The sequence below is a fragment of the Dipteris shenzhenensis genome, chromosome 24 (assembly GCF_047967505.1).
Source record: "Dipteris shenzhenensis isolate YYH24624 ecotype China chromosome 24, Dip_SZ_1.0, whole genome shotgun sequence".
Classification (NCBI taxonomy): Eukaryota; Viridiplantae; Streptophyta; class Polypodiopsida; order Gleicheniales; family Dipteridaceae; genus Dipteris; species Dipteris shenzhenensis.
The window spans coordinates 13,386,356-13,458,444 of record NC_141619.1 but is presented as its reverse complement, the minus strand read 5'-3'; the positions used below and the strand labels follow the sequence as shown (position 1 = coordinate 13,458,444).

The following is a 72,089-nucleotide window of genomic DNA, read 5'->3' as shown; positions in this document are numbered from 1 at the left end:
GTTTTATAGGGTTTACTTGCTTCTTTTGCACTAGAACATTGTAGATTTGCTCCTTCCAATAGAAGTTTGTGCCTTCCAACTTCTCAATGTTAAACAATGCATTCTCTGATGGTGAAGACATCACAATGGATGACAGAACAACCAAGATACACTGCACCAATGTACCAAACTCAAGCCCAAAAAATATCAGCTACAATGACAACAGCCACAGTCAGTCACAAATACATGTTCTGCTGTAAGTGACCTCATGGCATCCCAAAACTAGCCAATAGCTTTTGCACGGTAGCTCCGATGAAAAAGGTGTAAGCAGAAGAAATGTAGCTTGTATGAAACTCTACAACTTCTCAATTTACAGCAAGTCTAAAATTCTTAAAGATTTCCTTATATCTGCTGTTGGAAACCACCACTTGGAAACTTTTACTACTGTATTAACAGTCTACAATAGTTTTGGCATGTTTTGAACTATCAATATCTTCCTAACCATAACTCGGTTTCCTTTGTTGTAAACACCAAAGTTGTAGACAACAAATAGATCTACAAACTTTTAGTTTATTATAGGTCTAAATTCATTATGGATTTTTTTATATTTACTGCTAAAAGCATGCCCCCTGGTCACTTTTTCTAGCTGCTGTCATAAACTGTCAAAACTATAAATCATGGCCATACCGGGCATCATAACTTTTTCTTTTGTAGATTGTCCAGAAAACTAAAACTTCTTAGTTCAACTCAGAAGACAATTCCTCATGGATTCTCTGATATTCACTTTTGAAGACAGCCACCTGCTCACTTTTTATTGTAGCAGCTGTCACAAGACTGCAAACTGCCAATCACCAACTTTTCCTGAAGCATTTGAGGCATAAACTCCAATGAAATAGCCCAACAATTCTGAAAATTTGTTATCCAAAAAATTTCCTTAGTGGGAAGAGTATTGCACTCACAAAAATAATCCCTTCCTGAATACAAGACAGCTTCAGAAAAGCATTGCTCACTTATGCTCACTTTCTCAGTTAAACAAAGGCTCAAAATGCATCAATTCTAAGCAATCACTTTCAGCCAACCTTTGGCTTGATATGCATCAACTTGAAGGCATAAACCCAACTGAAATCTGAATGTACCAACTGCCTTTGATCCCACCATAAGCAAAAGACGTTTTTGCTTTCAGGCCCCAAAAAAGCAACTTCCAGTGGCTGGAATTGCAGAGCAGCAAGTCGTTTTTTACCGTAGATGGATAATATTCCTTCTCCCTTGCTCAAACAAGGCAATAGATTGCTGGAAAAGTCGAGGCAACCTAATATATAAGGCTGAAATAGTAAAAACGAGCTAGTATATGTCAAAATACAGCTCCCAAGGCAGCCCACGGATAGTAGGAGACTCCACGCAACAAGTTCGGGCTCTGGGCACATCAATACTGCAATGCTATAGTCTCCTTGTTGGCTTCGCTCAACCAAGCTCTAATACCAGTTGATGGAGAGGAGGTCTTATTGGAGAGCAACAAAGAAAGGGAGAACATCGAAATTGTGGGTGCTAACTCACCCAGATCAAGGTAAGCTCTTATTATGTATGTATGGTACAAAGGGGTATATCCTAGGCCATTGGCCTTTACCCCAACAGTACTAAGAATCATAGTAAGGAGAGGTGACAAGGATGGCAAGTATTGGCCATCAAAATCCCATTGGGGGGAGGGAAAGCCCTTTTCACCTTTCAAAAGTCAAGCATAGCTCTGAAACATTTGTCTCCATAGCCTCCAAGCCTCTCAATCCAATCCCCACCTCCAACCACCATGATTGCTAGCCAGTTCACCAAAGAGGAAGAACCCGAAGGATGGGGAGGCTAGCATGGATTGAAGACAAAGCCAAAGAAGCAGAAAGGTAGACCAAGGAAGAGGTCAAGAGATGAGCCAAGCAGGACACGAGAAATTGAAGAGGTTCAATATGTGGATTGGTGCAAACAAGACAAAGACATCTACGAGACCAAATAGAAACAAGTATCCAATCTAAGGAAGCAAGAAAGAGCAAGGTCACTCTTGAAGGAGAAAGCAAGGGCAATCTTGAAGGATGATCTAATCGACTTAGAGGTTGAGGATCAACCAATTCTAGCTAGCATCCCTACCAAGACCTGCCAACAAAAGCATAGCACAAAGAAAGGCAAGGAGGAAGGGGCAAAGTCCAATGACTCATCATCTCCCCTACCTCACTATCGATTCTACTTAGCATTAGAGAAGGAATGGAAACGGACCTTGATCGAGAAAAATAGATCCAGAAAGTGGGAGCAAACCATTGAATGTCTTTACTTGACTCGTTATACACACTCATCATATAAGATAATTCAAGAAAAAGACAATTCCCAGAATGGCAGTTTTGGAAGAAATTGTAGCTCCCCTCAATGAAAAAACTGGAGAAATATGTGAAAATAGACTAGATAGCCATTCATGAAGTATGAAATATCAACTACATTCTCAAATAATAAATAGAATATCAGTGTCTAAACTACATTATCATCAACAAAACATCACCAACAATATGCACCATATCCTTCATAGGTACAATAGGGTCCTCTTGGATAGAGTACTTCTTTAGCCTTGGATGAACTCTACATAATTCCTTCTAGTCTGTGTAGGAGTACTTGTCACCTCCATAATGGAGAATAGTAGTCCCTCTCTTGATGGAGTCATGCACAAACAAGCCCAAGCCAACACCTGTAATGGTTGACTCATGCACTCGAAAGCCACATTTTTTATCTAGAACACTTCGTTGATAGGGATAGGTAACTTTGGTGGTCCAAATGGATCTCGTTCTGGTATGTACCTACTCAAGCTTGATTTGAACATATATCTATCTACATCACAAAAGACAAATTCAATTAGCTGCAACAACAGTTATATAGACTTGAAATAAAATCAAAAAACACTTTGACATATGTACCTTCATGGAAAATACGCATTCTGTAGTCAGTTTATGTAGCCCTTAGCAATGTATTTCTTAATATAGCGACCTTTGTACCCTAGGTCTATAGCCAATTGAGAAACTTGCATAGCATTCATGCTAGAGAGTTGCGGAGCATTCCTTAAAAGTCTTATTTGGGATGCATTGAGTCTAGGCACTTGGCCATCACCACCATGGGTTGCCCTAGGGTGTACACCCTTTGGTTCTGTATTACCACCTATAGCCCTCTCTCTTAGTTGATGTGCAAGAGGAAGATTTCTTGTTTTATATTCCATTCTTGACCATGCATGATTTTCCTCCCTCCATTCATCAATTACTTTCTGGACAAGGTTGAAATCCTTTTGCCCCTCCATCACAGGTAATTGTCCATACCGATTTGTCTCAATCATGCTGCGCACATCTTTAGTTTCATCGAGTTGTAGTAAGTACGGCATCAACTCTTCCAGTAGAATATTATCATCATTGTCTTCTACATCAAATGTTGAAGGAAATATGCAATGTGATGGAGGGCTAATGCAAGCCTTGTATGGGGAGTCATCAACAAGGATTGTCCTTCTAGCATCACATCCAAATGCCTTTGAGATTTTTGCTAAGGGTTTGAACATTGCCTCAACACCAACCTTGTCAGGCCTATTTATCCTCATCATACTGTAAGTGTAGCATCCTTGATGAGACCATATAACAAAGAAAGGGAGGCTCTCATTTGCATAAATTTGTAGCTTTCCTACCATATCAAGTATGTTATACTCTATCACAATAGACCAGATACCTACATTAAATCTTTGTAGCAAGATTTTAAGGAATTCTATGCACCCAGGGTGAACAACCATATAACTATTTTTGCCATGCATAATAGATAAATGTATTGGAGACTTGAATAGGCAGCAACTCAATAACAAGCCATTCAAGTCTAATATGATTGTTATTCGCGGCATATCCAAAGAAATTGTACGTGGATATAGATCCAAATTCTCCTTGAAGTAGCTAGCTTCTGACTCATCTAAATTGTCAGGTGCTATGTTTTCATACATGTTTGCAACAACAATAAGATTATCTAGTCTTGTCCTCAATGTTGAGACAGTACATTCATCCATGTTCTCTTCTAAAAGTATAGGATTCATGATATTCCTTGCAATTTTCTCCATTTTTGGGGTTATGTTTTCTTCTATACCTCCTATATCCATCGCGTAATTGATAGTCCCCATTTTGGGTGGTATGTTGTCCTCTACATTTGATGTCTCCATATCCTTCCATGCATCATTGGTCCCTGTGGAAGTTGAGGAATATAGAAATATTTTGATTCTTTAGAGTGTATTCAACAATGTCGAAGCACAAAAGCATATGAAACTAATAAAGAACTATAAAGTACAACCATTATCCATCGCCGTTCACTGATTCCATTGTCTTTTTGGGAATGGCACTGGTGCCAATCTCTCTAAAGGTCAATTGAGAATGCAAATAGTGCAACCTTTCTCTTTAAACTCATAGAGAGAATGGCACTAGTGCCATTCTTCTCTTGGGGTGGTGCTAGTGCCATTTTACATATAAGGTTATGGAGAATGCCACTAGTGTCTTTCTCTATATCCTCATTGGGAGGAGAGAATACTATTAGTGCCTCCCCCCATGTCCCAAAAGAAATATACAATGCATGATCTGAAAGCATAGATATTGTATTACTTTGGTTCAATAGATTTGTAGAAAGCACCCAAATCCAAACTTTGGTAGCATAGTTAATACTATACAATTTTTAATCTCTGTAATGCTTTCAACTAACATAGATTCAAGAAAGGAACATAACAGTATTACCATTTCTACATAACCACAAAGAGAGAATGGCACTAGTGCCATTCTGAGGTCACATAAAATGTTAATAGTACCTCTTCGTATAACCTGACATAGGGAGAATGACACTAGTACCATTCCCCATGTCATTATGTCACACAATTTTATCATACCTAATGTTTAATCTCTTTAATATAATGAGAGTATGTGCAATCGAGAAAATCCATAAAAGTCATATTATTTCGAAACTGAATACACAAGGCATAAATGAGTAGCTAAAGACCTTGCTCCAAATCTTCCAATGTAATCTTTGGGATAGCTTCAAGTTATGCTTCAGTTAAAGGTTGCAAGTCTTCAATGTGATGCTCACCCTCTTTAATTCCTTCATCGATAGGTGAATCAGCTCTATGTGTCTCAAGAGGCCTCTCAATGCTAGACCAAATCTTAATATGGGGATTATTTAATGCATGTGCCACACACATAGCCTCGACCTTTGTCGCCTGTTGGGATGTCTTCACCAGTGAGATCACTTTTCTTTTGCTTGAAAATGCTTGTAATGCCACACATCCATTAGTAAAGATGTCAATAACAACTTCATGTCCCCTGCTACATTAGCACCTGATGCACTCCTTGATGATGCCATGCTTCACAACCGCCTCTTTTTCATACTCATCGTCCTCATCAGAATAAAGAATATTGTCCTCAATTATTATGTATGGCCTTGTGTTTTCTAACAGGTGCTCAAATCCATCAAACCCATCATGTGAGCTTACAAATTACAAAAAAAAAAAGGTCTCAGACAAACACTTTTGTGCACTCTCTGATTCATGGATAACACCCACAAACCTTCTATGCCAAAATCGAGCCTCTATCATTGCTTCCTTGAGATTTACCATCTCTGTCATTGTCATAAATGATAGCAATACATACTGTGACGGAGTGGCAACGGTCTCCATCAAGCCACAGAGCAACTTCTTGAAGGCATCCTTATCCCGACACATGCCTTTGGCAGATCCCTCTGAGGTGTCAAGCACACACAAGATAATTGGAAGTCATCCCTTGGAGTGACATGTTAGAAAGCTCTCCCCCTCCATCTCCATGTTCACTTGAATAATTTTCCAAGGAAAACAAGACTGCGATGTAGACTTATTACCCTCTATTGAACTAATCACCTAATCAACATAGATTGGCGCGGCTTCTGGGAAATCATGTGTGGACTTGCCAACTTGCAGCTTCTCTTTGACCCATGACTCACATGAACCCTTGAAGCTCTGATAAACAATTGAACCAATTTTGAAGTAAGTTGCAAGGGCATCCCATGTTTGATGTTGGGGTGAAGGGTGATGTGAGTTGAACTCCTTGATGAGCGCTTCTTTTAGGGCTCTATCATGCTTAATCTCCATTGCCCATTGAGAGATTTCAATGGAGTCCTTGTCTTTGCTTGACTTGACCAAGATTATTTCTTTAGACTCAATCTCTGCTTGAAGTGCACGTACATCTTCGTCTTCCAATCCTAGCAGACACCTCATATATGTTATTGTGGGATTTCAACCCTCAAGATCACCCTGCTTCACCGATGTCAAAATCCTAATCCATTGTTTGTAGATGTCATCATCATATGTGACCATGTGTGTGTCCTTGGTAGCAAAGTTCATGCCCATCAATACGCTTGCAACTCCTACAAAATTCTATTAAAAAAAACCAAAATCATCTTAGACATTCTTCTAATCCAAATCATGTAATAGAGATAATAATGACACTAGTGCGATTCTCCCATTACCATGTCAAAAGCATGACTTGGTAACTAGAAGAATGGCACTAGTGCCATTCTCACATCAGGGAATTGACACTACTATCATTTCTTTTACAAAGCCATAAACATATAAAAAATGCATACAAAACAAAGTTTATTACTCACATCCCAACTTTGTCGATCTTTATGCCCTTTGACAAGGCCTTGCGCTGGTTTCTTTGGTCGTTCGAATGCATCCCATTGCGTCTTTAGGTGTTGTAAGACATCGATATATGGCTGATTTTTCAAAATGGTCTGTGCCTCCATGTTGGCCATTGATGATATCTTACAACTTGCTTCAACTGGTGCATTGACAACAATTCTCGCCTTCCTCCGTGTATAGAAACCTTTTCATTGATTGAAGGCTTCTCCACGCGCTTTAGTTATAAACATCCTTGTAGCATAAATCGAATGTTGCCCTGTGAGAATCCAATAATTATACTCCTTTAACTTTTCCACCTTTATCTCTTCCTTGCACATAGGAGTATTTGTGCCTGTGTGGTAAGGCATAAGATATGCACATGTTGTAGGAGGTCGTGCATTCATTGCAAAACTCTTGACCAAGTCACTGACATAGCTGAGGGTCAATGTCCTATACACATATTGGCTTGGTGCTCTAAAGCAATTCATCACTGGGATCAACACCTCAAGCTCCAAACCAAATGGGAAGTACTCTACGTACTCCATCAAGCCTGTCATACTTGTGTCCTTCCTTTCTAATTTCTTTTGTAGTGCCTTAAAGTCAACATATGGCTGGATTTTCTTATATAGGATGATAGTTGCTTCAGATGACTTCTCACCATGTCCTATTATATGTGTCTCACCACTCCCCGTTGCATCACCTCCACTTCCAGTTCCATCAGTGACTATTCCTGTACCTCCCTGTTTTCCTCCTAAAGTTGTCTCTTTATCTTTAGCTTCTTCATCCAGTTTATCCCCAATATTTGTTTTTCCATCTGACCTTATTTCCTTCTCACCTATTGTTTCCTCCTCACCGGTCTCTCTAGCCTTCTCTTTCAATGTATTCTGAGACACTTGAGAGCTTGATCCCTCAACATCGCTTTTCTTAGTTCTTTTCGAAGCTTTTCTACTCTTTTTCTTATCTTGCTTTATCCCTTTTGTTACCAAATCAAAGCCTTCTAATATCTGTTGGTTGGTATAATTTTTTGGCTCATTATTCCAACCCCTAGATATCATCGTGTCCTCCCCAGTAGCATTCATCCTCGCATGATCAAAACAAGCAGGATCCAATTGATACACATTGCCACCCAATGTATGAATTTTGAGACAAGGAATGTTGTCTTTCTCGGTATCCTCCATCTCTTTAACTTGTCCAACATCTTCAAAAGTTGTTCCTTGGATGTTCACAAAACAACGCACTTTATGGAGTTTTTGGAGTTCGTTATTGTATATATCCAAATACCATCCTCTTCTAGAACTAACTCCATCATAAACTGACACCTCTTGAACCGTTTTCTTTCCCTTGCTAGCCATTCTTGCAATGTTCTGTTAAGAAAAGAACCAAGGACACAATGAAATGTATAATAGAAAATCATAAGTGTAGTAGGAAATATTACAACCACAATGCAACTTCTATTAACAAAATAACCAAGGCGAAGAAACTTATATATGCATTATGAAAAACTACACCCACACAATAAGCAAATCTACACATTATCAAAGTTAAGATGGTTATAATAAAGAATGGTATTCGTGCCATTCTCCAACATAATATGATGTTATGAAGAGTGTCACAAATGCCATTGAACACATGGATTGTGAGTTTGTTCAGAATGGCACAAGTGCCATCCTCTGTGAGAGTTTGAGGATAATGCCACTGGTGCCATCCTCCATGATGTTGAGGAGAATGGCAGAAGTTTGATTCATCACATGGATTACAAAGAATCAGAGAATGGCACCAGTGCCATTCTCCTTATGGGAAGGTTATCACATGAAAGTTGGGATACCATCTATCAATGAAACACATCCAAACTCTTGGGATTGAGAGTTTTTTTATCAATCAGGAATGCCAACCCTTGGGATATATATTTTCCTGATACTTTCGAGCTCCCACCACTATAGGGGTCATTGTTCTATGCAATGCCATTGTGGTTTCATTTTTTAGACAAGTACAATATATTCATTCTTTCCTTGCTGATGGACACCATCCATCAACTAAACGCATCCCAACTCCATCCTAACTTGGACTATGGATTGGACATTCTTCATGAAACCCATATGAAATTGCTACATGTGACAATGCCCGCAAACTCACATGGGCAAATCTACTCAACCCCCTCTGAGGCATGGCACTGATTCCTATGTTAGTGGATCAATATAGTCATATGGTGTTGTGAACAATGGCACCGGTTCCATTCTCCAACCATCATCTGTGACATCATTGACATATAGGAATAATTTGAATTGTATATGAGTTGAAGTTTGAAGAATGGCACTGGTGCCATTCTCCACAACATCATATGAATATTTTAGGAATATCATCGATCCCATTCATGCATGGAGAAATGGAGAGTGGCACTGGTGCCATTCTCCTCAATCCATGTGCTTGATGCCATAGGTGCTAGTCTCAATATAATCATATGTTGTTGAGAACAATGGCACCAGTGCCATTCTCTAACCAACATCTGTGACAACATTGACATACATGAATAATTCTTATTCTGTATGAGTTGAAGTTTGGAGAATGGGACTGGTACCATTCTCCACAACATCATAAGAACATTTCAAGAATAGCACCAATGCCATTCATACAAGGATTGCCATCTCCTCAATTAATGGCACACATGCCAGTCTCAATGTATACATATGGTGTTGTGGACAATGGCACCACTGCCACTCTCTAACCATCATCTGTGACAACATTGAAATCTAGAATATGACTACATGAAAATTGTCATGAGGGTGTCTTCTTTCCCTAATCATGAGGGCGTTCTCAAATTTTGGGTTGAATTATTCTTCTAACAACATTATATGAATATTTGGAGAATGGCACCAATGCCATTCATTACCTAGAGAATGGAGAATGGCACTGGTGCCATTCTCCTCAATCCATGTGATTAATTGCACTTGTGTTCAAGAAAATGGCACTAGCTCAATCCATTCTCAGTATAATCATACGGTGTTCAAGACAATGGTACTAGTGCCAATCTCTAATCATGACCCGTGACAACCTTGACATCTGGAGAATGATACCAGTGCTATATTGTGCAAACCATGTGATATATGGCACTAATGCAATTCTACACATATTCACATAGAGATAAGCATTAGTGCCCTTCTGTTTGACATAGTGGAACCACCATGGGCATTGCCTAGTGTAATGACCCCTACCCCATGGTGGTGGGAACTCGAAAGTACTGGGAAAGTCTTTATCCCAAGGGTTGGGATTCCTTGTCGATAGAATAGCATCAACAAGGCACTCTCAATCCCAAGAGTTGGGATGAGTTTCATTAATAGATGCTTCCCATCAACAAGGCAATATAGATTTGATTGTAGCTGCTTGACATAGTGGAACCACCACAGGCATCGCCTAGTGCAATAACCCCTACCCCATGGTGGTGGGAACCCGGAAGTATCGGGAAAGTCTTTATCCCAAGGGTTGGGATTTCTTGTTGATAGAATATCATCAACAAGGCACTCTCAATCCCAATATTTGGGATGAGTTTCATTGATAGATGGTGTCCCTCAACAAGGCAAGAGAGATTAGATTGTAGTTGCCAAACATAGTGGAACCACCATGGGGATTGCCTAGTGCAATGACCCCTACCCCGTTGGGATTCCTTGTTGATAGAATAGCATCAACAAGGCGCTCTCAATCCCAAGTGTTGGGATGAGTCTCATTGGTAGATGGTGCCTATCAGCAGTAAACAAGAATAATTAGATTGCATTGGAGACCTAGTATTTTCACTTGAGGAATGGCACTAGTGCCATTCTCCATGTGAGTGTGTGTTGAATAGTACCATCTCAATGTGATTTTATGTTGAATGGTACCATCTCAAATTTACTAAAGTCTCACATATGCAAATGTCTCTTATGTAGAGACTATGATCACTAAATATGAGGAAAGTTGAATCTCTATAATCTACCCTACACATTTCAAAGATGAATTTACTCTATACTTGGAGATTGACATCTAAAAGAAAATCCCATGGTGAAAATAAGTTTAGGATTCAGAGTGCTACTTTCTAGGTTCCATGAGATTGGCACTACTGCCATTCTCCACTCGTGGCAATCTCCACAAACTCACATGTAGATTGGAACTTGTGCCATATGATCAATACATAGAAGAGTCTTATAAGAAATCCAAGGCCACAACCTCCATAAATTCACATGGACATTGAAATAATGTTGGAGAATGGCATAGTCAAAGTTGATGTTCACTTGATCTACCCTATAAATTGATTAGATGGGATATAAGAATGGTGTTTTAGAGTATGGCACCAACGCCATTCTCCACTAGTGGAACATAGAAGAATGCACATGTGAGTTTAGGCTTCTCAGTTCCATTTTCTAAGGCCGAATAAGAGATTGGCACCACTGCCATTCTCCACTGGTGGCATTCTCCACAAAGATTGACACAAATCCACATGATCTCTACACGGGGGAGACAGTGATCACTATATAGAAGAATGCACATGTGAGTCTAGGCTTATCAATGCCATTTTCTAGGGCCTAATAAAAGATTGGCACCACTGCCATTCTCCACTTGTACAAATGTTTACCCTACTAGTCTAGGAGGGCTATTCCAGATTATCATAGGAGAATGGTGTCCGATTCCAATCCACCTGTGAGTTTGATGATCTTAGTGTCATTATGTAGGTGCCTGCATGAGATTGGCATCACTGCCATTCTCCGCTAGTGGTAATCTAGACAAACTAAACCTATAGATTGACATTCCACTAATTTTATTGGCTACAGTAGGATAATGGCAAAAGTGCCAATGCACATGTGAGTTTAGGATTCCTTGTGCATGTTTTCAGGTCATGGTATGCGATTGGCACCACTACCATTCTCCACTGGTGGCATTCTCCACAAAGATTGACACAATTCCATATGATCTCTACCCAACAGAGACTGTGATCACTAGATAAGAGGAAAGTTGAATTTCCCTAATCTACTCTATACATTTCAAAGATGAAGTTACTCTATAATTGGAGACTAGCATCTAAAAGAAGAGTATCTTGCCATAATCTACCCTATACATTTTGGGCCACTGTAGCAGTGGGAGAATGGCATTTAAAAGATGAATTTCACATTTTTTGCTATATTTTGCCATATGTATTTTTCAAGATATCACTGAGAGAATGAAATTGCAAAGATGAATTTCACACTTCTTGCAAGTCCAGCAATGTGCAGTGATCACATGACAATATGGTATTCCAGTGATCATATTGGCACTAGGAGAATGGCACAGGTTCCAATCTACATGTAGGTTTAGGGTACATAGTGCTACTTTCCAGGTTCTAGCTTGAGATTGGCACCACTACCACTCTCCACTGGTGGCAATCTCCACAAACTCACATGTAGATTGGCACTTGTGCCATATGATCACTAAATAGGAGAGTCTTATAAGAAATCCCAGGCCATAATCTCCATAAGCTCACACGGACATTGACACAATGTTGGAGAACCGCATACTCAAAGTTGCACTTCTTTCACATGATCCACCCTATACATTGATCAGATTGGACTAGAAGAATGCTGTTTTAGAAAATGACGCCACTGCCATTCTCCACCGGTGGAACATAGAAGAATGCACATGTGAGTTTAGGCTTCTCAGTGCCATTTTCTAGGGCCTAGTAAGAGATTGGCACCATTGCCATTCTCCACTTGTACAAATGTTTACCCTAATATTCTAGGAGGGGTATTCCAGTGATCATAGGAGAATGGTGCCCGATTCCAATCCACATGTGAGTTTGAGGATCTCAGTGTCATTATGTAGTTGCCTGCATGAGATTGGCATCACTTCCATTCTCCACTGGTGGCAGTCTAGAAAAACTAAACCTGTAGATTGACATTCCACTAATTTTATTTAGTTGCAGTAGGATAATGGAAAAAGTGCCAATGCACATGTGAGTATAGGATTGTGCCATTTTTTAGGTCTTGGTATGAGATTGGCACCACTACCATTCTCCATTGGTGGCATTCTCCACAAAGATTGACACAATTCCATATGATCTCTACACAATGGAGACAATGATCACTATATAGGAGAATGCACATGTGAGTTTAGGCTTCTCAATTCCATTTTCTAGGGTGTAATAAGAGATTGGCACCACTGCCATTCTCCACTTGTACAAATGTTTACCCTACTATTCTAGGAGGGGTATTCCAGTGATCATAGGAGAATGGTGTCCGATTCCACTCCACATGTGAGTTTGATGATCTCAGTGTCATTATGTAGGTGCTTGCATGAGATTGGCATCACTGCCATTCTCCACTAGTGGTAATCTAGACAAACTAAACCTATAGATTGACATTCCACTAATTTTATTGGCTGCTGGTGGGACATTCCACTAATTTTATTGGCTTCTGGTGGCATTCTCCACAAAGATTGACACAAATCCATATGATCTCTACACGGCGGAGACAGTGATCACTATATAGAAGAATGCACATGTGAGTTTAGGCTTTTCAATGCCATTTTCTAGGGCCTAATAAGAAATTGGCACCATTGCCATTCTCCACTTGTACAAATGTTTACCCCACTATTCTAGGAGTGGTATTCTAGTGATCATAGGAGAATGGTGTCCGATTCCAATCCACAGGTCAATTTGATGATCTCAGTGTCATTATGTAGGTGCCTGCATGAGATTGGCATCACTGCCATTCTCCACTAGTGGTAATCTAGACAAACTAAACCTATAGATTGGCTTTCCACTAATTTTATCGGCTCCAATAGGATAATGGCAAAAGTGCCAATGTACATGTGAGTTTAGGATTCCTTGTGCATGTTTTCAGGTCATGGTATGAGATTGGCACCACTGCCATTCTCCACAAAAATTGACACAAATCCATATGATCTCTACACAGCGGAGAGTGTGATCACTAAATAGAAGAATGCACATGTGAGTTTGGGCTTCTCAATGCCATTTTCTAGGGCCTAATAAGAGATTGGCACCACTGCCATTCTCCACTTGCACAAATGTTTACCCTACTATTCTAGGAGGGGTATTCTAGTGATCATAGGAGAATGGTGTCTGATTCCAATCCACATGTGAGTTTGATGATCTCAATGTCATTATGTAGGTGCTTGCATGAGATTGGCATCACTGCCATTCTCCACTAGTGGTAATCTAGACAAACTAAACCTATAGATTGACATTCCACTAATTTTATTGGCTGCAGTAGGATAATGGCAAAAGTGCCAATGCACATGTTAGTTTAGGATTCCTTGTGCATGTTTTCAGGTCATGGTATGAGATTGGCACCACTGCCATTCTCCACTAGTGGCATTCTCCACAAAGACTGACACAATTCCATATGATCTCTACACAACGGAGACTGTGATCACTAGATAGGAGGAAAGTTCAATTTCCCTAATCTACTCTATACATTTCAAAGATGAAGTTACTCTATGATTGGAGACTAGCATCTAAAAGAAGAGTATCTTGCCATAATCTACCCTATACATTTTGGGCCACTATAGCAATGGGAGAATGGCATTTAGAAGATGAATTTCACATTTTTGGCTATATTCTGCCATATATATATTGTTCAAGATATCACTAAGAGAATGAAATTTCAAAGATGAATTTCACACTTCTTGCAAGTCTAGCAATGTGCAATGATCACATGACAATATGGTATTCCAATCATCATATTGGCACTAGGAGAATGGCACAGGTTCCAATCTACATGTAATTTTAGGGTTCATAGTGCTACTTTCTATGTTCTAGCTTGAGATTGGCACCACTACCATTCTCGACTGGTGGCAATCTCCACAAACTCACATGTAGATTGGCACTTGTGCCATATGATCACTAAATAGGAGAGTCTTATAAGAAATCCCAGGCCACAATCTCCATAAGCTCACATGGACATTGACACAATGTTGGAGAATGGCATACTCAAAGTTGCACTTCTTCACATGATCCACCCTATACATTGATCAGATGGGACTAGAAGAATGGTGTTTTAGAAAATGGCACCACTGCCATTCTCCACCATTCTTAGTGCCATTTTCTAAGGCCTAGTAAGAGATTGGCACCATTGCCATTCTCCACTTGCACAAATGTTTACCCTAATATTCTAGGAGGGGTATTCCAATGATCATAGGAGAATGGTGCTCGATTCCAATCCACATGTGAGTTTGAGGATCTCAGTGTCATTATGTAGTTGCCTGCATGAGATTGGCATCATTACCATTCTCCACTGGTGGCAGTCTAGACAAACTAAACCTGTAGATTGACATTCCACTAATTTTATTGGCTGCGGTAGGATAATGCAAAAGTGCCAATGCACATGTGAGTTTACGATTCCTTGTGCCATTTTTTAGGTCTCGGTATGAGATTGGCACCAGTGCCATTCTCCACTGGTGGCACTCTCCACAAAGATTGACACAAATCCATATGATCTCTACACAAATGAGACTGTGATCACTACACAGTCTCATTTCCCTAATCTACCCTATACATTTCAAAGATGAATTTACTCTCTATAATTGGACACTGAATTCTAAAAGAAGAGGAAAGTTAAATTTCTCTAATCTACCCTATACATTTCAAAGATGAATTTACTCTATAATTGGACACTGGCATCTAAAAGAAGAGTATCTTGTGATTATCTACCCTATACATTTTGGGCCACTATAGTAGTGGGAGAATGGCATTTAAAATCTCAATTTCACATTTTTGGCTATATTCTACCCTATGTATTTATCAAGATATCACTGAGAGAATGGAATTTTAAAGATGAATTTCAAGATATCACTGAGATAGTCTTATTAGAAATCCAAGGCCACAACCTACATAAGCTTATATGGACATTGACACAATGTTGGAGAATGGCATACTCAAAGTTGCACTTCTTCACATGATCTATCCTATAAATTGATCAGATGGGACTAGAAGAATGATGTTTTAGAGAATGGCGCCACTGCCATTCTTGACCAGTGCAACATAGAAGAATGCACATGTGAGTTTAGGCTTCTTAGTGCCATTTTCTAGGGCCCAATAAGAGATTGACACCACTACCATTCTCCACTAGTAAAAATGTTTTCCCTAATATTCTAGGAGGGGTATTCAAGTCATCATAGGAGAATGGTGCCCAGTCCCAATCCACATGTGAGTTTGAGGATATCAACGCCATTATGTAGGTCCTTGCATGACATTAGCATCACTGCCATTCTCGACTGGTGGAAATCTACCAAAACTAAACATGTGGATTGACATTCCACTCATTTTATTGGTAGTAGGATAATGGCAAAAGTGCCAATGCACATGTGAGTTTAGGATTCCTTGTGCTATTTTTGAGGTCTTGGTATGAGATTGGCATCATTGCCACCCCCCACTGGTGGCATTCTTCACAAAGATTAACACAAATCCATATGATCTCTACACAGTAGAGACTGTGATCACTACATAGGAGGAAAGTTGAATTTCCCTCATCTACCCTATACATTTCAAAGATGAAGTTACTCTACAATAGAATACTGGCATCTAAAAGAAGAATATCTTGCCATAATTTACCCTATACATTTTGGGCCACTATAGCAGTGGGAGAATGGCATTTAAAAACTGAATTTCACATTTTTTGCTATATTATGCCATATGTATTGATAAAGATATCATCGAGAGAATGGAATTTCAAAGATGAATTTCAAGATATCATTGATAGAGTCTTATAAGGAATCCAAGGCCACAACCTACATAAGCTCACATGGACACTGACACAATGTTGGAGAATGGCATACTGAAAGTTTCACTTCTTCACATGCTCTATCCTATAAACTGATTAGATGGGACTAGAAGAATGATGTTTTAGAGAATGGCACCAGTGCCATTCTCCATTGGTGGAAAAAAGAAGAATGCACATTGTGAGTTTAGGCTTCTTAGTGCCATTTCCTAGGGCCCAATAGGAGATTGGCACCACTGCCATTCGCGACTGGTAGAAATGTTTTCCCTAATATTCTAGGAGGGGTATTCCAATCATCATATGAGAATGGTGCCCGGTCCCAATCCACATGTGAGTTTGAGGATATTAGTGCCATTATGTAGGTCCTCACATGACATTAGCATCACTGCCATTCTCCACTAGTGGCAATCTACCAAAACTAAACATGTGGATTGACATTCCACTCATTTTATTGGTAGTAGGATAATGGCAAAAGTTCCAATGCACATGCGAGTTTAGGATTCCTTGTGCTATTTTTGAGGTCTTGGTATGAGAATGGAAGCACTGCCATTCTCCCACTAGTGGCATTCTCCACAAAGATTGACAGAAATCCATATGATCTCTACACAAATGAGACTATAATCACTACATAGGAGGAAAGTTGAATTTCCCTCATCTACCCTATACATTTCAAAGATGAAGTTACTCTACAATTGGAGACTAGCATCTAAAAGAAGAATATCTTGCCATAATCTACCCTATACATTTTGGGCCACTATGGCAGTGGGAGAATGGCATTTAAAAGTCGAATTTCACATTTTTGGCTATATTCTGCTATATTCACATGTGATTTTGGGGATCTAAGTTCCATTATGTAGATCCGTGCATGATATTGGCATCACTGTCATTCTCCACTAGTGGAAATCTGCACAAAATCAACATGTAGATTGGCATTCCATTGAATTTATTAGTAGTAGTATAATGGCATAAGTGCCAATGCACATGTGAGTTTAGGATTCTGAGTGTCATCGTCTAGGTCCCTGCATGAGATTGGCATATTCTGCCCTATGTATTGATGAAGATGTCACTAAGAGAATGGAATTTCAAAGATGAGTTTCACATTTCTTGCAAGTCCACAAATGTGCAGTGATCACATGACAATAGGGTAGTGGCATTCCAATGATCATATTGGCACTAGGAGAATGGCATAGGTGCCAATCTACATGTAAGTTTAGGGTTCACAGTGCTACTTTCCAGGTTCTAGCCTGAGATTGGCACCACTTCCATTCTACACTGGTGTTTTAGAGGATGGAACCACTGCTATTCTCCACCAATGGAACATAGAAGAATGCACGTGTGAGTTTAGGCTTAACAGTGTCATTTTCTAGGGCCCATTAAGAGATTGGCACCACTGCCATTCTCCACTGGTAGAAATGTTTACCCTAATATTCTAGGAGGGGTATTTTAATGATCATAGGAGAGTGGCACCAGGTTCCAATCCACATGTGAGTTTGGGGTTCTTAGTGCCATTTTTTGGGTCCCTATATGAGATTGGCATCACTGGAATGGTGTTTTAGAGGATTGCACCATTGCCATTCTCCACTAATGGTATTTCCATTCTCTAGGTTCTAGCATGAGATTGGCACCATTGCCATTCTCCACTAATGGTATTCTTTGCATGTCTCGTATTTGCAGTTATCATATTGAGTTGAATTTTCCCTAATCTACTGTAAAATTTCAAAGTTAAATTTACCCTTTTAGTGTAGCATGGCACTGGTGCCAAAGTACCTTTGATTGACGTAAATCTTTTACTTAAAGCCTTCACATTTTGCCAATCTTTAGAATTTTTTGATATTTTTTTATTTTAGAATGATACTGGTACCAAATCTTACACATAAATCTTGATCAGTGTTCCAAGTCTTTCACTTTATAACTAGAATTTTTTAATTTTCAAATTTTATTTATCTCAAGGGATATTGGCACTAGTGCCACTCTCAAGGACTTCTTATGAGGTCTTGGAGAATGGCACTGGTGCCATTCTCCATTTAAAATTTGAATTTCAATCTCTAAATTTGCCATTCAATCATGAAAATCAAAATTGAGATTGAAGTTTAACTTGAAATCAAAATTTGAAAACTAGAATTTAGGTTTTGAAATACAAATTGAAATTAAAAATATCGATATGAATTTGAATTTAAATTTAATATTGGAGAGAATGGCACAAGTGCCACTCTATATATCCAAAATTCAAAAGGGAACAATGGTGGGAAAAGCTATATTTCAAAATTTGAATTATTTAATAGTTTCAAACTATCACTTTTAACTTTCAAAATCTACATTTTAGCCAAATCAAGACCTTTCCTCTCATTTCAATTGATGCCTTTCCCTCATTCACTTTCTATTCATTTCAATCAAATCAAGCCTTTAAATTCGAATGTTGTAGGCCTAACCTTTCTAGCCTGCAGGGTTCCGCGCTCTTCCCTCTGCATCCACAAACTTCGACTTGGCACTCTCACCGATGGACTATATGGCAGAGAATTTGACTGGTTACTCATCATGTCTACGATTTTGAGGCACCTGCACACTGCAAGATTGAAGGTTCATGCACCCTTGCTAGCCACAATCCCAAGATGCGGGAAGGTTTAAGGCAAAAATGTAGAATTGAGGAGATAGACGATGGACTGTCATGGACAGATTGAGAGGAGTCTCAGAGTCGAGAGAGTTTTACTCACTACAAAATTCAGGGGCTCGAGATGGTCACAGTGTCACATGGAGAGTCTTAAGGGCAGGGGCAAAATTGAGGAGGTCGCACGGAGAGTCTTGATGGTGGGCACACCGCTTACAGTGCTGAGGGCTCAGATGGAGACAGGTCTAGAGTCCAGAAGGTTCGATGGATTCTGCTGAGTGGCTCAGACAGAACTTGCTGAATACTGTGTGATGGACTCAGACAGAGAGTGGGTTGGAACTTGGACTCCATTGGAGAGGAAATGTTGGAGAACGTCTTTTCTACAAAATCCCTCTCGAGAACATCTTTTCCTTCAAAGATGGGCAGCTACGAATGACCTTCCATTGGGGTTTGTACTCAGGAGTCAGTGGCACCACAATGAGTGCCAACAGCCAGTGAATGTTGCTGAGGGGAAGGCTGGCCGCTGAGGGCTCCGACGTCAACCAATGACGAGCCCACTCTCTGAGACTCTGAGGACTCAGTGAGAGCCTTGAGGAGTATCTATGTACGAGGAGATCGACAGCACGGCGTACAAGGAGATCAACATAGGGCAACGAGAGAGATGAAGGAGAAGGTAGGTGGGTACTAGGGTTCTTTAATTTTTTACCCTTCATTAGTTTAACCTTTTGCATTTCTTTAAAAAACAAATTTAACAAGTTTAATATATTTGACCTATCCTACCTATGCACTTTTTTTTAATGTAACCTATTTAATCTATGAAGCTCCTTTTCTTCCCTTCATCCACTCCATTTCTATACATTATCTATTGCAAAGTTAGGGATGTTAAAAAGTTTTCAAATATTGTAAAAATGAGGATAAAGAACTAGCCAACTATAATAGTATTGGGAAATGTAGAGTACTTTAATGAAAATTATAACTATACTCATAGAGAGCTATAGTTTTCAAAGCAACTTGGGATTGTGACTAGATATATAAATACACCCATTCATTTGGATGATCCTTGGTAGCTCAACCAATGAAACAATCTTTGTATGTATTTCAAAAGTCTAAATGTTTTAGTTTCTAAGAGAATTCCAATTCTTCCTAAGAGGGATTCCAAATCTTCCATAAAGTTTTTGTAAGAAAACAATACAATGTATAGATGCTCAACAAATAGCAGGATCTCGTACACAAGAGAGAAAAGCAGATAGTATGGAGAATCAAAAATTTGATTACTGTAAAACTGATACAATAGATGGCGCTGCCTCCCAACCGTGCGCTCCTATGAAAGAAGCTTCGATGGCGAGCTGGAAACAGTAGAGGACGGAGGCTGGATGCTAAGGAATCAGGGTTGCTGTAGCCAATGATGAAATGGGCTTCACGGGCTTGCTCTTATATAGCCACCAGTCATAGTTGGTTAGACCCAATTGGGTGACTGACCCAGTCCACCCAAAATGGCCGATTGGGGGTCGAAATAGACCACCGACCACACAATAGAACCGATGCACAAAATAGAGCAGCTGACTTACGGTCACCATTCGGCCCAGAGCCATTCGAGATCATCTGAGGCTCCAAATGGGCCCTGCAACCCAAGAGTGGTGGGCTGCCCCAAGAAATACTCTATCTACCCTCAGTGCGGTCAGTCATGGGATGCCTTCCCACACTTGCATGTAGCCTAGTTGGTGGTGTGCCAACTCTATCTGAAGCCGTCCATGCATCAAGCCACACATGGCCCCCATCTGGTGTCCAAACCAGGACCTACCGGATAACCATGCTACTCAAATGCCTTCTCCTCATATGGGGGGCTTACAAGTAGAGTTAGTTGGTTCCTGCATAGTTACACGAGAGTGGAGCATTGATATCTAACACCCCCCCTCAATGTCCACCCGCAAGTGAACTCACTTTTTTGGCCCAATGCCAAGTCGATGAAGATGCCTCTCCAGCAAGTCTCTTCCAAGAGCCTTCGTGAAGATGTTTGTAGCATTCTCTATAGTCTGACAGTACACCAAGTTGACCCCTCCATCCATGATGAGCTCACGTACAAAGTGATATTGAATCTCAATGTGTTTTGTGCGAGTGTGGAACACAGGGTTTTTTGCAATCACAATGCAACTTTGATTATCACATGATAACTACGTAGGCTTGCTCTGCACTGCACCCATGTCCCCTAAAATCCTCCTCAACCACACTGCCTCACAAGAAGTAAAGCATGCTGATTTGTACTTAGCCTTGGTAGAAGAAAGAGCAACTGTGGGTTGCTTCTTGCTGACCCAGCTCCAGATCCATGTGAGAAACAGTAACCTATCACTGATCTCCTAATGTCCACGTCTCCTGCCCAATCTGAGTCATAGAATCCAGTCAAGATGTTGCCCTTGGTATAGGTGATGCCATAATCAAGTGTGCCTTTGATGTATTTCAGCACCCGCATCCCTGCCCTCCAATGGTTCTCCCGGGGCTTATTGGAAAACCTGCTTAGGACACTAGTCGCAAAGCTGATGTCCGACTGCGTGTTGCACAAGTAAATCAAACTGCCCACAAGCCTTCTGTACTTTGCTTCGTCCACTAGTGGTGATGAATCCTCATTTGAGAGCTTTATGTCAACCTCCATGGGGGTGTCAACTGTCTTGCACTCAGCCATGCCAAATGCCTTCAATATCTCCCCAACATACTTCAGCTGTGAGATGAAGATCTATTTTGGCTCTTGCCAAACTTCAATCTTCAAACAGAAATGCATCAGTCCGAGGTCTGTCATTTCAATCTCTCTTCCTAGCAAATGCTTTGTTTGCGAGATCTTCTTTTCATGGTTCCCTGTTATGACAAGGTCGTCCACATAAAGGACCACGATCATACTCTTGCCTCCTTCTCTGAAGATATACAAATTTGCATCAAATGGGCTCCTCCTGAACCCATTTTGCAGAAAGTAGGCATCAATTCGTTGGTACCACATCATGGGGATTTTTTCAGCCCATAAAGTGCCTTCTTTAGTTTACAAACGTTACCTTTTGAACCGAGGATCACAAAACCTGGTGGTTGTTCCATATATACCTCCTCCTTGAGATCTCCATTCAGAAAGGCGGATTTTACATCCATCTGAAACACGGGCCAACTTGCATGGGTTGTTGAAGCCAAAACATTACGAATTGTGGTTAGTTGAGTTGGGGGAGCAAAAGTATCTTGATAATCAAAACCATGTACCTGTGCGAATCCTTTTGCCATGAGCCGAGCCTTGTACTAATCCAACGTGCGTCGGACTTGTACTTGGTCTTGTACACCCACTTGGTTTTGATGACCTTGCATTTTGGTGGTCGATCCACAAGGTCCCAAGTGTTGTTCTTCATTATGGAGCCATATTCTGACTGCATAGCCTCCATCCACCTATCATCACAATGTGCCTCTTCAAGACACTTGGGTTCATTAACATGGATCACCTCTGTCATCGAAGCATAGTTGACCAAGTGTTCCTGCGCTCTTCTTTACTCCTCTAATATCTTGGACTGGCAGTGTTTGGATGGTTCCTCAATATGGCTGGAGGTTCTCTACCATCCAAAAGCTGCTTTACCCACTTTGGGAATGGCCATTGCCATTGTGGTTCTGCAGGCTCTTCTTGCTCTTCTTTATCTTGAATCCTCCCGAGCACCGTTGGGGGAGTTCGGTCTGTTGTTGGTGGTTGTACTGGATGGATATCCTGGTCCTGGTTGTCTGGGAAGGAAGCATCCTCCTCCAATTGATGCAACTATTCTGAGAAGACCACATCGCAACTGACTATTACCTTCTTGGTAACAGGGTTATAGAGATGGTAACCCTTTACCTCTTCACTATAGCCCAAGAAAATACACTTCCAGCTCTTCGGTTCCCATTTGGTCCTGTTAGCATCAGGGACATGCACAAAACAGTCACATCCAAAAACTCTAAAATGTGCAGCTGAAGGTTTCTTACAAGAAAAGGCCTGTAGTGGAGTCATCCTATTCACAGCCTTCGTGTAGCTACGATTCAGAATGTAAACTACCGTGTTACATGCTTCAGCCCAGAAAGTCTTTGGCAAATCTTTCCCTTTCATCATACTCCTGCCCATTTTGCAGATGATGTGCATCTTGCATTCTGCTACTCCATTTTGCTGTGATGTATGTGGTGACAAAACATGCGTGCCTCAGGATCTATGAAGCGCTCTAAGGTGGATGAAACGTATGTGGAAACATGATGAAGAGAGTGCTCGTGACATGTACCTCAAGTCAATTAGGTTCCAAGATAGATTAGCTTGGACTGATAAAGAGAATCTTGAGATAGTGCAAAGTGCTTGATTGATATTACTTCAAATGAACCTACCTTTTATAGGTGAGGGTACTTACATCCATTTGCTTGCTCACATGTGGGATATGTCCTCCATGCCATGTGGCAGCTTTCCCTTTGCTCATACCTTTGCTCTATAAGTGCTCATGGCACCACAATTCTCAACACCTCCCCTTGGTGCCATAATCCTTTGGCTACTGCAAGGTGGTCAGATGTGAGTTACAAGATCAAATCCTCCCCTGGGTGCCTACATGGCTACTCTCAGGTGGTCAGGCTTGATTTACAAGATATAGGCAAGGTTGGCAAGGTATTTGCTTCTCAATACATTCCATTTATGTCACCTTTTGGCTCATGGCTTGATGATGACTCCACGTAGTTGACTTGTTGATTCTTCAATCTGCAATCTTCTTCTTTGTGTCCCAGCTTCTTGCAATGGTGACACTTTGGTTTGTTCTTCAATCTGCAGTCACTTTGATAGTGACCCTTCCTTCCACAATGGTAGCATTTCACTGATGTTTTACTGAATAGTGCTTGTTCTTCATTATAGTTATTGAGTGTTGATGTCGATGTCGATGTCGATGCCTTCAACTCTCTTTCTTTTTCGAGAAGAGAGGATACACATTCTTCAAACTTTGGATCTGGCAAATTCTTCAAAGTGGTTGTCAATGCACTATACTCTGTAGGCATGCTTTTAAGGAGAATTGCAAGTGCATCTTTCTCTCCTACTTTTGCATTTATGCCCTCTAGTTGAGTCATAATGCTTTTGATTTTGTTGACAAATTGTGCCATGGATTCATTGAAGCCCATGTGCATACCATAAAATTCAATCTTAAGATGGATTTCTTGGTTTTTGGCTTTTGCACCAAACACTGTGTTCAACTCATCCCATACATCCTTGGCATGATCCTTAGAGTCTATATGATGAATTATGTTAGGACCCAAGTGCAATCCAATGAGTGATAGTGCTGCTTCATCTTTTTCCTTCCAAGCATCATTTTGTGTAGTGGGTATGTCTTCTTTTACAGTCTTCCAAAGCTTTTAGTGCATCAGGAGATATCTCATTTGTGTAGACCATGTGTGAAATCCATCCCCGGTGAACTTCTCAACAGTTGGGGTGCGGATTGCCATTGCAAAAGTCTTACCAATTTGATGATACTTTCAAATCTAGTAGTGTCTAATTGCATACAGAAAATTCGAGTTGACAGGTGTGTAGAGCTCAAAAAGATGATCACTTTTCCTTTTTGGAGCGTGTGCAAATTCTTCCTGGATTGCAAGTTATGGCTTGTTGAATCTTTTGTGAAGAAGAGGGGCCCTTGATGATGTGGCACAGGGATTCACATGCTGAATTTCATACTGTGCTTAACAAGAGGCTGTGTGCTTAGAAGGCACTGTGTTGACTAAACCATTGACTTAACCCAGCTTGAAAAACTTGATCTGGTGAGTTAACATAACCAGATGGACTCAACCAAGGTTATAGACACTCAACCATGGTTAGTTTCTATCTTGCCACGTGTCAGATTCAAAACTAGACTTAGACAAGGTAACCTAACTACCACTTAGAGTCAGATCTACAGCGATGGCGATGGCAGCATTCCACTGTATTCCAGAGCAGACAGAGGAATTCTCTCGATCCGTGCAATGGCGAGGTCTTCTAGAAGATGCAGAGCTTTTGGGGCTTGCGTGGCTATTGGTTGCTGAGTGCGTAGACAATCAACTGACGCACTGAGTGGGCTTAGTCGATCAACGATGTCAACCGATGGAGGCGATGCAGATGATGATCTCCATAGCTGCAGGGTCACGTGCGAGTCAGGCGAGCTTGCAGAGAAGAGGCTAGGTGATCTGAAGCAAAAGATGGTCGAAGGAACTTGGCGCTATGTGCATGACAGGCGGACGATGTTCTATCTTCTCCGATTTGCAGCCCGTGTGGTCATTGCTGGTTGGCGTCTAGAGCAAAGGCATCATTGTGCCTGAAGTCCTACTAGCGCTGCTACTGGCTAAGTCGCGCAGAGTTTGGCTATCATCCTGTGGAGATCCAACTTGAAGGTTGGAGGTGCGCTGAGGTTTGTTGCAAGCTGATGCTAGATGACTTTAGCCGTAAGAGCTTGTAGGAGATAGCGGCTATTTTGGAGCCAGTGCTGGCTTTAGATCCGAGCTGGGGTTGCACTAGCTTCATTGATGGTGATGCTCGTTGATGCTTGCATGCTGTAGCTACATTGGAGCAAAAGCTTGTGTTTGTAGATGGAGCCGTGGAGACCTTGCATTGAGATGGTCGAGAGCTTGTTGCTTCTAGGATAGGATAGACTTGTCTCTCTTTCTCTCTCCCCTTAAGGATAAAATGGACTCTAACATCTCTTTCTCACAAGAACGGAATGATGAGAACTCTCATGGATTGGATGGACAGAAAATTTCACAAGAAGAATGAATCTAGATCTCTCTTACAACTCAAGAAACACTCTAAAGAACTCTCTAGATCTAAAACTAATCTAGGAATGGGAGCAATCCTAGTGAACTACTAATGAGCTAAACTAGGAGAGCTAAACCTATGCTCTGATACCATGACAAAACATGCATGCCTCAGGATCTATGAAGTGCTCTAAGGTGGATGGAACGTATGTGGAAACATGATGAAGAGAGTGCTCATGACATATATCTCAAGTCAATTAGGTTCCAAGATAGATTAGCTTGCACTCATAAAGAGAATCTTGAGATAGTGCAAAGTGCTTGATTGATATTACTTCAAATGAACCTCCCTTTTATAGGTGAGGGTACTTACATCCATTTGCTTGCTCACATGTGGGATATGTCCTCCATGCCATGTGGCAGCTTTCCCTTTGCTCATACCTTTGCTCTATAAGTGCTCATGGCACCACAACTCTAACATGTGGCGGGGGTTTCTGCCTCTTGATCCCATGACTTTTGCAGTAACTTTTGAATTCACTTGATGTGAACTCTCCACCTCTGTCTGATCTCAACTTCCTCACCTTCCTCCCCGATTCTTTCTCGACCATTACATGCCATTCTTTGAACTTACTAAAAGCCTCATCTTTAGTCTTCAGGAAGTATATCCATATCCTTCTACTGTAGTCGTCGATCAACATCATGAAGTAGTAGGAACCACCCAAAGCTTCCGTCTCCATCTTTCCGCAGAGGTCCGTGTGAACGAGCTCTAGAGAAGCCTTTGCCCTGCTGGCCTCTTTAGGAAAGGGCTACCGATGCTGCTTGCCCATCATGCAAGCTTCACATACATCGGGCAGATCTGTAATTTCTGGTAGGTCTGCAATCATTCCACTTTTATGCATCTCCTTTAAAGAACTAAGGTTTAGATGACCAAACCTCTCATGCCACAGCTTAGTGTTCTTCACATCAGCTCGAGCACTGAAAGCTGAGAGTTCATAGATGTTGTTACACTGTGTACCTTTACGAACGACCTTCCCTTGAAGATCCAAAATCTGTGCACCATTCTTATCGAAGTGAACTTTGAGGTCCCGATCGTACTGCCTACACGCGCTATTGCTAGACTCTTTCTTTACTCTGTTCTTCTCATCTGCAATCTTCTTTTGGCACTCATTCTACTTGTGCCCTGCCTTGTTGCAATAGAAGCACTTGATCTTCTTCTTTCTCTTTTTATCATCAGAAGAAGATGGGTTACTAGAGTCCTTACCCTTACCTTTCTTTGATCCAACATAGAAAGTCGAATCTTCTCCAGTCCTCGTCTTTTGATGCATCTCCTCCTCCAAAAGCATTGTACTGAAATCCTCAAAGTTGAGGGGTGGATTTCTGTTCTGAGTATTCAGCGTCGTAACAAGACCATCATACTTTGGTGGGAGAATCCGTATGCACCTTTGTGCTAGATTCTCGCTGGTGATGGTGATGCCAATCACAATCTTCTGATCGCGCAGATTCTTCACCCTGGTGATGAACTTCTCTACCATTTTAGACTCAAACACTTTCTTGTTCACGAGTTGAGTCTCCAGATTCTGAATCCGCATCTGATTTGTGGTCTCGTACTGATTTTTCAAGACCGTCCATGCCTCCTCCACTGTGGTGACATTTTGAATTAACACCATGATAGAATCACTTACACTGCAAACAATAAAACACAGTGCATCTGCATTTCTTCTTGTCCACACGAGAATCTCATCCGCAGTTGGTACTATCTATTGTGCTGCATTGGCTGGAACCGGCTTTAGGTCCACCCCAATAGTAGTATCCCAAAGTTCGTATGCGCTTAGGATGGTCTTCATTTTGAACTTCCAAAGTGGATAGTTAGTGCTATCCAACTTTTCGCTTTCGCCGAACGGTGGGATTTGCAGTCTTGTGGGCTGGGCCATCTCTCACAATCTGCTCGCAAACAGAAACACACTACCAAATCTTCTTGCTAGAGTCCAGGCTCTGATACCATGTAAGAAAACAATACAACGTCTGTGCTCAACAGATAACAGGATCTCGTATGCAAGAGAGAAAAGCAGATAGTATGGAGAATCAAAAATTTGATTACTATAAAACTGATACAATAGATGGTGCTGGCTCCCAACCGTGCACTCCTATGAAAGAAGCTTCGATGGCGAGCTGGAAACAGTAGAGGATGGAGGCTGGATGCTAAGGAATCAGGATTGCTGTAGCTAGTGATGAAATGGCCTTCACGGGCTTGCTCTTATATAGCCACCAGTCGGAGTCGATTAGACCCAATTGGGTGACCCACCTAGTCTGCCCAAAACGGCCGATTGGGGGTCAGTCCCAAAATAGGCCACCGACCACATGATAGAACCAATGTGCAAAATAGAGCAACTGACCTACGGTTGCCGTTCGGCCCACCATCCAAGATCATCTAAGGCTCCAAACGGGCCCCACAACCCAAGAGTGGACTGCCTCACGAAATGCTCCGTCTACCCTCAGTATGGTCAGTCATGGGATGCCTTCCCACACTTGCATGTAGCCTAGTTGGTGGTGTGCCAACTCTATCTAAAGCCGTCCAGCCATCAAGCCACACATGGCCCCCATCTGGTGTCCAAACCAGGACCTACTGGATAACCATGCTACTCAAATGCCTTCTCCTCATATGGGGGGCTTACAAGTAGAGTTAGCTGGTTCCCGCGTAGTTACACAAGAGTGGAGCATTGATATCTAACAGTTTTCATATAATATACCCCCATGTGACCATACAAGTCACGATTAGAATTTTAGGATTTTTAGTTGCATGCGCCTAACCAAAGTCTATTACTATTGAGAATACTACCATTTCCATGGTGACTTGTTCATGTACACCAAATTTCCTTTGGCATTAAAACTAGTACTGTCAATTGAGAAGCTTATTTTGCTTAGCATATTGTGCATCTAGATGTCTAGACCGTGGGTAGTAGTAGTTCATCTACACCAAGTTTGTCTTTTGCTAATGCTACTAATGTTTTATAATATCTTAATCGATTTTGAATGCAATTTTAAAAGTATAATTAAAAGCATCAAGGGACATTTTGGGGTCACAAAAGGTCCCCCTAAAGCTTTTCTTCCATCTATTTAATCTATGCTACTCTTTTTCTTCCACCTATTTAATCTATGCTGCTCCTTTTCTTCCACCTATGCACTCCTTTTATTTAACCTATGCTTGCGATCTAATGCTTCCAAAGCCAATATTTTTTTTTTAATGTAGAGAAAAATTAGACGCTCGTCAATTAATTCAGTCTGCAACTTAAAATTTTACTTTTATTGGACCTTGATCAAGGTAAGCATACTCTAACATAAAAATATGTAACTCGGCATAACTAAGCTAACATGAATAAACTCACACAACTGAAGTAATATTGATCAAGTATTTAGCCTATGCTTTTCTTTTATTTAACATACTTATTTTATTTAGCCTATGCATATATTTTGTTTAACATACTTAACCTATGCATTTCTTTTATTTAACATATTTTCCCTATGTATTCATTTTATTTCTTTCATTTAACATATCTAACCTATGCATTTCTTTTATTTCTATTTTACATTGTCCACACTCATTTTCTTCCTTTTTTACATTGTCCTCACACCTTTTATTTAACCTATTCTCATCTTCCTTTAAAAAAATCAATAGCTTGCGATCTAATGATGAGCATGATTACATTTTTTTTTTAACATGGAGAAAAATCACATGCTCGTCAACTAATTCAATCTACAACTTAAAATTTTACATTACTTGGACCTTGATCAAGAAAAACATACTCTAACATAAAAATTTATAACTTAACCAACCTAGCATAACCAAACTAACGTGAATAAACTCACATAATGAGCTAGGTTTCCTAAAGTAATATCGATCAACTTTACCACATATATGAATAAATGGAAGTAAAATAGTGTATGGCTTCAAATGGTTTCAAATGAATACCACGTTTACACACACACACACAAAGTCTATGGTTTCAAGTTCTGGCATTGCAATGGGAGAATGGCACTAGTGCCATCCTCCAATCTCCCCATTTTGCAAAGCTAAAAATTTTTAAATTTTAAATTTTCTCCACTTCCATTCTCCCATTGCAATGTCCCAATTGAAAACTTTGGCTTTGCAAAGGGGGAATGGCACCAGTGCTATTCTCCCATTGTGATTTCCTGATTCAAATCTTGGCTGTGCAAAGGGGAAATGGCACTAGTGCCATTCTCCCAGATTCAAGTTTTGGCTTCACAAAGTCAAAATGGCACCAGTGAAAATATGAATTAGAGTATTGCATTGGGAGAATGGCACTAGTGCCATTCTCCCAATGGAATGTCCTGATTCAAAATTTTGGCTTCACAAAGGTAGAAGGGCACCAATGCCATTCTCCCATTGGAATGTACTAAGGATAAAAATAGTGTATGGTTTCAAAGGAGTACCATGTTTACACACACACACACACACACACACACACACAGAGTGTATGGTTTCAATTTTCGGCATTGCAATGGGAGAATGGCACTGGTGCCATTCTCCATTTTCCTATTACAAAGCCAAAAATTTTAATTTTAAATTTGCACCACTGCCATTCTTCCGTTGCAATGTCCCGATTCAAAACTTTGGCTATGCCATTCTCCCCATGCAATGTCATGATTCAAAATTTCTACTTCACAAAGATAGTATGGCACTAGTGCCATTCTCCCATTGCATGATTCAAAATCTTGGCTTTGCAAAGGGAAAATGGCACGAGTGCCAGTCTCCCAATGCAATGTCTTGATTCAAAATTTGGCTTCATAAAGGGAGAATGGCACCAGTGCCATTCTCCCATTGCAATGCCTTGATATAAAATTTTGGCTTTGCAAAGGGAGCATGGCACCATTGGCATTCTCCCAAGGCAAAGTCCCAAGTCAAAATTTTGTCTTCCAAAGGAAGAATGGCACCAGTCTATTCTCCTCTTATGAAGACAAATGTTTTTCTCAAGTCAATGCATGGGGAGAATGGCACTGGTGCCACTCCCCTTTTCAAATAAATTTTTTTGAATCAAGACATCGCAATGCTAGAATGGCACTCATGCGATTCTCCCATCTCAAAGCCCAAATTTTTAATCATGACATTGCAGTGGGAGAATGGCACTAGTTTGATTCTCCAGTTGCAAAGCAAAAATTTAGGACATTGTAACAAGAGAATGGCACTAGTGCCACTCTCCCTCTACAAATTTGAAAATTTGAGAGCTTTGTAATGGGAGAATGGCACCTAGGTCCATTCTCCCATTGCATTGTTGTAATTTAAAAGATTGGCTCTCTCATTTTATGAAGCTAGAATTTGCACACTTGAACGTCATTTGACTAGGCTTGTGAATCCCTTAGGCTATAATCTGCTCACTTTCCTATTTTTCGTAATTGAAATGATAGGGAATGGCTACTACATGTAGGGATAAGGTTAAGATGATGGGGAATGAAGTGGTTGCAACAGGTTAAATTTGTGTAATCGAATCAAATGGGTGATGTAGTGGTGTGAAGATTGGGGTAGGTAATGTATCAGTGATAGGGAAGATGGGATATGCAATTCTCCATAGGAAAGCTGGATTCACATGGAGAATGGCACCAATGCCATTCTCCATAATCCCACATGGAGAATGGCACTGGTGCCATGTTCCCCCACTACAAGGACAACTTTGTTGGTCTTATGAAATTCTTTGGTTGTAGTTTGTTCATAATTAATTTCCTATCATCATAATGAGAGGGGATGGCTACTATCACATGCATGAATCAGGTCATGACGATGGTGAAAATAATTCATGCTTTAGAAAAAGTTTTATCAAATTGCTAAAATTTTTAAGGAAATAATTCATGCTTTCATGAAAATTTTGTATAGACTCATTCATGCATTCTAGAGATTTGCACCAATGCCATTCTTCCCCTCTAGAAGGACATATTTGATTGTCTTATGAAATTCTTTGGTTGTAATTTGTTCATAATTAATTCTCCGTAATCGTAATGACAGGGGATGGCTATCAGAAGTGGGGACAAGGTCATGATGATGGTGGGGAATGAAGTGGTTGGAACTGGTGGAGTGTGTGCAATAGATCCGAAGGCCTATTGCAGTGGTGTGAAGATTGGAACAGAAAATGTATCGGTGATAGTGGAGAAGTCTATCAATAGTGAAATTCTCTTGCCATTTCCTACTATGGATGCAGTGCTTGTTGGTGAGGCAATTTGTTGCATTGTCAAGTGGGCTAAGGGCTCTCTAAAACATGTTGGTAGATGATGTGGTAACTGAAGAAGCTACACCAAGTGAGCCTCAGCAACCTTATGTTGAGGCAATGCTAGTTTCTTCATTGGAAACTAACAATTTCATTCGTGAATCTTGGAAAGAGAAAAAGGTTGTCTTATGGGATAACAGCAAAACAAAAACCGTGTGGGAACGTGTGATCTTATATGTTTTCCCTAGTGACTCTATAAACTTTGACCTATTGGGTAACGATTGCATTGGTGTGGGTATTGAAAAGAAAGAACAAATTAGAGGAAGTGACTTAGGGTCTTCTATGCAAGATGTCGGCTCTCTTAGCCTAGTAAAGTGGCCCATCAAGCAGATTACCTTACTTGAAGGAAGGCCATTGCAACAATATGTGCCCATGGACCACGTTGCTGGTATAGATGAGTTGGTCAATGATCAAATGTTGAAAAGGGATGATCCAACATCAAAGAAAAAAAGGTACACTTTCATTAACAGGGTGCCTAAGCAAAGAGAGCCTCCAACACCAATGTACAAAATGTCACTAGATTCGGTGCAGCAGGTTTCTTCCATCGATTGTTGTGGGAGTAGGTGTTGCCAACATGTGGAGCGAGATCTCTTAATGAATCTAAGGAATAACTTTTGGGCAGCTCCTTGGAGTCTCGTACAAACTTTATATACGATGTGTTGTCAATGGCTTGGCATCATGACTACACAAGGAGGATATGCTACAACTTCAGGATAAACGGTCGGGATGTCTGTTGTAGAGCATGGTATGAGATGCATGGAATTCCAAGGACATCATTTTATCGATGGAGCAATTTGAGAGTGGTGTGCAGTGATATGTGCATGGCAATTCAGGGATTATGAGGAGGAGCAGGGAGCACATACGTATGGGAAGGGCTCTCATTCGACACTTTGTGGATAATAGCACAGAGCATATGCCTCACAAGAGTAGAACCATGCAAGATGGTTCTAGAGAGACACAGCAAGTGATACCTGAAGTGTATAAGAAGATAGACGTCCTACATGAGGTCAACACTTCGCTTAATCAATGTGGTTATCAGAGCCTATCCACATCCACATTTGGCAAGATTTGGAAATCAGACTTAAAAAATGTAGCCCTTGCTAAGACGAGTGAATTCTCTAAATGTAGCTTGTGCAATCGGATTAAGGCTCAATTGGTAGCCACAAAAAGTCAAGATGAGCGCAATTCACTGATGGAAGAGAGAAAGATGCATATGATACAGCAACAAAGTTGTAGGAACTTATACTATGCATGGCATAGGTACTTTGAGATATCCCAAAAAAGTATGTATGCATAATCCATGATAAGATGGACCAAAAAAAGACGGCAATTCCAAGACTTCAGGTGAGATCCAAGGACACCAATTCTGCATGGCAATTACAGGTTTCACTCATTGGAATGATTACCCATGGGCATGGAAACGGTCATTATGGACACTTCACTTTCAATGGTTTGTGGCCATCTAATCCCAACCTAACGATTGGATCGCTCTCAATTTGTTTGCGCAACCTTGAGAGGATGGATATGCATGACATTGGAGACCTTGCTACCAATGGGATTCCTAGAAGCAATGCTCACCTTTTGAATGCTCTATGTTCAAGAAACGCTTTGGACTCCCATTACAGTGCACATGTTTCCACAAGTGGAGCTAGCTTGTCTGAAAATGTAGATGTCACGATCACAAATGCAAATCTAGAAACTGTATCAGAAAGTGACCCGAAGTCTATCACGGAGGCCATGACAATTTCCATTGCAAGGGCTACAGACACATGTATGAATTTTTTTTCATCAAATATAAGAGAAAACCCACCCTCTTTAGAGGTAAGTGTTGCTATTGAGCCACCATTCCAAAAGCTGCCAGAGAACTTGCTACTCCAACTAGATAATTGTGGGTTTGAGAACAAAAATAGATACTTGTTTGCATACCTTTCTCTTCATGTAGCAAGGGGCATTTTCAAGACAGTTCAATTGGGCTTATTGATGGTAGGGCACACACATGAGGACATTGATGCAATGTTCAGCAGGTTTTCTCAGAGCTTGCGGGTGGGACAAATATTCACTTTCCCACATCTGATGGATACATTCAAAAAATGTACATCATCTTCATCGGCACCATTTGTTCTTACACAGGTTCCTAACTTCAAGGATTATGTGGATGGCTACCTATGTGATGGGCAAGAAATACTAGTTGGACATGCAAAGCCATTACAATTTTGATTTTACATGCAAGGTGACAGACCAATGATGCAGTACAAGGTGCATCCAAAATCGCCGAATTGGATGCCCATTGAAGGGGGAATTGAGCTATGGAAGGAAGATAGTGAGGGCCGATCATTGTTGCCAACAGGTTGTCCGGATATACTGCCAATGGCTACATTTGTGAGAGATCACTTGCAAGTAATATCAGGGATAAAGGATTACATTCAGTTTTGGGATAGATGTGCAAGTGGAAAGAATGCATCGTATGAGTCCTACATTAGGCCAGTGATAGACTATTGGAAAACCATGATCGGTGAGCTCGAACAGGAAAACATCTCAGAGATAGGAGTGTACAGAGATTTTTGGCCAAGAACACAATCTCCTGATGAGGAGGATGATATAGATTCTTGCATTAATGATCTCCAAGACTATGAGGAATGGAATGATCACTATTGTGGGCCTCTAAAAGGTAAGCCAAGGGAAGAGTTTAGACCAATGGTGGATGTTAAGCAAGGTGACTTCGTCTTGGTGAGGCCATCAGATCCTATATACCCCATATGGCTTGGAGTTGCCATATCAAGTGCCGAGATGGATGCTGCTTCTCCTAATTTCAAGAAATTATTAATTCAGTATTGGGCACCATCAGTCAAGAGAAAGGGGCTCAATGATGCAGATGCCTATGTTGATTGCTGGAACAAGTATTGGGCAGAGAATAAATTGGATCCACAGGTATGGGAGTGTATTGATGCAATTGTCTAGTCATGGATGTCAAAATCCATAAATAGACCCAAGAAGATCAAGATTCCACAGAGTGTATGTATCAAAGCACAAGAGAGCTTGCTTGGTATCAGAGCATAGAAAATGGTGTCGATTTTCTACCTCTTAATCTCCCAAACTTCCACTGTAAGGTGTGTTCTCATGTGATGTTTCTCAATTGTTGTTATCTTGTCAATGGGTACTTGCATATTAATAATATGACAATTTTTAGAAGCTAACCTTCACCAACAACTGCTTTGTTTCTAGTGGAACTCACTATGCATGGTGTTTGTTAACACCACCAACTGGTGTTTATTAACACCTCAAGTAAAATATACATGTTGTCCCTAGATGGTGTTTATTAACACCACCAAATACATGATTTTCAAACTCTACCACAAATGCTTTGTTCCGGTTGTTATACGCAATGAACTGTTTCACAACCAATGAAGTTTTTCATAATCATTGGAATTCCAAATATTATCATATTCAATATTGGTAAAATTCCCACAATCAATGAAAATTTTCCCAAATTTAATGAAGCCTTTCCCAATTTTAATGAAATCCACCCAATTTTGAAATCCCCAAAATGCAACTTTTGTCCCACTTTATCTAATACGGTGTTCTCTAGTCACCCAGAATCCATGAAGTAGGAATGATTTGATCTCATCAGTCTAAACATGGGCAATGATCTCTACTATTGAATGAATGGTATCTCTATAGCCAAATACCTCCATAGGTTAACAACCTATTCCATGAATGCAACATCCCTCGAACCCTACCATGTGGCAAGGAATAACCCAATAGATCCAAGCCACAAGGAGGCATGGCTCAAACCAAAGGTGGGGCGAATGCTAACCCCCAAAACCAATGGTTCAAGGATGCAATTTTGGCCAAGGGAAAGATTGCATACCGAAGGATGAAGTGAGCAAATAGAGCTCCCAAAATAAGAATTAATGGAGTTACCAATCAAAGGGGTTGACAAACCAAGGAGTAGCTCGAGTTTTTTATCAATGTCATATGGAGAATGCCCAATTCGTAGGTGGCACTAGGCAACAAGTCATATGAAACTACATGATGAACTGAGTCCCTGACTATTAGAGGTATGTGGCAAGTGTAAACCATGAGGTGAAAGAACCTAACAATGAGTCAACCTATACGACCAAGGATGCCATCAAAGGATATGCATGAAGGATTTGCTTGGATAAAGTATATTAGCCTGAATAGATACAAAGTTATATCACCTACCCTTATAACAAGGAAGGTGTGAACCATTGTAAATAGGTTCGTAGTACCCATTGTGTGAATGTTAGTAAGTTCTCTTGTATATAAAGTTCTAGGGTCCTAGAATTTAGGCTTGTTCTTGCAACATAGGCAACTCTTGTGTGTGTAGTGCAGCCCATAGCTATTTGTATTCAAGCGGATTTTGCCAAGAAATAGAAAGACTACTTCAAGTTTCAATGATTCAATATATTGAAGCTAATTTTGCCAAGAAATAGAAAGACTACTTCAAGTTTTCAATGATTGAAATCTTTCCTTCTATCTCTCTTTCACTATTCACTTTGCTCCAGTTTTCTCCCTTTGCCCCATGTTGCACATATGCTTCATACCAATTTGCATTTGCTCAATGGGGTGACACCCTTTTGGCCATCTAGAAAAGGCAATTGCCCTACATACTTGAGCAAAGGCAAACATGGAACCATGGGATGAATTGATGACTAGTGCCACCATCACCACAATCCGGCATAACATGCACCAGATAGGATTGGCTAAGGTTTTGTTAAGAAATTACCACGTGGAACATTTGCCACTTAGTAGATGAGACTTTTTTATGTGTGACACATGGCATGATTGCCACATCATTAGCCTAGCAACTCACCACTATTGCATCATCACACTACCATGTTAGCAGCACATGTGGTAGAATTGCCACATCAGCATGCCACATGGCCTTCTAAGCCACATCATCACACAATGCCACATCATCACACATTGCCACATCATCATTTTGACCCTTCTTCTTAATCAAATGTTGAGAAGTCATGACTTTTCATCTAGGAATAATTTGCATGAGGTCCAAAAAGGAAGAGTAATTAGTTTTCTAAGCTCTACATGCTTATGACATCCCTATCATTCTATGCAATTAGACACGATAAATATTGAAGGAATTCAATTGGTGAGACCTTTGAAACAAATAGCATTAAGCACCTCAATCATTGAGAAGTACACTAGGGAAGGGTTCCAAATCTGGGCTACCAAAACAAAGTATCTTTTAGTGCACAAAACGTTATGGACGATTGTTAAAGAAGAAATACCTAATGGACCGATTGAAATTTGGGAGGAGAAAGATGGATAAGTATTATCATTCATTGGGCTACACTTGGGTACTAGACTAATCCATCACATGTACTCCAAGGAACATGCTAAAGGTGCATGGGATTGTTGAGAGTTGTGGTGCCATGAGCACATGTAGAGCAAAGGTATGAGCAAAGGACAAGCTGCCACATGGCATGGAGGAGATATCCCACATGTGAGCAAGCAAATGGATGTAAGTACCCTCACCTATAAAAGGGAGGTTCATTTGAAGTAATATAAATCAAGCACTTTGCACTATCTCAAGATTCTCTTTATGAGTCCAAGCTAATCTATCTTGGAACCTAATTGACTTGAGGTACATGTCATGAGCACTCTCTTCATCATGTTTCCACATAGGTTCCATCCACCTTAGAGTGCTCCATAGATCCTGAGGCACACATGTTTTGTCATGGTATCAGAGCTTAGGTCTAGTCTCCTAGATTAGTTGTAAGCTTGCCTTAGGAGCACATGTTTTCTCCTAGGTTAGTGTTAGATTTAGATTGAGAGAATTCCGTCCATCGAATGAAAAATTTTGTTCATTGCTTTGAGATATTTTTGTCATTCCTGATGAAAGGGAGAGAGAGAGAGAGATAGAGAGTTCCTTTTAAAGATCTATTTTGTGAGATAGATCTATGAGGAGATTGTTGAGCCTCAGAGGGTGTCCCAGCAAATAGACAATCATGAAGGCAGCATGAGTAGAAGCAATAGAAGAGCAGCGGGCTACAAAAGCAAGCTCCCACGACTGAGCCAAGTAGAGTTTGAGAGTTGAGCAAGAAAGCTTGCAGGGAAGCATGGGCTTGTGGAGAATGCAAGAATAGCCACGAGTCCATAAAGACACACATGCAAAACAAGGCTTGACTGGGAACAACTAAATAGAAGAAGCCTCAAACAACGATGGACAAGAAGATCTGAAGCACTGAAGTAGAAAGATCCAAATGATAGCAGCGACCATCGACCTTCATCCGTGACCATTGTTCTCTTTTTCTGCAGCCCGCTAATGTAGAAGTCGTTGATTTCCAAGACTATCCAAGTTCTACAGTCCACAACGCAACCCCTCAAGCGGACGGCTCATGAGCATCTATGCCATCAAATGCCCACGTAGATCTGTAGCCGATCGAGTTCAAATGAGTGTTCTATTAGCAGTGACGCCAACATAAAAGACCATCAGAGCTTTAAAGAGACGGCTGGATCTCAAGGCTTTCCAAACGACTCAGCATTGCCCAGACTGCAGTAGCCTACCTCTACGAGCTTCACGAATAACCTATGGTTCAGCAAGACCCAGCAACCTATTTCCGACGCAACTGATGGAGCAGCACCCTCAAAGCATGAAAGCACTGTGCCATAGCCTCTCCATTGGCTGCCTCAACTTCTGCTCCACTGACTGGAGCTTCAACTACAACAGCAACCAAGACTCACGCAGCCTCTCCACCAGCGACAAAACAGATGTAAATGACCAAGACTCATGTTGAGCATTTGAGTAAGGCACACTTGCAAGGGCGAAGGAGCTTCTTGCACCGAAAGTCAAGGGGAGAGAGCAAAGAAAACTAAAATCGCAGCTCCGAATTGCGATTTCTGAAAGTTGAGATGAAGAAGCAACGCAAACGTTCCTCAGACATTTTTCAAAGGTTTCTTCTCTAAGGTTCAACCTTAGGACACGTGGCAGATAAGATTTAATCATGGTCTGGTTAACTTAACTCACCATGGTTAGAGTTAGGGTTGGTTAACTGCCACATAAGCATGCACAGTCAGCAGTGCCACCTAAGCACAGAGTCCCTTTGTAAGCACAGTATGGAATTGAGCATGTGAATCCCTGTGCCACATCATCAAAGGCCCTCTTCTTCACAGAATCTTTGACAAGCCATAACTTGCAATCCAAGAGGAATTTGCACACGCTCCAAAAAGGAAAAGTGATCGTCTTTTTGAGCTCTACGCGCCTGTCATGTCAAAATCATTGTATGCAATTAGACACTGCCAATATTGAAAGAAATCAATTGGTAAGACCTTTGCAACAAATGAAAAAGCAAAGCATGAATGCACATATCATTGTCATAAGCATGCCAAAAGCACAAGTGCATGAGATGACCATAGCACGAAGCATGGCATCCACACACAAAGCATTAAGGCACATGGAAGAACAAAGCATCATGCATCAAGCTACGTTAAGAGAAGAAGACAACGACATCGACATAAGCATTGAAAAGTGAAAACATTGCCAACCTTGCCTATATTTTGTAATCAAGCCTGACCACCTGAGAGTAGCTATGAAAGCACCCAGGGGAGGTACTGACATGTATAAGCCACACTTGACCACCTTAAGTAGCAATGTATGCACTAAGGGGAGGTGATGGAATGTAACTCACATCTGACCACCTTGCAGTAGCCAAAGGATTATGGCACCAAGGGGAGGTGTTGAGAGTTGTGGTGCCATGAGCACATGTAGAGCAAAGGTATGAGCAAAGGACAAGCTGCCACATGGCATGGAGGAGATATCCCACATGTGAGCAAGCAAATGGATGTAAGTACCCTCACCTATAAAAGGGAGGTTCATTTGAAGTAATATAAATCAAGCACTTTGCACTATCTCAAGATTCTCTTTATGAGTCCAAGCTAATCTATCTTGGAACCTAATTGACTTGAGGTACATGTCATGAGCACTCTCTTCATCATGTTTCCACATAGGTTCCATCCACCTTAGAGTGCTCCATAGATCCTGAGGCACACATGTTTTGTCAGGGATGACTTGAACATGGTGTTTGGAGCTAAAGCAAAGAATTAAGAAATTCATCTCAAGATTGAGTTCTATGGGTTTCAAATGAACTTCAATGAATCCTCGACACAATTTTCAAACAAGATTGAGTCCTATGAGCTTCAATGAATCCTTGGCACAATTTCCAAACAAGATAAAAAGTATCATGACCCAATTGGAAGGCATAGATGCAAATGTAAGAGAAAAGGATGCATTGAATGAGTGTATGCTTGATCCAACATTTGAGGGATGTTTGTCATCTCTATTTGCGCTATAACAACAAGTAGCAACAATTAGGAAGAACAAGCACTCTTCAACAATGCAACTAAGAAGTGTTACCATTGTAGAATGATGGGTCACTATCAAAGTGAATGCAGATTGAAGAGCAAGCCAAATTGCAACCTTTGCAAGAAGGTAGGACATAAGGAAGAAGATTGCAAATTGAAGAACCAAAAGGCCAACTATGCGAAGAGTTCATTAAGTAAAGAGGAGAAAAATGTTCTAAGAGCCATAAAGAAAACCTTACCACCTCAACCCATGATTGTAAAAGGTCATCAGATGAGTAGATCTAGTTTTCTTTTATCAAACTTGACCATTTGAGACTCAAGAATAGCTATTCTAGGCCAGGGGAGGTGATGTCATGCTGTAATACCACACTTTGCCACCTTAAATAGTAATGTATACACTGAGGGGAGTGTTGTTTTGTAACTCACATCTTACCACCGTGTAGTAGCCTCTACATCATGGCATCAAGGGGAGGTGTGGTGCCATGAACACAAAATAGAAGTAAGTTATGAAGGAAAAAATATGCTTAGTTAAACCAAGCATACCAAGAATAAAAGCTTTAAAGGCCATAAACTGATTAATGCGATATGGATATCAATAATAAGCATCTTAACTAGAGTATAATTCCCAATATAACATATAGCTAGATGAACAATCCATAGAGCACAAGGACAAACAATGGAAAGGCTACAAAAGGCATCCATATGCATGGGTTGCATACACAACCTTAAGAAACAACCTACACCTAGCCGAGCAATAGGGACTAACAATAGAAAGGCTATCTTTTTCTCTAAAAGACATCCATACACATAAGTTATCATACACAATGTTAAAAAAAAATGAGAGTTGGCGTACATGGTGGTTGGCATCAACAACCTTAAGAAATGACACAAGTTGGAACCTATCCCCCTGCACACACGTAACAAGAGATTTTCTCTCAATTTTTGATCTCATTATAGAACACGTGCCTAAATTCAAAATAGACATAAGGATTACAGCAGTCCTAGTTGCATCAAACATCATTTGCCTCTAGAAACAAACATCAAGCCTAGTTGCATTAGACATCATTTGCTTTCCAAGAAACAAACACCATAAATCTGCATGAGCACAATTAGAACACTTCATGGTAGTCAATAATTTTTCCTTTATTAATTCATTTAGCATCATAAATCCAAATGAATACACTTCATGTGAATCAATAATCCACAAAGACATACACGTAGGCTCTACTGAACATTACAACAAAATGACATTAAAGTCATAATTGCAAATGTGAGAAAAACAAGTAAATTTTTAAATACTCATATGCGTTTATAAACCACCAACATGAAACTACAAAATTTCCACATCTTGCACTCATCAAATACTTGAAAATTTGCTATCAAACCATGAAATAATGATACTTGAAGACTCCAAAATAAACACGATGAAGGAAGCATTAACCATCATTGTTTTCATGTGTTCACTCCACACTACCCGCTCTCTATTTAGTTTTTAACTTGGCCCTACAAAATGTTAGAAAACATGATCAGAATGCTAAAGGGAGAGGAAATATGGTAGAAGCTCACTCAAGAGGACTCTCAAGATGCATAAACATAGGAGATGCAAGAGATAAAAGAGAGACCAAGCTTATCCAACTCCTAAGTTTGGATTTCATTCCACACCCACACAGTTCACCCATGTGTGTTCTTATACAAAGATTAGGGTTAGGGTCCTCATCCCCAATCAATAAGCCTCCATCCCATTGGCTTGCTAGGACCCACTCACCGATGCACTCTCTTGTTTTCACTAAGAAGAGATTTCCAACACCCCCTCTCAATGCCAACATGTGAAACTTACATGTTAAGCATTGCAAACAAGATTACATAGCATGCAGCTAGAAAATGCTAATGTACAAGATGCATATTCCTCTTTCATTAAGAGGATTCCATCAAAGGTGTCATTCAACGAGCTTACAAAGTTTCCTGCTTCACGAGGCTTCTTGTAATCTTTTGCAAGAAGACCTATTTCACCACAATGATGGCACTTTCTTCATGAAGGTGAAAACAATGGGCCTCATCATGACCCTTTTTCTTACAAAAATTGCATTTGAACCCATTAAAAAACTTTTTCTTTTTTCCATGGCCCATGGATAGGGTCTGCCGTTTAGTTGACATAGATGCACCCTCTCCTTCCTTTGCCTTGATGTTGCACTCTTCATTGAAAAAAGCACTAATAATGCTTTCCAAATTGGGGTCAGGGAGATGCTTTGAGGTTATGAAGAGGTTATCATACGGCTCGGGCATTGCTCTTCAAGAGCAGGGTAATCACATCCTCCTCTTCCACCTTAGCATCAATAGTGGCCAATTGTGTTGTGATACTATGGAGTTCACTAATGAAGTCAATTAGCTTTTCATTTTTGGAAATGCGTAAACCAAACAAATTTTCTTTTAGTGCAATACAAGAGTGCTTGCCACTTGCTCCATAGAGTCGATCCAACTGTCCTTGATGACATGGCTCCCACCACCAAATGATTGCGTTTGGGATGAAGGTTTAGAGCAATGACATCCAACGCTTGCTCTTCACAATGTCCTTGATCAACTTCATGCCTTTCACATAGGGCCATAGACCTTTGTACATTAGGAGGTATTTTACTTGGGTTTGCCAAGTATGAAATCCTTCCCCATCAAATGATTTGATATGCCCAAAAGAAATTTCTTTTGTCACCATTTTAAAAGAAATACAAGTGCTTTAAGTGGTAAATATGCAGAAAAGGTGAAGGCAACAACAGCCAAAAAATGGCTCAAAAACCAACTCCTTAAATGCCTTAAAAAACATTTAGTCAACTACAAAGATGACTTGCTTTTAGAACCTTAGAAAAGAGATTGCCCAAGGTTACAAACTACTACCACGTGCTAGGACTATAGCCACCCTTGAACCTTAGAAATAAACTTTGGCCCAAAAAATAAAGGAGGAGCCATCGCGGATTTTGTCTCCATAAATCTAAGAAGCACAAGGGAGAAACGAGTCTTTGCAGAGAAGAATGAGTTGAGGCACATGCTGAATGAAGGCTCCAAGCAATGAAAGGGCTAAAGAAACTTGAGATGAAGCTCTTGCTGTAAGTAGCGACGATCAACATAGGCCGAAACACAACTATTATGTTGCAATGATTCGAGAATGACCGCCACACACAAAGGGCTCTCCATCATATAATGGCTTATTGTAGTTTGCTCTAGAACAAAAGACTACAAGAGCCTTCAAGTCACATCACTGGGAAAAATGTGTAAAAAATACAACAAGAACAACAAGCCCTTCAAACTTTCAACATAGCCTATGCAGCAGACTGCTAAGATGATGTTGTAGAGAAATGAAATATGTTTGTTTAATTTTGAATTTTAAAAAAATGTTCGGTGCTCCTCACACCTCAAATGACGTAAAGACGTAGATGCGATAAAGCCTTTCATGACTAGTGAACAATTTGAAAGCAACAGCCACAAAAGAACAGAGGACTAATAGCCACTACAAAAAACTTCGGCCTGTTTTGCTGATCACAACAAAACAAAGAATGGCTGAGGAGACTTTTCTCTTTCCGATTGAGTGATAACCCACCAGCCAAGATAGATATGATGGCAATGGAGAGCAAGACGCTTCCAGACTATGAGTCATAACAGTTGATAGAAAGCTTCATCATATGCAACCAAAGAATAGTTTGTAAGAACCTTGATGGTAGCAATAGATGCCTCCCTTGTAGCTTCCACAACCAGCAACCACCTTATTTTTGTCAACTCAAAAGACTCCAAGTGGCAAGATAGAGAGGAAAGAGCCTGATGCTTTGATAGCATGTTAGAAAACATGGATCAGAATGCTCAAGGGAGAGGAAAGATGGTGGAAGCTCATTCAAGTGGACTCTCCAGATGCATAAACATGGGAGAGGTGAGAGAGACAAGAGAGACCAAGCTTATCTAGCTCCTAAGTTGATATTTCATTCTACACCCACACACTTCGCCCATGTGTGTTCTTATACAAAGACTAGGATTAGGGTTCTCAGCCCCAATCCACAAGCCTACATCCCATTGGCTTGCTAACACCCACTCACCCATGCACTCTCTTGCTTCTATTAGGACGGGATTTCCAACACAAAATGCCACACACACACCCCCTATAACTTAGACTAAGGTATATGAACTACTACCACGAGATTGTAAATATTTAAATAACAATTCAAATACCAATGTCATATTAAAAACATTTTAACTTTTTTGTTCATAGGTCAAAAAATTGCAAACACCCAAAATTTAATTTTAATGTTCAAGGTAAATTCAAATCTAACAATGGATCAATTAATACACTTCCATGACTGTAGGGTGTAGGTGATAAAGCCTAAACCTTTGGAGAGCTTATGACCATTGGGAGTACCGAGGAAGAGGATGATCATGACTCACCCTGGATTCACGAATTCATGATGTATTCAAACGGCAGTTGGTAGTCATATTCACTCAAAGGTTTGATTTATAGAAGCAGATCATCGAGTCACTTTGGCAACTGTGCCCCTCCTGTAAACGAGGGTGCTACTTTGAGCTTGTGGTTTGCTGCAATAAATACCCCTTTGACCTACACATGTTGCACCCTCATTGGTGCAGCTGACAGCTACTGCCAATGGAGAGAGCATGCATCTCCCAACTAGTTGGGATTAGCTTGCATGCCCCACCACTCAACTGCACTTATTAAGGGAAGGATTATTTACTTAGGGTGTTTACACACTCATTGCCCACCCCTCAAATTCTGTTGGCACAGTGTGCGAGTAATGAGCATAGAGTATGGGCACCATATCTTTCATGCTTTACACACTCATTGCCCTTCAGCCCTCTCATCAATGCTCCTCTTATCATCCAATTCAGGGTCTTGTTGAAAAGCTTGAGTTAGCATCCATGTAGGAGTTTGAATTCTTGGGCATTGACCCAATGTGTAACACATTTTTGTATGGGTGGGCTTAACTCTGAAAATTCGTTGGCTCACTGAAATGGACACTTGGGCGTCCACCCTAATGTGTAAAAACCCTAATGTGTACACACCCTTAGGGTAAAGGAAAGATGGTAAAGAGGCGGGTGCCTTTAAAATGTTAGCAGCTCCCCCAATAGGGAGGCAAGTGCCACCTAGTAGTCCTCATAGAAAAAGGTGATGTGTCAAGCTCTCCTTTCACCATTTTTGGGATGAGCAGTGCCTTAGTACTAGCCCTCATGTGACCTAAGCATTGGCTCTCATAATTTTCTATGTGCCACAAATTTTTCAAAAAGTGTAAAAATAAAAATTAGCTCCTTATTACTACTTGACGACTTTGAATTCACGAAGGCCATTTTCACCATGGATTAGTGCAAAAAAGTTAGCCCTCTATAGTATGCCCCCCTACCCTACGTTATGTGTGACCGTGATGATGATCTGAATTGCCCATAAACCAAGCAAATGTAATGATCATGCATTCACTAATCATGCTTTGAGGGAGTGTGTAGTGGCCCATGCCTCAAATTTGAAGGGTAGCATAGGGTTTCATTTGGAAGGGTAATTTAGAAGCCATCAAGATGTTGTGGATCATTTTTTCAAGGGCAATAGAAGGAAAATTTTCCAATGTGGAAGCTCTTTTGAAGGTGCATGTTTCAAGGGCACTAGAAGGATATGAGAAACTGCTTGGCCTTCAAGGTCTAGATCATGCTCGGCCATAGGGAGTCCACCATAATAGCTATGATCAAGGCGAATATCAGGGATCTTGGTCTAATGTTAGGGGAGAAATCCCCAGTGATTAGGTACTGTCTCCTCAGCATTGGCTCCTTTGTCTAAGCAGTTGCATCTCCTTGCTCTAACAACGCAAATCGTGGGTGTCTGCCCTTGTAGTCAGCTGAATTTTGTACTTGGTCTTTTTTTGAGGCGTGACAAGCCCTTTAATATATCCAGCATTTTATTTTAAAAAACAAGTTGAAGTTTCTTCAATAGGCCTGCCACTTTGTTGGTTCTTTGTAGGATTAATTAAGAGTTCCTAAAAAAGTAAATGATGTTGCCTTTTTTTTTACTAGAGAAATCCCATTTTCCCTTGGTTTCTTCTTTCCTTGTATTATATTTGTATTGTTGTGTAGAGTATCGAATGATCAGACCAGTACACGTAGTTTGTTCCGTACATAGAGGGCTCTTCTTCCGAGTTTGTCTAGATTTGGTCAATAGTGGACCCATGTACAGTTGTGCTTTCTGAAACTAGTTGGTGCATCTTGTTGTGTAGGAGAAATTCTTTTAGCTTAAGTGTTTTTTTCCTCATAGAGTTATAATCGATGTTGAAGTCATGAAATGCTATTTTTGTGGGTGGGGATGTGGAAGTGCTGCTCATTCAAATTTTGGATGTCCTCATCACTTTGTGTGCTAGTTCTTATTTTGTTCAGTATCTGTAAGAAGCTTGTGTTTTCTTGGTGCATTGGCTGCAACAACTTGTAGTATTTGACATGAGTTCTCCAAAATGACCCTAGCATTGATGAGCTTGTTGCCTGCTCTGCAAATATCTAGGAGTCTTTCACTGGGCTTGCTTGGCAGAGGTTGCCACAAAGTAGGACATCTACCCCCCCGAAGGGTTTTCTGTGGTTATGCTTGATCTCTCTCATCCGCATGTCTGCTGCCAAAAACGTGTTTTTTCCAACCAAAGATATCTCATCTATCAAGAGTGCCTCGACGTCCTTGTATTGTGTGGCTAGCAGTTGAAGCTTTTCAGAAGAAAGACATGTATATGTACCTGTTAATAAAGGTAGATGAAGAGCAGTGTGTATCGTGTTTTCATTAATTGCCTTCGCTGCTTTTCCTATGTAGGCTAGCAGCAGGATCTTTGGCAAGTGTGTGTCTGAGTTTGATTTATGTGAATGGTGTTGACGCAAGGCATCCGCTATTGTGTAATTTGAATGTAAATATATTTCAAATCTCTAACAAATTAGAAATTTTTTTCGTCACATACATTACGACCCCTCCATCCACGAACTCTTCCACTAGTCATGTGAGCATGTGCCTCCTATCGGCCACAAAAGACAGCTACCGCAGACAAGAGAGGCTAAGTAAAAGAAGCCAAAAAACATTGCTACTCACTAGGGAATCATGATTGGGAGTAGTTTGTGTTCTTTACCATCGCGCGGTCCTCGGGGTTAGGGCTATGGGTAATGATCACCATGTCTGTTGGAGGGCCATCCAGATCCCACCTTGACGATAACGAAGGCTATGGTGTCGATTACTGAGGTGACATTCTCCATCTGATTTGTCGCCCAAGGTACATAGCGCTTGATAACGTTGTTGGGGACAAATGAAATATCACCATTGAATGAAAAATGGCGAAGGCTCAACACGGATCGGAGCGATCATTAATAGGAAGAGAGGAAAATAGGCAGTTTGGGAAGCCCATATTTGTTCGAGGTGCAACTTTCTTTCATGGGTCGATTCTAGAACAATACAATAGCTGTTAGATCCGGTGTGACTCCTTCTGTTTCGCTGTTCGAGGTGTAAGTCCGCAAGGACACTCCTTCTGCTTTGGTATTGGAGGTGGAAGTTCACAAAGAGGCTGCTTCTACTAGGAATTTCATTGTACTAGAAGCAGCACCGAATCCATTTTGCACAAAACAGGAGCGACAGAGAGCCAATCAAAAATACCTCAAGTCAGGTGGCACCTATCAATAGAGTACCCACCTTTGCAAGCATTAGCATTGCCAAATAAGTTGGACTGCCTACATTCTCAGGTCACGCAAATGAAGATCCTATTATTTGCTTTCGCATTTAACAGCACATCATAGTAACTTTTGAGAGACAATTCTATGATGAATCATTAGCAAAGAGATAATAACCTGAGGCAACCAAATCTTGAAGACCAGATCACCAACTTTAATCTCCTACAGAGCACAAATACGAGGGCATAATTCTTGAACCAATCGAAACAGAATGGAAAATTTTTATTGTGCCCAAATGCCATACACGTTCTAGTTGAATAAACTGAGGGACATGTGATCAATTCTCCAGAAGCATCGCATCATCGTCATCAGACAATTCTAGGAGTGGAGCGTAGAGGATTGATTTCGTAGCATGCAGAGTGTCGCCATGGAAGCACCTGCGATCATGCAGTAGGCATTCACCATGTGAAAGATGATCAAATCGAATGTAATGAGATTGAAGGAAACCGGTTGTTACAAAATTTTGGAAATCTCTAGGATCGACAATGGTGCGGGAGAAAATGAGATTAGGACGACGACCGTCCATGCAAACGTAGCAAACATACATGCAAACGGAGGTGAAATGCATGCGACGAGACACGTGGACGACAAGAGCGCGAGAAACACTGACCAGAAGAGAGGCGATGCGTGGAATATCCACACAGGTACGAATTCGTGAATAAACAAATTGTGGCTTTTTCGCTTCTGTAAGCTAGCCTAGCATCACTTAGGCTGCCCATTGACACCGGAAGGCCAAAAAAAAGGGCACTAGAAGGAAATGGTAGATCATTTTTCAAGGGCCTGCAGGACAAGGGAAATTTTCCAATGTGGGAGGTCTTTTGAAGGTACATTTGTCTCTTGTTCAATTGTGTCTTTGGGCAAAACCCTTTGATTGTGAGATTTTAGTTGTGATAAACCCTAAACCCTTAGAGAGAGTCTGGTTTTCTTTCATTGTAGTGGCGTCGAAGGATTTTGCGAGGTTTTGGGAGGAGAGAGACAGTGCGAAAGATGGCTCTTCGCAGATCGTTTGCTCTCTCGGGCATCAGATTTCTGAGACCTCGACCTGCTTCCCCCCCCTTCCCCTCTCCCTTCATTCGTTCCTCTTCTCCTATCTCCACATTCTTCGACGAGGAACCCGACGATGATGGACCCGACAAATACGATGAGCCCGTCGCATTGGTCACTGGCGCATCCCGAGGACTGGGTCTCGAGTTTGTGAGTGCTTCTCCTGACAATTCCCTGCTTGTTTGACCATGCGTCCCTGGACACTACCATGCAAAACTTCTGCTAGATAAATTTGTCGCACCAGTTAGCGAGCAACTTTTGCAATGTCTACTCTGTGGGCTGGAAAGCTCTTGACCTGACGAGCAGGTTCGGGCTACATGCTAACTGTCTTCTTGTGGTTTTTTCGTAAGTTCTATTCTTATGTACGCGTCATCATCTATAGTCTCAGTCGTATCAGTCCGCATGTACTTTATTGTCACTGAAACTCCACGTTATGTTATTCAGACAATAGTACCAATCAAATGGAGAAACCGTTTTGCCCAGCAAACTCATCTTTGCCTCTTACGGTCTAATCTTAATTGGCATGTAGGAATGTTCTAGACGAGAACATTGGATGATTTTAAGAGCTTTCGTACTTTCAGGTAGTCTTTGACGTATTAGGGAATGGGCTTGGGGCAGCAGTTGCCATTTCCCAGGTCATCTTCAAATGGCGACCTGCCATAATAGGGAGCCATTTGATGGTGACCTGCTGACCCATGCATATTCCTCTACTTGCAAGGCCCAGGACAGTGGGAGCCATGAGGAACAGATAACAGCTCATTTTTGACCTGCTGGACTAAAATCTGTAATCCATAGCCTTTCACAGATTTGGCTATGTTGTCCTCCTGTTTGTCAAATGCAACTAATATAAAGCTTCATTTGTGATTTATGCCTGCAACCGGTTATCCCGATAGACTTTCAAATAAAGAACGTTATTTTGCAGACTCGGCAATTGTTGACTAAGTATCCAGGTGTTGTTGTATACGGGACAGCGCGGAACCCTGATGCATCTGTTGGTCTTCAATCTCTAAAGAGAAGGCACCCTGTACGCTTGGAAGTTGCTACGCTAGATGTGACGAAGGAGGATACCGTTAAGGCAAGTATTTAAAACCATACTTGGGCATTGGACTATTGTGTATTGAAAATTTGACATTAACACTTATGTAACTGAGTTGGGGTTTTAGTCTCATGATCGTATGGAATATGGGACATTTGTGTTTTATTTATTTGCTTTTTTGTGCTCGGTTGCTTTCTCTTGACTATACGTTTACTATATATTTCTTCCAATAAAAAAATGTGGTTTTAAATTGAAGGGCCATCCTAATTGCAAGCTTCTGCAGGTTTGTGGCTGGTATATGTTTAACATGTTTACTCTTCTACTCAAGCAATCCAACATGTTTCTTGTTGAGGGAGGCGTTGCGATTATTGGAGGGTGTTTCATTTTGGGGGATGACGATGAGGAGACTCTATTAGTGTCCTCCCTGCAAGTGTTTTTACTTGTCATTGCTCATACTGGATTCGCAATGACGATGAAAAGTTGTCGTAATGTGTCCTATGTTACCTTAGTAACTCTTGTCTCTTTATTTTTATTCTTCTCTATTTTCTCTCCTTATTTCTTTTGTTTCATACTTTATATAGAATACATATGGCACGTTGATATCATATTGTTGTTTTCACTTAAACTTTGAGTGCTTTGGGCATAAATCTATTTGTATTGTGGACACCTTTGCTTGAAGTCTTTTATCTTGTTCTATGCATGATTTTATGTCCTTGGAAGATTTTGTAATTCTACATTCGCTAAAGATGGAAGAGGTCATCAATTAGAGCCATTCACTTTTCCAAGAATTATGAACTTTAGCACAAGCAGAGATTCAATGTCTAATTTTGACATAAGAGCAAATACCTAAGAAGACCCATGTCCAATATCTAGAGCCTATGCGAAGTGCAAATAGTAGGCAAACAATTCATGGCCATTGTTTTGAAGAATTCAAATGCAGGGTACGTGCTTGTTTGTTTTCTTTTGGGTGTTTTATAAATTTGCTTCATGTTTGTTAAAAAAATTTGCTGATTTTAGAATGTCCTCTAAAAAATTTGGCAGTATCTGTAAACTTTTTCCAATGTTGATGTTTGAAGATTGTGTTGTAAGTATGGGTCAACGTTGATTTGATTACATGCTTGTTAAATTGATGCTAAAGAATTGTATGAGTTGTCATCAATGAATTGTGTACCATTTGAAGGGATCTCATGTATAATGTGAATTGAATGCATACTTTGATAGCTACATGCTCCCAAGAAACTGCCAATTGAAGGTGGTGAGAATGTGCTGAAGCCTTGAAATGCTACAGGATTTCGACACAAGTTTTTGACACATTGCAGCCTAGGGTAAGTTATAAACAACGATTGATACAAAGAGAATGAGCTACAAGAATACAACCTTGGTTATGATGATACAAAGTTGGTTCGTTGATTAGGAATACCATGCCAAGCTTGGAATTATAAACAACATTATTACTGTGCAATTGTATTTTTGAAATATTTACCATAGATAGATCAGTCCAGGATGAAGGATAGTGAGACCTTGGAAAAATTTGCACCTAATATTGAATCCTTAGGAATGAAGTATGCAACTATGGGCATTGTTACAGCCGTTGCAATTTGCTTTATTGTTCGATTAAATGAATCAATATGAATTGTAAGTTTTGCCAAAGGATGAAATTTTCAAATGGTTAATTCTTGATGGAATATGTAAATGTGGAACTAGTGCTGTAAAAGTGGTGGGGATTCGCATCCTTAGAGATGTAAAGAAACATTTAATAATCATGGACTTTTGGGTTTTGTAGGTCATTGTGTCAGTATTTTCCATGTTCTAAACCCATATAGATAAGTTTTGTAGAGCTCAATAGATTGAGAGTTCAATTGTATGTGCTTGGCTGAGCAAGGTGATACTCGATAATGAGGACCTGGAACTGATAATTTTTTGTAATTCGCTTTACGTCAGAATCTCGCTGAAGAAATAAGTGAGAAATATGGACGCGTGGACCTTATAGTTAATTGTGCTGGTGTTTTACATATACCAAACCATTTGGAGCCAGGTGAGTTACATTCATTGTTTATTTTATGAATGTTCAAAGGTTTTATTTCAAGTAAAAATGCCATGAACCCTTTGTGAGTAGCTGGGTAGAAAGTTGATGTTGTGGAATGCGTACATAAGTTTTGACATATTTTCATGCAAAATGAATTGAGAGTTCAATCGTATGTTCTTGAGTGAGAGATGTTGGAACTTCATAATCAGCCTTTGAACCATCAGTTGTGTATTGGTTGCAATGTGTTGGTTTGTGTGTGTTGTGCTCATGAGTACCAAGTACATCAAATTGAATTCCTTTTCTTTGAAAGGAGGAGCAAGATGCGTGGGTTGGGGTAAGAGAAGGGAGAGTTAGTCCGTGTGTGAGGAGTAACAGAGTGGGTATCTAAGGGTAAGAGAGAGGAGAGCCAAACAGCAGGTGGTATACCTCATTACCATTCGTCAGCACTTCTAAACTGAAGTACTTCAGGTGATTGGGCTTGACACATGCCTATGCGACCTATCTTCCCTTTGTATTTCAACCCTCCCTAGAGTAGGAGGGATGGACATGTACCCGGGTCACATTTTCTGCGAGGGTGTCATGCTAGTTTCAGACCTGATCCTGGATACCAGTGGCAGTGGCTGCACCAGGGTACAGCACATGTTCGGGGGGATGGTGAGTTGCTCCGCTGCTGCCTATTCCAAGGCCAGGTTGGGGGGCTTACCAAGCCACCCACCTGGTCAGGTAACCCAGCTAGCCTTGTCTGGTCACCTCTGCGCAGAACCAACCCCATGGGTTGGGTCAGACCAACCTAGCAGTCAGCCCAGGATAAGCAGGCCGACTGTAGAGGTGAGGGGGCAATACGTGGGTCTCTCCACTACCCTCTTTTAGCACTAGTTCTCTGAGGTTTTTGGCTAGTCATAGAGGGACTTATCCCCTGAGTTTGGTGTCACATCTCTCCACCTGTGTCACATCTTTTCCTTCATGTGAGTTTACTGCTTTGTTTACTTTTCACAAATTCACTGCACTTTCGCACCTACTTGATGTAAATTTCTCTTCATACGCCAAATAATTATTTTTTTGTACCTGTATGGTGCTGTCCATCACCAAGTAGTATGTGAGGGTACTCTTTACATGATGCTAATGAACTGCCAGGAATTCTTGTTGTCTTGTAAGCCCTTCCATTCGATGAGAAACTCCATGTAAACATTGTTGTGAAGGACCCCTGCTTCTGATGTTTGTGAGCTAGAATGTAGAAGATTTGAGGATTCTCTGGGGCTGGTTGGCTGCCAAACAGTCTATATGAGTGGTTTTGATTTAATGAAAGGCAAAATCAAAACCATTACACGAAAGACAAAATCAAAACCATTTATTTAGACTCTTTGGCCGCTGGCCAGCCCTTCAGAATGCTTCATCCTTTAGCTTGTCTTTGATATCTCCATACAACATTGTTTGTCTAAAGCAGATTAATTTCCAGGGACTCTTTGTCAATTGTGTGGCTGCAGAGGTTCTCATATCCAGGTGTGATCCTGAGAAATTGATGATTCCGTTCGAGGTCAATGCTATTGGTCCCATGATTGTGGCTAAGGTAAGTTCAGTGCTGAGGTTTTTTCTGACACATTTTGTATGGCTGTAGAAATTGTGGATGTATTAAGGCTGAGGGTATGCTGTTGTGTTTTGTTTACAAATTTCATTTTGTTCACAAGTTTGAAATTTGTACAGCATTTTTGGGAGCTGCTGAAGATAGGAAAAGGCACTGGGACAGGGAGGGCAGGAGCTGTTATCGCAAACATTAGTGCTAGGGCCTCGTCGATAAAAGATAACACACTTGCAGGCTGGTATGGCTACCGGGCTTCAAAGACTGCTCTTAACATGAGTACGTAATCAACCTCAACCTGTTTGGGCCAATTGCAAATAGCTATTGTCAATCTCACACCCTGCACATCTCTCTCTCTCTCTCTCTCTCTCTCTCTCTCTCTCTCATGTGCGCATGTGCACACATGAATTCAGACACACGTGCTTGTGCTTGTGCAGGCATGCACATTGCATTTACATCCAAAGCCCATATTCTTGGAATATACATACCCACTCTGACACAGACAAGCACACACAATAGTTTTTAATGTCCTTTGTACATACATGCATGTGAATTTCTTCTTTTTAATAGATAGATAGATTGATTGATTGATTGAGAGAGATATATTGAACTCATATGGTGTGGTCTTTTTCCCAGTGACTAAATCATTGGCGTTAGAAGCAATGCATCGCAAGGATCCTATCATCTGTTGCCTTTTACACCCAGGCACTGTAAATACAGATTTATCAAGGCCTTACTCAGCTAAAGTGCCTCACATGAAACTTTTTTCAACAGATTATGCTGTTGAGAGGCTCCTAGGAATAATTAATAAAGCTAGATATGAAGACAATGGCAAATTCACTTCATGGGATAGGCAAGAGGTTACATGGTAAGCACTCTGATGTGCCTGACATGTCAAGTGCTGTTCGTTTTCTGGTTTTGCTGGGTAGCATCTGTGACCGAAGGGACAAATTATCCTTTTGTCTGGATGAGATCTATATATCTATATTTCAGTATTGTATAGGAAACAAACAGCTTTTTAAAGCTCTTGTAGGAATAGAACTTAAAGCATTAGTATTAGAGTTTTGGATTTTGCATCCCTTTATGACTGCTAAGGTTTACATGTCATGTCAACAGAACAGCTGGTTACATGGAATCCTCTGAAGTGTGATTTCATAATTTGATGCCTTAACAAGAGGAAGAAAGTTAAGGGATCATTTGTATGGGGTGATGAATTGGAATGTGTTTAATTTATAGATGATTTTCTTCCAGTTCTCTTGCAATGCTCCTGTAAGATGCGCGTCCTTCATTTTAGACTTAAACTTTGCATATTGTAGCTATCAGCAGAGTGGATCAGTTAATATTTGGGATTGTTGGGGTACATTTGTCATGATATTGAGAGGTTGTAGCTATCAGCAGTGCGGATAAGTTAATACTTTTGATTATTGAGCTGCATTTGTCATGATATTGAGAGGCCGAGGTGATAAGCAGCCCTAGATGATTAACAAATGCTCACTTCGAGATGTCCTTGCTCTGCTGTACTATAGTTCTAGTGAATGATTTTGCTTACATTTCATCAAGTTAGAACTTAAGCTTGTTTGTAGGTTTTGTGGGGTTCTTTCTGGTTGGGGCATAGTGCCACTTGGCACAAGGCTTGGGAGGCATATGGTGTCTTTGTGCACTGCTTGTGAGCACCTCAAAAAGATAGGAGGGTTGATATCCAAATTTCAGATTTTATTCAAGCCCATACGATAGGCACAAATGTGTATAAGAGTTTCTAGTGCCACTTTGAAATCAAGTCCACATGCCACCATTGCTTGAAAGTGCTGCTACAAGATCTATCCTTGGAATACCTCCCCTATGCAGGCAAAAGTTTGAGCATCATGATGCCCTCCCACATCAGGCCTTCGTGCATTCCTTAATGGGTGCGGCACATACCCTTACAATCCCCTAATATCCCTCAACATCTATCTAGGTTGCCACGTCTATCTAGGTACAACCACTCCCATCATTTGGTGCATAGTAGTTCCTTTGGCTTCTCTGTTATCTTTGAGTAAGATCCATTTAATATCCAGATCTTTGTGTCTTCTTGGCTTGTACGATGAACTGAAATTTCGGCCCAATGATTAAAAAGCTGCAACAGAACACACTCCAAACTCATCAAACCTGACTATCTATGTGGACTTTGGTATGGTGTCCCTTAGACCTGGCTATCTATGTGAACTTTGGTATGACAGGTATGTAAGGAACCTTAGTGGTACCAATCATCTTTTGGAAGGCTACCCATCATAACATTGAGTGCTTTCCTTTTTGTCTCTTTCGCTTTGGAATTCCTCGTAATTCGGCTCATGAACTATACATCTATTGAACTTTTTTGGATTTGAAGAAACACATTTCTCAACCGCAGAAACCTTTGTTGGCTGATTTGTCTGGCTGCTCCGTTTTAATCTCCATTTGTTGCAAATGTGTTTTAAGGTTTGCAATCTCTTTTTTTTTCCCCCTTTGCGGTACCCTACCACATCTCTTTCTCTCTCTCTCCATAAGTAAACCACTTGGTCACTAGCAAAGTTTCAACAAATTCATAGTAGAGTGGAAAGAGATAAGAGTAACTCTAATCAAGAAAGCTATCAAAGAAAATGGCTCATCAGAAAGCACAGCCATCGATGCATTCGAACACCTTATTGTGCCTTCCCTCCTCATTGCAAGAGGAGGTAACTCTAGGCTTAAGTAGGAGGCCCAATTGTAGCTCTACCGAATTGCATACTTGCATACATCTACAAAGTTCCCATGACTGTTTTTGCCATTGAGACCTTGCCAAAATGGACAACTGTCATCTGTATGAAGCAAAACATGAGTGTGGGCTTGCTCATCTTTCTCGCCCTCTCCTTTGTATCCCCATTACATGAATGTATTTCTTGAATGGAATACAATCAATAGTGAGGGAGAGCATGACACTTCTTCAACCAACTCCAACATCATATGAAAAGGGTGTGATGCATACTCTTTCATGTCTTTTAAAGTAGACACAAGAGTAGTTTTCTCAACTTTGACACTAGTAATGTACTTAATTTTCTCAACTTTGACACTAGTGATGTACTTAAGTAAATAGGTGGATATTGAAAAATACATACAAACGAGGAATTTTTGTTGGATGCCGCCATGTACATTGCTCAACAATTGGGATATGACAAACCATTCATTAATGGTGCTACAACCAAGCGAATCAAAGGTTATCCTAAAGAAATACATGATGGATTGATGAAGTGCTTGTTGGGTAGCAGGGGGTGCTTGTCGGGTAGATGGAGGGGGTTAGCTTAGGAAGTCATGGATTTTCATGAGTCACCTTGTTGTTCGGCTCCTTTGGCCTTGAACAAATCTAGCTACACTTGAAGTGCATTTTGCTCCTTAGTTAAGGCAATTAATTTCCTGGGACTTGTCTTATTGTTGCATTGGCCCCAAAGTATCGAACCTTCTTTTTGCACTTTGCATTTGTTGTGATAGCATGTGAACTCAACCTCAAGAGTTTGCCTTTGAGTCTTGAGAGTTTGCTTTTGAGTCTGGTGCTTGTCGGGTAGATGGAGGGGGTTAGCTTAGGAAGTCATGGATTTCCATGAGTCACCTTGCTGTTCGGCTCCTTTGGCCTTGAACAAATCTAGCTACACTTGGAAGTGCATTTTGCTCCTTAGTTAAGGCAATTAATTTCCTGGGACTTGTCTTATTGTTGCATTGGTCCCAAAGTATCGGACCTTCTTTTTGCACCTTGCATTTGTTGTGATAGCATGTGAACTCAACCTCAAGAGTTTGCCTTTGAGTCGTGGTGTTGAGAGTTTGCTTTTGAGTCTCATCCCCGAGAGTTTGCCTTTGAGTCTTAGATGTAGCTTCCAGAGCTTATAATTGAGTCTAGAGTTGCTTTAGGCGCTAATACCATATTCAAAGTTTGTTTTAGACTTTAGTAAAATCCAATTTCAAAATTGTACTAAATAAAAGTCCAAAATTTTTAAATACCATAGCCCCTTGGTTTTTTCATGTCTTTTAACTGCTTGAAATAAGCCACAATAATTAAGCCAAGTACTTATAAACCCAAGTCTTGATATATACAATAGCGCACTGCCATATCTTTAAAAGAAAACATTGCTTGAAACTAGAAATGGTCTGCCAATATCGCTTAGATCAAGTGGCTAGAACGTGTGAGCGTGTTTGTTCCGTTGGCCCTAAGTTCAAGCCCCATATCGGCATCGTCGTTGCCCCTTGAGCTAGTTTCAAGGTTCTCAACCTTGAGATTGTGGTGCCATGAGCACATAAGTAGAAGAAAAGATATGTGAAGCAAAGGCCTAATGCCACATGGCATGGAGGTATTATCCCACTTTTGAGGAAGAAATTGCAAGTATGTATCCACTTCTATAAAAGCGATTCGTTCATTTCAAGCAACATCATCAAGCAAGCTCTCAAGTCTCTTTATGAGTAGAAGTCTCAATCTTGTAACCTAATGGAACTTGAGTCTCTGCTTCTACAGTTTAGCTCTTCATCATGTGTGCAATTATGTTGCATCCAACTTAGATTAGTATTGTCAGATGTATGAGCTTAGTGTCCTTTTAGATAATCCTCTCATAGAAGGAGAGCTCGATCCGTGCCTTCTATGGTATCAAAGCTTAGGTCTAACTCTCCTAGATTAGTTTTAGATTGAGTGACTGACAATTTATCTTAAGTATTCTTCTTCTTGGGAGTTCATTTTCATTGAGAAGAATTTCTATTGATCCATTGTGAGAGTTCATTCTCTTCAGTCCTTTGAGATATTTCATTGTAGTGTGCGATAGACTTTTCTATGATGGAAAGACTCTATTGATGTGTAAGGAAGAGACTATCTTGTGAAAGAGGGAGACAAATAGGGAGTCTCTTCATCATCTTGCTTTATGAGAGAGCAGTCCTACTCTAGTCTAAATACATGTAGACACTCAACCACGACACAAGAAGTAAAGGCATGCCTCTATAGCATAAGGCAGACTTGACAACGTACAAACAAAAGCTTCAAGAAGTAGCTGCAACCATTGATGTTGCATACACAGGGACCACATAACAAAACGGCTAGACACCTACAACTCAAACATAGAGAGGAGCTAGCATTCAAAGGATAGACTCTATGCTCAACACTACAATAACTCAAAGCTAGCAGGTCACTGACCACAGATTGGATGACCTTGTAGAGCTGAAAGAATGTAGCAATAACAAGACTCTCAATACTGACAGTTTGGAAAATGAAGAAAGACAACACAACAATAGTCAAATAGCCACAATAGAAACATGCGTAGCAGATGTCCATTGACATAAATTGCTGCAATAAGCAGACACAACCAAACCAAAAATGAAGAACTCACAAGCAAGAAATAGACATGAGAAAATTGCACTCCTATGCCTACACAACATGTCGACAAGAATATGTTAAAGACTACAGTGACACACATCCAATAGCCAATGTAGTACAAATGATGACATCTCCAACTCTGGCAAGTAGACTATACTCAATGGCTACAACACAAAGAAAGGCTTGAATGACTAGTAGACAACATGACCCATAAGCAACATCAGACTTGATGACCCAATCAAAGTACTCAAATGCTAGATTCTGCGATGTGACATACTAAAATCAAAGATGACATTGAATTCCAGTAGATGAAATCATTGATGAAATCATATAATTTTTTGCAGCCACACCCCTTGTCCATGTGTTAGGATAGGGTAGCATACATGGTAGATTGGTCACCCAGACACGGCTTGGTCATTGTGTTTACACGTGTCATCATCTTATCTACACATTCAATAGTCCACATTACCTTCTCGTCATGACATCACGGCTGGCCACTTTTCCACGCCATAAGTCCACATCATAGTGCACATCATCTGCCATATAATTACTACCATGTCAGCAGGTGACACCGGAGCAATGCTAGCTACGTGCAATTACCTCTTTCTAGGCATAGTTTTCACACAGAATCTACATCAATTGGACCCTTCTCCTTGATCAAAACTTTGATAAGTAGTAATTCTTGATCCATGAAGAATTTTCCTGTGATCCAAAAAAGAAAAATGATTGACTTTTTATCCCTATGCAGTCATCACATCAAAACCATTATATGCAATTAGAATATTTCCAATATTGAAATAAATAAATCTCTATAAGAAATTTGCAACAAATGGCAAAGCACAGCATGAATGCACAAACCAATATTGTAACCATGCCAAAACCACAAGTGCATGAGATGAATATATCACAGAAGATGGCATCCTCAAATAATGCATTAAAGGTATGTGGAGAACAAAGCTTCATGTATCAAGCTACATCAATAAAAGAGGAGAATTCTATCAACACAATGTATTAAAACATAAATCTTACCACCTTTAGCCCATGTTTTATAAACCTCACCAAATGAGTAAAACTTGGTTTTTAGTTATCAAACTTGACCACCTAAGAGCAGCTATGTAAGCACCCAAGGGAGGGTATTGATCATGTCTTAATGACACACTTGACCACCTTAAGTAGAAAGTATGTACTAAGGGGAGTGGACTTTTTATTTTTTAAACACACATCTAGCCACCTTGCAGTAGCCAATGTATCATGGCACCAAGGGGAGGTGACGAGAGTTGCGGTATCATGAAGTCATAATTAGAGGAAAAGGTATGTGTAAAGACATAAATATGAGTAAAAGTATCCATTCCTATAAAATAGAGGTTCATTTCAAGAAATATCATCAAGCAAGCTCTGAAGTTTCTTTATGAGTACACATCTCAATCTTGTAACCTAATTGAGCTTTGCATCCATCTTAGATTAGTGTTGTCATTTATATAGGATTACTGTCCATTTAGGTAGTCCTTTCATTACAAGGAGATATCCATCCATGCTTTCTTAGAGGTTCCATGAGCCAAAATTCTAATTCCTATTTGAGAGCTTTCGCAATTTAATGCTATAGGTTGGACTACCGACATAGCTTTCTACTACTCTCCCTGGGCACTTAGGAGCTTGCTGTGAGCCAGTCTTCCAAGCATGTAGGCCAAACCATCCAAGAATGTTAATGAGATGTTGCCGACACTTAGGAGATGACTTATGGCATCAAAGGGAGATAGGTGGTGGATGAGGTGGAGGAGCTATAGAGGGATCAGGCACATTTGTCAAGTCTTGCAAAACATAAGGCTTGATTGGTTCCTCGACTCTTGATGCTAGTGTTGGAGGCCAAGGGTACAAGGCATTGATGCTCACGAGATCCTTGTTCACGTGCAAATTCCATTTTTCTTCCACTTGCTAGACCACGTACATCAAATTTGGATTTACGATGCCCAAGTGCATGAATTTGTATTTATACATTTTGTGATGCACCTATGGCTTAGTCTCGGCTTTAGTGGATTTTCAATAATTTGTGCCACATTGTAGTGTTGTTGATCATGACCACTGCGAGGAGATGTTCGATGAGTCATAGTAGCTTGGGATAGTATACAGGTAGGGCTAATGCAATTGGCCTAGGAAGTTTACATGCTTTACCCATAATGGCAAGTCGCTCTACCTAGTATGTTGCCCATTGTCATCTCACTTTCTCTTTGACTGCTAGGTCGAATTGGGGTCAAATTCATGATTGGCATGGTCATAGAGAGAGGCCTTTAGCTAGGACATAATCCATGAGCATTACTCTAATTGGTGGCTAGTAGATGTGGAGTGGGAAGCCATATCTTCTCCATGATCTTTTGCCAATGCCAAATACAAGGTATGGTAAGACACACAAAAGTATTCCTTGCCAGGGATAGCCCACTTAATATCCACTAGGGCAAAAAGGGCTAACGTCTAAACATATTTAGCAGGTGGGAGTGGCTCAGCAAATAGAAGGAAAGGGTGAGGGATGAAGATCTTGTTGGAGAATTTAGAGGGCAAGGCATAGCTTGGGAGGGGCGATGCTTGGCCTCTAGTAGAATTAGTGTGTGGGAAGGGGACCCTTCATCAAAGTTGCGTGCTATGGTCTTGAATGTGTGTTGGATGCTTGCTTTCTTGGTCCTTGTTGCATTAGTTCCTTGTGAGGTAGCCATCTTAGAGATGGTCATCTTAGTGGATGATGTTGGTGTGGAACTTTGAAGGGGGCTATATAGAAGACCAGGGGATAGCTTGGCTTGTTCAATTATCTTCATCATCTGGGCCATGTTGACATGGTAGCTTACTTGGAGGCATGTCAATCACAGAATGTGACCTCATCAATTTCTCAATCTACCCAAGGTCTCCAACCTATCCCAAAGGGCCACGTTTTAAGCTAGCCATCTATCAAGCTATTCATAGGGTTCTAGGGCTAATGTCTTAATGAGGGCTGACTTGAGTTCTCAGATCGTTTGCCTCTATGCCTTAACCCACTTGCATATCTCTGTGAGCTCTATAGTTTGCATTGCTTTTTGATTTTCTTGGAGATGAAGAGAAAGAGTCACATGCTGCACCTGTAATTTCTCTTAGTTCTTTGATAAGGTGGTAAATGCAACATTCAATGAATCCTTGAAGCTTGTTAAATGCTCCCTCGCTAGATGTATCTTGATCCATGTAGTGAGAAACCATGCATTGCTCATGCTCATAGTTTGCATGGTGTGCGTGGCACATTATCTGAGGGGGGACCTAGTGTATAACAATGTGATGAAGAATACAAAGGGTCGTCCCTTCATTTTGGAATGTGCACCTAATGTCATGTAACTTTGTGTGTGAAAGGTACCCATGCTTCATAAAAAAATAATATCTTAGGTACCCGTTCCCACTCTAGAGTTGTTGTGGCTAAGGCTTCAAGTGCGAGGTCTGTCCTTGATCATGTTGGGGATCGGGATTATCCTGATTTACAAGCTAATTGGCATCAGCCTTTCTAGCCTCATCTCCTTCTTTTGGTTTCTCATCAATAATTGTTTCATTGGTGTTAGATATCAATGCTCCACTCTCGTGTAACTATGTGGGAACCAACTAACTCTACTTATAAGCCCCCCATATGAGGAGAAAGCATTTGAGTAGCTCGGTTATCTGGTAGGTCCTCGTTTGGACACCAGATGGGGGCCATGTGTGGCCTGATGGCTAGACGGCTTCAGATAGAGTTGGCACACTGCCAACTAGGCTACATGGCAAGTGTGGGAAGGCATCCCTTGACTGACTGCACTGAGGGTAGACGGAGCATTTCCCGGGGTAGCCCACTCGGGTTGCGGGGCCCGTTTGGAGCCTCAGATGATCCCAAATGGCTCTGGTCCGAACGGATACCGTAGGTTAGTTGTTCTGTTTTGCGCACCAGTTCTATCGTATGGTCGGTGGCCTATTTCGGGACTGGCCCCCAGTCGACCGTTTTGGGTGGACTGGGTCGGTCATCCAATTGAGCCTAACTGACTACGACTGGTGGCTATATAAGAGCAAGCCTATGAAGCCCATTTCATCACTGACTACAGCAACCCTGATTCCTTAGCATCCAGCCTCTGTCTTCTACTGTTTTCGGCATGCCATCGAAGCTTCTTTCATAGGAGTGCACGGTTGGGAGGCAGCGCCATCTATTGTATTAGTTCTACAATAATCAAAATTTTGATTCTCCATACTATCTTGTTTTCTCTCTTGCGTACGAGGTCCTGTTATCTGTTGAGCACAGACGTATTATTTTCTTACAATTGTCAATAGGCTACTCGGATGCAGTTCTTTCTTCATTATGCTCCTCACAAGCATCCCATTCTTCTTGCCTGCCTACTAGAATGGTGGTCTTTTCTTTGTTCAGCTACTTGGATGTTACTTCATTATCTCCTTCGTTGCTTATTCATCTTCATGAAGAGACTCTATAGGGGTATGTGGAGGGAGTATAGGGCTACAAAGTGCTTGGATTTTCTTTGCTGAATCTCGCCTCTTTATCATAAGGCCTATCAGATACAATGTTCAGGGTTGGAGGGAATAGGTTTAGGGATGAGTGTTGGAGGAGGTGGAACAACAATCACTAAATGAATTGGTTTTAGAGTTGGGTAACGTGGAAATGGACAAGGCACAAAGGTACGAAGTCAACCAATCCAGCATGCAAGAGGTGCATGCCATGGAACTTGCTAGGTAGAATATAGTATTATATCATGCAAATGTGGGGGCCAATCTTGCAATGAGCTTGGCCCTTGGTAATCATCTGTGGTTGTATATCAAAACTTTTGGCCAAAATGCCTAACCAATTAATCAACTTGTTATACTCCCATGAAATTGCCCTTGGTAAAACTAGTATCCAAGTGATAATTCTAGCACTCTTCTTTAGGCCTATAAAATTGGTCCACAAAAGTTTAAAAAAAGTCATTAGCTCTAGATCCACCATCTTATTAATCAGATAATCTGCGATGACGAATAGCTTCCCAGTTGGAAGAAATCATCACGTTGCTCATTATAGGCAATTAGGGGCCTCTTTGGGCTAGGTGATATCTCATGATATTTGAGAAGAACATACTGATGGTAAAAAAATAGACTACCATCTGCATTATTGGGTCAACGTTAGCTTGGGTGTAGCCAATCACAAAACTATTTTCAGGGTCATTTTGGGGCTACGACGTGATGCGCTTCTGGGTGAATATTTAAATTTTACGCAGACTTGCACTCTCACCGAAAAGTTTCCCAACATCATGAAGGCGCACTGGCATAATAATGAGATGCAATCTATTTGTTCAAAACATGGCATATCTCGACACATGGCATCTCTGCACTGCTTCATCCAGTGCAGTCTTTGGCCTATGCCGCCTGATCACTTATTATCGCGCAGCCTTTTGTTGCAGCTTTGCCACCTGTCACTGCGCATGCACCCATGCAGATCGTTAAAATTGAAGATTGGCTTGGAGAGACCACCGTGTTGGTTCTTGCCGTAATAATTAGATGCAATCTATCATTCTGAACACTGCCACAATGTAGTCTCTAGCCTAACCACCTATCATCATGTAGCCTTGTGCCGCTTCTTTGTCCACAGCCCATGCAAATCATAGGTTGGCTTAGAGAGACCACCGCCCTGGTTTTTGGCATAGTAATGAGACGCAATCTATCATTCTGAGCATCGCCTCAGTGTAGTCTCTGGCATGACCACCTGTCATCACCCAGAATTCAAGGTTATCTTAGAGAGACCACCGCGTTGGTTCTTGGAGTTATAGCTTCGTTACCTATTTTTACGTATTATAGGAGGAGATCTATGAAAGCCACTGCACTGGTTCTTGGAGTTATATATTTGTGTACCAAGGAAAATGTATTCCGTTGTGCAACCAAGCAAAATGCAATTGACGATATGGTGCTTGAGGGGTCCCCTTTAGGAGTAAGGGCCATATCTACGTGCATTATACAATATCCAAGATGCCACTGGACAGGAATGGCATGTCGATATGGCCCTTGCCCCTAAAGGAGACCCCTCAAGGGCCATATCATCAATTGCATTTTTTGAAAGTTTAATTGTATTTTTCTAGATGTATCTCCATGCAACCACAACAATGGGGTTGTTGGAGTTATTTCATCACTATTTTGGTCATAAACCAAGGAAATTGTAGTCCTTCTTTCCTACTATTTTAGTCCTTGTTGCAATAAATATAAATGATGAAAAAAGTAAAATTTATCGAGTGAAAATTGACTAAAAGAGGTTACAATGTACATTTACATCCAATAATAGTTATATAAAAATCATCAACTTATACTGAGCAAAAATTGAACATAGGATCTTACATTTATAAAAACTCAGCAATTGCTGAGAGCCTTAAACAAAAGATTACAGGTAGCGTCCATAACCATTCAAATACAAATATAAAGGTTAACAATAGTGCATATTAAGAGCCTCAAATCGAACAAAAAGAGATTACATAAAATGCCTTAGAGACCAAAACATTACATCCAGTGAGCCAAAAGATCGTTGAGCTCGCCCAAAAGATTACATCCAGCCATTGCTAAGAGCCTCATCTGAGCAAGAGGGAATTTTTACAACTTAGTTTCCCACCAGTCTAGATTGTTGCATTAAAAATTTTTAGGGAGCCAAAGGAGGATATGATGGAGAGGCAGAAGACCATGCACATTGCCAGGACTCAGATTATGCCCCCCCAACAAGTCAAGAGTACTTTGCTCTAAAAATATTGAGGGCTTCATCGACATCTAGGAGGAAACCATACAGCACAGCCATAAAGAGGCCCTCTATGAGCATGTTATCTAAGGTGATGACATTCAAATGTGTGGGGAGTCGCCTATGGGAATGAAGGGTCTCCACTAGTGTGAGAATTTCTGCTCCATGTGAGTGCAACACAATCACCTTATATGAGAAGGAAGATACTATTGGGATCATAGAGGATTGAGGGGGGGACCAACTAGGCATGTTGAAGATGAGTGGGTGAGTAGAAGATGAGCAGGGGAGCAGATACAGTGATGAGAGTTAGAGGAGGGAGCATGGAGCAAAGTAGAAAGGAGGCAAAAAAGAGATAGAAGATAGAGGAGGGTGTGAAGAAAAGTAGTAGAGCATGGGCAGATCAGAGCAACATAGTAAAATGCCAAACGCAATAGATCTTATATATATTATAAAGTTCGAGCCACCGTGGTGGCTGGAGCTCGGGGTTCCATCCATATTAATTGCAAGCCACTGTGGTGGAATCCCCTAGACGGGTTGGTAATCATGAAGAAGATGCCATGTGGTGACACTCCACTGGCTGGTGTGTTATCTAAACGAGTACTTATCAGATGGGTGCGCCACTTTGTACCTAAGTCAATACCACCTAGGTTGAGGGGCATGCAAACTTATCCACGATAGACGTGGCTGATGAGAGCCACCACGACCAGGCGGTAATTTTCATTACGATGTCTAATCACTCATTACCATACACTCTAGTTCTCTACTGAGCATGCGAGCCCAGTGATTGGTAATTTTTACCACACTCAGTGATCATGCATGCTAAAGTGCGGATGAGCGGTGGCATGACTGGTAATTTTTACTGCACTCGTAGTGATCATGCATGCTAAAGCGTGATGGTGGGTGAGTGGTGGCATGGTGGAATCGTGGCCATGACAGATGTGACTGATGATAGCCACCACCATTGGTAGTAATTACCACAGAAATAAATCATGAAGGCTAATCACCTCTAATCCCTCATTACCATAATTTACTGCACTTGTAGTAATCATGCATGCAAGCTTGGTGGTGGTAATTGGAAGCTGTGTAATTGCAGGCCACTACAGTGGCTGGTAATTAATTGATAGCTTGGTGGATCTTAGCCACCAGCACAGACGTGGCTAGTAATCTTAGATGCCACCACCTCTAATCATTCATTACCATGCAAGTCAGTACTGTCGCCTTGAATTATTCAAAATTCGGGCCAACCACCATGGTGGCTCTCACCTTGATAGTAGTCGGGCTACAACCACTGCGGTGGCTCTCACCTTGATAGTGTAGTTGGCTATTACATTCCCCTAACTGTTTCCTCTTATATCCCTCTCGAGCGTTCTATTCTCCCTTGCAATCTCAAGCCTCCACTATTCCATTTCCTTCACTGCTTCATCTTCTATCCCTCTTGACCATTTCTTTCTTCCTTGCACTCTTCCTGCAACTTCTATCCCCTCTTGAAATGGACCCTGCACAATCCAAGAGCTCCTCACACAATCTTTCCTCCCCCTCTGTAGCATAGTGCCAGAGCCCCTCCTCCCCTGATCTTGAAATCGTGACATATGGGAGCTCCTCTCTTGCTATTCAAAAGCCCAATTTGGATGCTCTCTAAAACTTCACCAGGATGGTGCAGGAGGTGAACGTGAAGGAGGGGCAACTAGTCTGTCAAGGTCACAAGATTACCATCAATGAAAGCATGATTGAAAAGGATCTAGGAATTTTTGGAGGCAGTACATAAGCACACTTTTTCGAGAAGTAGTGGAAGAGACATGATACTCTACACATATACCCCAAAACTTAGATTCGTAAAGATGGTGAAGTCAAGATTTTGAGCTTGCCAACAGACCTCCAAGATGTACTCAAGAAGACAATTCACTTCTTTACTGATACGAGAGGAACCTGCAAGTTCTGGTAGGTTCAAGCAGTAGGACGTGATGTATCTTTCTCAAGGGCGATCTCCAAGAGTGTGTTAACCAACCTGAAGAATTGCATGGATGGGAAATCCCAATTGTCATCTCAGTCCACTGGAGTTGCAATGCACCTGATGGCATCCACCCTCAAAGGGATTTTTGAGCAATACGAGAAGCAGATGCCTCAGAAGGTGACTTTTCTACAAGAGAAAACCACCGATAGAGCAAAGGCAGCGCAACTTGAGAAAAGTCTCAGGGAAGGTGCAGAAGCCAAGGTAAAGGAGGCACAGGCGAGGGCCTTGCAAGAACAAGAGCAAGTTAGGCCACCACAAAATTCATTGACATGGAAAGGCATAGAAGAGAAGAAGCAGAGAAGCACATGAAGGAGCTCCAAGATAGGCTCAAAGAATTGAGAAATGACAGGGACATGGTAGACAAGGAGCTAAAAAAGATGCGAAAGGACCTTGAAGATTAGAGAGCCGAAAGAAGGGTCTTTAGAAATAGCTCTACAACATGTAGAACTCATTGAACATTGAAAAAGACCAGATGATGGAGGAGTTGAACAGGGAGAATGCAAAAACTAGAAAGGTGATGTAGGAACTGCGAGAGAGCTTTGAGGCCAAGGAAAAATGGGGCAGAGAGCAGCCGGGGTAGAGCAGCCGGGGTGGAGAAGACACGAGGAAGATCCCCAGGCCAAGAAGGATGCAAAGGGCAACCACAATGGTGGAGCAAGTTCCAGCCACCATGGTGGAGAAATTTGCAGTAGCCATGGTGAGGCTTGTTTTTTTGAAACATTGTTGGAAGTCCAAAGACCAAGCTACAATACCCTACAAGAAGATCACAATAGATGTTTGCACAAGCTTGCCATGGCTTTCGACAGTTTATGAAAAACAGTCCCTCACCCTACGAGATTTCCCAACTAGAGTGGAAGTCTTGGAAACCACCCATCAAGAAGTTTTTCAGGAATTTACAAAAGTTCAATAGATGATGAGGGATTCTAATGAAGTTGTTGCACAGAGTGAGCAAAAAGTGGAGGAGATGAAGGAGAACATCCGCAGCCTTAGGATGAGGGAGGAAGGAATCAAGAAGCAACTTTGTCATGTACAGAGCAAGACTATGGTATTGATGGCCGCAATAGTTAAATCAGATGCCTATCCTGCTATGTAGTAGGGTCCAAAATGCACATGTTCTACCATACCCCCATCATAGATGACTGCTGTATCCGATGGCTTGCATGCTACCACCCTGTACACGTTTTTTTCTTTGGAGTGTGGGTGCATACATAATTGCTATGTAGAGAATGCCATTTGCCATTTCCCAACAGATCAAATGTGCCTACCTGCTACAGCTATCTACGATAAGAAAGTAAATGCTGCAGCGCAATTTGCCATTTGGGCAAAAGATGTTAAAGACAAGGCAGTCAAATTGAAGAAGGCCAAGACCAAACCTGACTATGAGGAAAAGGAGCCTAAAGGGAGGAACTAGCCCCCTTCCGAAAATGAGCAAAAAGGGCCGACCCCACAACCAAGAAGCTCAAATCAAGGAAAGAGGAAGTGGCATGAAGGGAAGGGGTCATTGAGATTGTAATCTATGTAATTTGTGTGTAATCTATTGAATTGTTAATCGTCTCCAAAATTTACTTGGGCAATGTTTTCTCAACTAAGTGACTAGATAGTGTCCTTTGATCCACACCAGCGAGGTGATAATAATGAGACGAAAGATTTTGATTTGAAACTTAATGCGAGACGAAAGATTTCAATTAGATCACTAATGTGAGACTAAAATATTTCGATTAGTGAACTATTGTTGTTGAGATATCCAGCTCCATATGCCAGGGTGACCGTTGTGCATTTGTCACCGACTTATTAGCTGTAGATGCAGTTGGTACACCACCCATGAATAATAGCTGGATGACAGCTATCTTTATGTACTCTAGTTAGTGGCTCAGTTAGTATGCCACCTTAGTTAGCTGAGTTTGGATTGAGACCCACATATAGGTTTCACCTATTCTTTTGTACTTAGAGTTCTTTTGGCTTTCACAACTAAGAAGAGGAAAACTATTTTCAGCCTTCACCTTTGTGTGTATTCCCCCATTGTGTATGTGAGAAAGCTGCAAGTGAGACTCCTTACTTCTCTCCCACTCTCTTCACATGGTATCAGAGCTCAGTTCATGATAAGGATCTCAAGAAAGCAAACCAAGTTCGCGGTGTCTTGGTAAGAGGATCAGTGTTGCTTTCCTTTTTTGAGTTTGGGAGCAAATCTCTGCAGGTAGCACAGTTGGAAACTGCAAGAGTGCACTGTCTCAGATTGGGACACCCTTTGTGGTGTGACGAGAGGGCAATATATGCTGCGAGACATGGCAAAGACCTTGGTGACATTATTTTTTTGACTCGAGGCATTTCGGGGCCCGTTTTGGTGGCAGACGTTTTCGGCAGGCACTCAGAAAAGCACCTTGTTTTTGTTGTGCAACCACTGTTTTGCAAGTCGGTGAAAAGTTACCACAGAGATTGCATAGTATGCCTGTGCGTAGAGATATTGGGAGTGATAGAATCATTCTTATTGCCTGTTGATGCAAAATCGTCACTAGGAAGTGACTGTGTGGTCAAATACCACTTTCGTCAATTTTGCAGATTTGCCCTTGTGAGGCAAAAGCTGTGTTTTTTTGCAGCGACACAATATTTTTACAGTTTTCTATAATGGCGTCTGATGCTCTTTCATAGATAGTCACTGAAAAGCTTGACAAGAACAACTTCCAAGCATGGAAGTTTAGAATGACAAATTTCCTTAAGGAAAAAGGCTATTGGGAGTTCATTATTGGAGCTGAACAAGAACCAGTTATTCCTAATGTTCCCAATCAGTAGCAGTTGCACAAATACACAAGCCAGGAAAAATGTAGCTCAAGTAGGAGTTGCATAATGTGCAGAGAGAAAATATGAGCATCAATGACTACCACATGAAAGTGAAGAAGATTGCAGATGCACTTGCTTCCATTGGGTCGCTAGTGGAAGATGATGATTTAGTTTCTGTGACCTTGAATGGTCTAGGAAAGGATTATGCATAGTTCTGGACATCCATTGCCACCTGTGAGAATTTTCCTGATTTTGGGGAGTTGATTGCTCTTCTAATTTCTGAAGAGCAAAGAAATGGTGGTGCATCTTCTTCAGGAGCAACTTCAAAGAAACTATCTTCTACTCAAATGCTAGAAGAGGTAGAGGCAAAGGTAGAGTAGGCCAATCTGGAGGCCATGGCAGAGATCAGAATATGCAGCAAATTTAAGAAAACCAGTCCTATGGAGGAGGACGTGGTAACTTTAGAGGCAGGGGGAGCCAAAGAGGTCATGGTGGATGGCAGAGAGGCCAAAATGCAAATAGCAATGTTGAATGCTACTACTGTGGTAAAATGGGTCGTATGGTTAAAGACTACTATAAAAAGCAGAATGACATCATGACTGGAAAATTGTAGCAAGGCAATTATGCAGCCTCTAGTAAACAGGGTGATGAATGAAATGAGCATTTGTTTATGGTGCAGCACATGACCAATTCTATGACAAGTGCAAAAGAAAGCAATGATGTGTGGTATGTTGACTCAGGTGCATCAAACCATATGACAGGTCATGCAGAATGGATGCAGGATGAAAGGAAAATGGAAAGACCAGGATTTGTGGAGACTGGTGATGATACTACACATGCTATTGTGCAGATTGGTAAAATTTCTTTGTCTATGTAGGATGGGAAAAATAAATACCTATCTGATGTATTTCATGTCTTGAATTTCACCAAGATCCTGGTTTTTGTTGGTCAAATGGTTGAGTAGGGCTTGCAGGTCAGATTTAATCCTCATGGATGCTTTGTTGAGGATATGAAAAATAAAGGTCGCTTCATAGAAAAAGGGAAGAAGAAGGGTAGGATGTTTACGTTGGATGCAGACATGCATGAATTGAGTGCAGCAATGTTTGCACATGGGACCGGTGTAGTTGCAGATATTGATATCTGGCATAAATGCATTGGTCATGTTAATGTTCAGTGACTTAAATTAATGCAGGCCCAAAATATTGTTGCAGGATTACCTAAGTTCAAGGTTGCAGAAATGCATAAGGTATGTGAAGACTGTCAATTTGGAAAATAGGCAAGGAAACCATTTCCTAGACATGTTTAAGAGAGTAAGAGGCCATTGGAATTAATCCACTCTGATGTGTGGACTACTAAAGCTGCATCTATTGGAGGCTGTCATTATTTTGTCACTTTTATTAATGACTATAGAAAAAAATTTTGGGTGTATTTTATGAAAAAGAAAAGTGAAGTGTTTGGGCATTTCAAAGCTTTTAAAGCTATGGTCGAGAAAGAAATAGGTT

General features: G+C 40.9%; 1 protein-coding gene across 1 annotated transcript; it reads left to right on the top strand.

Moving 5' to 3' along the window:
- The first annotated feature begins 48,897 nt into the window (after positions 1-48,897).
- Positions 48,898-54,986, top strand: LOC147886241 (uncharacterized). The gene is made up of 6 exons (XM_087395475.1): positions 48,898-49,248; positions 50,021-50,173; positions 52,076-52,169; positions 53,645-53,727; positions 53,862-54,015; positions 54,373-54,986. The coding sequence occupies exons 1-6, from the start codon at positions 49,042-49,044 to the stop codon at positions 54,606-54,608; spliced, it is 927 nt and encodes a 308-aa protein (XP_087251601.1). The 5' UTR covers positions 48,898-49,041; the 3' UTR covers positions 54,609-54,986.
- Positions 54,987-72,089: the final 17,103 nt, after the last annotated feature.

Excerpts from the sequence above, each read along its gene's own strand:
- LOC147886241 (XM_087395475.1), top strand. The coding sequence starts at position 49,042 with ATGGCTCTTCGCAGATCGTTTGCTCTCTCGGGCATCAGATTTCTGAGA. Across the intron at positions 52,170-53,644 it reads ACCAAACCATTTGGAGCCAG|AGGTTCTCATATCCAGGTGT; the intron begins GTGAGTTACATT and ends GTGTGGCTGCAG. Across the intron at positions 53,728-53,861 it reads GTCCCATGATTGTGGCTAAG|CATTTTTGGGAGCTGCTGAA; the intron begins GTAAGTTCAGTG and ends AAATTTGTACAG.